At 42.0% G+C, this 63,189-nt stretch overlaps 8 protein-coding genes across 11 annotated transcripts; 7 read left to right on the top strand and 1 right to left on the bottom strand.

The window, feature by feature from the left end:
• Positions 1–5,707: 5,707 nt before the first annotated feature.
• bcl10 (BCL10 immune signaling adaptor) lies at positions 5,708–8,376 on the top strand. The gene is made up of 4 exons (XM_041949046.1): positions 5,708–5,887; positions 6,090–6,188; positions 6,705–6,993; positions 7,087–8,376. The coding sequence occupies exons 2-4, from the start codon at positions 6,138–6,140 to the stop codon at positions 7,494–7,496; spliced, it is 750 nt and encodes a 249-aa protein (XP_041804980.1). The 5' UTR covers positions 5,708–5,887; positions 6,090–6,137; the 3' UTR covers positions 7,497–8,376.
• A 694-nt stretch (positions 8,377–9,070) lies between these two features.
• LOC121614942 (mucolipin-3-like) lies at positions 9,071–13,938 on the top strand. The gene is made up of 13 exons (XM_041949045.1): positions 9,071–9,149; positions 9,776–10,007; positions 10,090–10,257; positions 10,360–10,513; positions 10,784–10,859; positions 10,935–11,031; positions 11,147–11,246; positions 11,389–11,501; positions 12,101–12,250; positions 12,365–12,466; positions 12,561–12,683; positions 12,812–13,018; positions 13,143–13,938. Exons 2-13 carry the CDS (start codon positions 9,780–9,782, stop codon positions 13,281–13,283), a joined length of 1,659 nt encoding a protein of 552 aa, XP_041804979.1. The 5' UTR covers positions 9,071–9,149; positions 9,776–9,779; the 3' UTR covers positions 13,284–13,938.
• Positions 13,939–14,295: 357 nt separating this feature from the next.
• ssx2ipa (synovial sarcoma, X breakpoint 2 interacting protein a) lies at positions 14,296–20,562 on the top strand. 2 transcript variants are annotated; one of them, XM_041949443.1, is made up of 14 exons: positions 14,296–14,394; positions 15,570–15,717; positions 15,935–16,101; positions 16,314–16,523; positions 17,140–17,250; positions 17,351–17,486; positions 17,586–17,661; positions 17,740–17,920; positions 18,290–18,437; positions 18,625–18,761; positions 18,990–19,163; positions 19,273–19,390; positions 19,687–19,840; positions 20,040–20,562. In XM_041949443.1, the coding sequence occupies exons 2-14, from the start codon at positions 15,675–15,677 to the stop codon at positions 20,182–20,184; spliced, it is 1,800 nt and encodes a 599-aa protein (XP_041805377.1). In that variant the 5' UTR covers positions 14,296–14,394; positions 15,570–15,674; the 3' UTR covers positions 20,185–20,562. The 2 variants fall into 2 exon arrangements, with proteins under 2 accessions (XP_041805377.1, XP_041805379.1); XM_041949445.1 differs by lacking the exon at positions 14,296–14,394 and adding an exon at positions 14,411–14,550.
• A 146-nt stretch (positions 20,563–20,708) lies between these two features.
• On the top strand, positions 20,709–22,929 carry LOC121615113 (guanine nucleotide-binding protein G(I)/G(S)/G(O) subunit gamma-5-like). The gene is made up of 3 exons (XM_041949295.1): positions 20,709–20,850; positions 21,650–21,792; positions 22,652–22,929. Exons 1-2 carry the CDS (start codon positions 20,770–20,772, stop codon positions 21,773–21,775), a joined length of 207 nt encoding a protein of 68 aa, XP_041805229.1. The 5' UTR covers positions 20,709–20,769; the 3' UTR covers positions 21,776–21,792; positions 22,652–22,929.
• A 787-nt stretch (positions 22,930–23,716) lies between these two features.
• gpt (glutamic--pyruvic transaminase) lies at positions 23,717–39,250 on the top strand. Of its 3 annotated transcripts, none has more exons than XM_041948654.1 (12): positions 23,717–23,822; positions 27,650–27,836; positions 31,791–31,880; positions 32,079–32,187; positions 32,342–32,475; positions 32,790–33,033; positions 33,668–33,747; positions 33,837–33,973; positions 34,051–34,225; positions 34,824–34,979; positions 36,788–36,900; positions 38,665–39,250. In XM_041948654.1, the coding sequence occupies exons 1-12, from the start codon at positions 23,788–23,790 to the stop codon at positions 38,753–38,755; spliced, it is 1,551 nt and encodes a 516-aa protein (XP_041804588.1). In that variant the 5' UTR covers positions 23,717–23,787; the 3' UTR covers positions 38,756–39,250. The 3 variants fall into 3 exon arrangements, with proteins under 3 accessions (XP_041804588.1, XP_041804589.1, XP_041804587.1); XM_041948655.1 differs by lacking the exon at positions 23,717–23,822 and adding an exon at positions 26,987–27,083; XM_041948653.1 differs by lacking the exon at positions 23,717–23,822 and having other exon boundaries at positions 27,356–27,836.
• On the top strand, positions 23,977–26,094 carry fuz (fuzzy planar cell polarity protein). Its single transcript, XM_041948656.1, has one exon. The coding sequence runs from the start codon at positions 24,179–24,181 to the stop codon at positions 25,475–25,477; it is 1,299 nt and encodes a 432-aa protein (XP_041804590.1). The 5' UTR covers positions 23,977–24,178; the 3' UTR covers positions 25,478–26,094.
• Positions 39,251–53,380: 14,130 nt separating the features above from the next.
• On the top strand, positions 53,381–54,437 carry c1ql3b (complement component 1, q subcomponent-like 3b). Its single transcript, XM_041949579.1, has 2 exons — positions 53,381–54,001; positions 54,258–54,437. Exons 1-2 carry the CDS (start codon positions 53,381–53,383, stop codon positions 54,435–54,437), a joined length of 801 nt encoding a protein of 266 aa, XP_041805513.1.
• Positions 54,438–54,913: 476 nt separating this feature from the next.
• On the bottom strand, positions 54,914–60,709 carry pter (phosphotriesterase related). The gene is made up of 5 exons (XM_041949601.1): positions 60,644–60,709; positions 59,728–60,185; positions 59,080–59,345; positions 56,653–56,793; positions 54,914–56,231 (listed from the first exon to the last, which is right to left on the bottom strand). Exons 2-5 carry the CDS (start codon positions 60,157–60,159, stop codon positions 56,021–56,023), a joined length of 1,050 nt encoding a protein of 349 aa, XP_041805535.1. The 5' UTR covers positions 60,160–60,185; positions 60,644–60,709; the 3' UTR covers positions 54,914–56,020.
• Between the last annotated feature and the right edge of the window lie 2,480 nt (positions 60,710–63,189).

Below are 63,189 nucleotides of genomic sequence, written 5' to 3'. Positions count from 1 at the left end.
ATTGTCTTTATTGTTATAACAGTGTTTTGATGCCACCTTCATGGCCAGTTCTTGCTTAATTTCAATGAAACTTTGCTTTAAATAAAGGGAAAAGAGAGAGAAAAACTACTGGTGAAATGTGGTTATGTAAAAGGCAAAAAAAAAAAAAAAGGCGCATTTATATGTGATACCTGAAACATTTCATCACCAGGCCCCATGCATGTGAGAGCAGCCCCACGAGGGATTCAACATCGGGGCACCACAAGTTCTGACATAAATATTGAGGAAAAGCTACATATTTCTCTGACCAACTGAACTTCTCTCTGGGATGAAGCAGTGTTTAGACTGTTGCACGTTGTCTGTGATCGGCGTTTGTATTTTTTAACCTTTCTCGTGTTAAAAGTCACGGATGAAATTCCCGTCAGTCACCTATAAGGGTGTGGATGGATTAGGAGTTTGTTTGACTTCAATATTTCAAAAAGGAGACGAGAGCCTCCTGGAATGCTTGAACCCTAGGAATCCTTTGTTCGGTCTGAATGAGAGCGTCCAGAATGAGAAACACACGGAAAAAAAAGAAGAAGCAGAAGAAAGAAAGAAGAAAACTTGAGCAATGCCTGAAGCAACATTCCACTCAGGATGAACATTGAAGGTTGCTTTGAAATAGCTGCCAGGATAAAAAGCATCCTCTTCTATCCACATCAAAGAACAATGGAAGTTATCAGGGTAAAAAAAATGCCTTTCCTTTCATTATAACCTGTGAGAACAAGAGGCTGAGCCGGGCAGACTGGCACAGCCTCCTTCTTATCTAACTGAGGTTACAAGGGCCAGTCTGAATGCGTGCCAGCTCTGGCAGATGAAGCGCAAACAATAAGCTCGGTGCATTCGCAGATCCCTGGAAATTGCTGACTGTTGTGGTTTGGAGTGGAAACTTCTCCCTCCAAAGCTGTAATATAAAGAATTTGCAGAACCGTGTTAGGTAAGAGGGACACCGGATATAACAGGCAGCTGGAGAACTTGGAAAAGAGACCAGTCGCATGTTAAACTGACCTTTTGACAATGTTACACCCACCCTGCCCTTTCTGTTCCTGAAACACTCGCGCCCCGTTCCCGCAGAGCAGCATGTGAATGCATCATAACATGCATAAATTGTAATGTTAATGTCAGTATAAAACTTGTTTTCCAGAGAGAATTTTTTTTTTCCCAACCTCTTTCTTAAAGTCAGATTGTCAGTATGTGCCAAACTCAAAAATCTAATATGACATAATAATAATATAAACAATAAATTAAAAGAATAGTTTATCATTTTGGGAAATTTGAATTTTATTGCACTGAACAATGGCTTTTGGCTGATTTGTGGAATGTTTGGTTTTTAGACACTTCCTTATTAGCAAAAGCCAATTTGGATATATCAATATATTTCTTCTATCAGAGCCATCTGAAAAAATCACAGTCACTACACAGATGTCCACATAAATGCTATTTACGTCCAAAATGTCGCAGCAGGAGGCTGCTAGCTTAGCTTAGCATAAAGACTGGAGGCAGGGGGAAACAGCTAGCCAGGCTCTCTTTGGCAGCCTCGCGATCTGGAAAACGTTGAAGAAAATGACACCTGGCTTGGTCACACAAGGCCGAGCGAAGTTCATCCATCCGGTCTCGGTTCTGGATGCTTGGTGGCTGACTGGTGAGATAACCGCTAACATGCTAGCACTTGTCAGTCACAATTGCTCCTGAGCTTCATATTATCTTCTCTGTAGTGGACTGTTTTCTCACCTTTACTCACTCTATTTTCTAAGGACTGCAGGCCTACGTAATTTAATTCTATAAAGAGTGACTGAATGGGATAAAAAGTTCCCCAAGCTAGCAAGCTAGCTAACTGTTAGTTAGCTCAAACACTAACAGAGACGTATTCAAGAGACGTATTTGTATCTGATAACTGTCTGCAAACAATTCCTCTTATTGTGAGCAATTTTCTTCCAACAGAGGAAACTATAAGGGGAAGCTGCCACAACACAGCCTCCATTTACGACTCTCCGGCGCTCTGTTCCCTCAAAGGACCGTGCTGGTCATTGGTGCAAGTGGCGCATGTAAAAGGCCATCAAACTCATGCACATGAATTTTACTCCTGGAGGTGAATCCACTGATCGTGGCTTTGATGCTGGTGTGACCGAAGTCATCGTGCCTGCCTGTTGTTTTGCTTAGACATATGTCGCGTAGCCAAGGCTAAATCCCCGTACAACCACAATACTGTTTTTACATGTCTGCCTATGTAGACGTTAAACAAAAGTACAATCTGGTTAATCAGTGAGATTTAAAGCTATCAGTGGGCTTATTCGTGAACTTTGTACAGAGTCAGGCTACCTGTTTCCACCTGCTTCCAGTCTTTATGCTAAGCTAACTGACTACCTCCTGAGTCAAGCTCCTCCCTAATGCAGAGACATAACAATTGCAAATTTCTCATCTAACTCTTGGAGAGGAAGCAGTTATATAAGCACACTACCCAAAATGTTAGACTATTCCTCTAACGGCATTAAGGATTTAGCATTATAGGAAAACGTCCATATTTGGAGCGTTTTCTTTCATCTTGCTGGCAAGTCATCCACAGCAAGTATAAAGTCGGATTTACTATTCTATAGGAGATGTTATGCAACATGTAATTACCCATCCTGGAGATTATCTTATCAGGGAGACAAAGCTTTGTTACCAGCTTCATTTATATGATACTTGATACTTTGCAACATCCGACTGAAATGAAATCACTTCATGGTTTTAGTTCATTACATGTCCCTACATTCTTGAGGATGACAATCAACTGGGAACGGTGGGTGGGCAGAAAGAGGAAAAAGTCATTTTGTGATACTGTACACTTTAATGCTAACGTGAAAAAAGAGGAAAATAGACAAAATATGGGATTCAAACTGTGTGGTATAAAGACTGGCGACAGGGAATAGAAAGGCAGAATTCCCTCCCCATTGGTACTGAGGAGGTTTTGGGTCTGTGACAAGCTTGTTTTGGCTGCTGTGTGAGAGCAGTTCATGCACTATGAAACAGACGGGAATGTCTGTAAGGGCTGTGCAGACATGATTGCAAATCCAGCTCATTACATCATTTCTATAACGACTTTCCTTTCTTTGTGGCTCATTCACTAGAAGGGCCACTCACGAGTGGCTTCTCTGAATCTCACCCAGCTGATTCGACATTATTTCCAGGCAGCTGCTCTCTGCTGTTGCACATGAATGGTGTGAATCATCCTGAAGCTTTTCCAGAGAAAAGTGGGCAAGTATCGTCAGTTTCTGTGGATGCTTTGTTGCCCCTTTAAGAAGTATTTTTTTCTTGTGTAAAGACGCTGATCCACGTACCGTTTGACCTTTAAGCACCTGACATTTAAAGGCCACCTTTCTGCTGCATCTCTCCTCCAGAAATTGCTGGGATGCAACAGCAGCCACGTTGTTACTGGAGCCTGTATTTCCCCCCGATTTCAAATCATTATCATCACACGCAAAACTTTCAAGTGAGCAACAGAAGGTCGCGGCCTGATTTACAGTTAGCATAGCACACTGCTTGGGGATGGTGTTTTCCAGCTACACAGTACGTATTACATTGCAGGACATGACAAAACAAGCCTGACAACAACCTTCTCAGCGAGCACCCGTCCTCAAACGCTTTGTGGCACATCATGATTAGAGGGAAGAGAAATTCTCGCATGTGTTTAGCCATTTTGCAATTTATTTCATGTTTACTGCAGTGTTATTTTGGTTCCTCTCATGCACTGCAGTTCGCTGTGATGTTGCGAGGACACTTTGTTCTCTACGCTTTGATTCACACCTTCCCTGCTGATCCCCTGTAACAGTAACCACTAATTCTAGAACTGCTTTAGAACTGTAAAACCACATTTGGGCTGATTCAGTGTGACAAGTCACAATGCATTTGAAAGTGTAGTATACTGAATATGAGAGCTGCATAAAAACTGTGTAATGTAGGCGACATTCAAACAGTGATGGAAAGTAACTAAGTACATTGACTCAAGTATAAGCTTGAAGTTCTAGCTACAGTTACTTGAGATTTTACTAACGAAAAAAATAACCATCCTATGAAATATAACTAAACAGAGGAAGACCTCTGTTCAGGCTGAAACTGGGCAGAGCTGCTGTATGATGGGGATTACATGAAGTCACCAAACCGAACACGGTGCCAATAAGAATGATAAAAGTGTAAATTGTCCTGCTTTAACAAGAAGAGTGAGGTAGATGTCAATCAACCACACTCGATACACACCCACACACTCTTGAAAAGAGGTCTAATGAGGCAAAGTGAGTGTGTGGGTGTGCCTGTGTGGAGGACCTTCAGGCCAAAGACGAGTACTGCCACCACTGCATACAAAGTACACTCAGTTGCCAGTTTATAAGGTACACCAGCTAAAAATGAATGCTGTCTACAGCCCTGCAATAAATCCTACCTTCAATAAAAAAAAACAATTAAAATACTGCTCACATGTTAATTCAGCAGTATTATATAATATAATATAATCATTCTGAATTATTACGTGTACTTCTTACTCAGTACATTTTGCTTGTGACACCTCTGTACTACCTCGTAAGGTTCTGAATGCACGGCTTGTAACAGAGTATTTTTACATTTTGGGTTTATTACTAGGATGTGAGTACTTCCTCCATCGCTGCACTCAAGGTGCTTCGTTTAGGTGTTGATTAACCTTCATGGTCATTTTCGAGGTGCTGCTATTAGAGGTTTTCCTAATATTTTGTATCAAAGGTGCATCAAAGCTGATCCCTGTGCTTTGGACAATTTGTATGTAACGATATTTTGTCCAACCGTTGCATATTTTAAATAAGACATCTATCTATCCAGGTGTATATGTTAGTTTTCAAACACATCAACAGCAGTGGAGGAAGTTATTCAAATAAAAGTACCACACTGTAGAAAAAAGGAAGTATTATTAGCAAATTGTGAATAAAGTAACAAATGCAAAGTACTCAATGCAGAAGAATGCCTGTTTTGAGTGTTATACTATTACATACTGTTATCAATGCTCATATACAGTATACTGCATGTGTACGTAGCTACATATAGCCTAATTCTATGTTTGTTTGTTTTTTGCTTTTTTTCTCTGTTTATTTTGTAATCTTGTACACACACACACACATACATATATATAATTTATATATATAATTTATTTGATAACTTTAGTTACTGGATACTTTACAAAGTCAGATTACCAATAAAAACTATAATTAACACATGAATGATGATATATTATTACAGGCTAGTACAGCTTTATAGGCTAGTAAAGTGATGTAAATATTAACGATTCAATCTTTATAATTTAGTAATACATTGTATATATATATATGTATTAATAATAGTACTTTTACTTTTGGTGCTTTCATTATATTTCGATGCAAATTTGTACTTTTTGATTGCAGGAGTAAACTGTGGTCTTACTACTCTTTATTTAGGTAAAACATATGAGTACTTTTTCCACCACTGTTTCTAAGTAAAAACTCCAAAGTGTCTGCAGCTGTCAGAGAAATGTAGTGGAGTAAAAGAATAAAGGAGCATTAAATGGAGATTATACAGGACAGTCAATACAAGCACCTCGAAATTATACTGAAGTGCAGTGCTGGAGTGAATGTGCCGAGTCTCCCCTCTGCTGTATCTAAAAATGCGTGGTTCAGTGTGAGGAGATCCAACAGCGCCACCCAGTGGACGTGGTCACTGTGGCGCTTCACCTGTATCAGAACATGGACTTGCGCTTGACGGCGAGTAACACGGATCAATACGAGGAAAGTTGGACAACCGCAGCCTAGTCTGCTGTTATAAGAGACGTTTTGTGTCAATTGTAGAGTTTTAAACGACATGAATCAGCTCCGAGCGTGAAAGCGACGACTTTGCTGTGAGTACTTTTCTTCTTCTCGTGTCGACGCAAACCTCGACAGAATCAGGAAGTCCGGGGATTTTTCAGACAGAAAAGTTGAATGGACAGCGGCAGCGGCGGCTTTGAACGACAAATAATGACGAGACGCATTTGTTAACGCCTGCGAATAATTTACCGATGTGGTTTGTTTGATTATTTCTGGCTCACCAACTTATCTCAGTCGTTCAGTACCCGGAACACCTGGATTTTCGCTTTGCGGGTGAGAGGGATGGACGTTCCTCATCTCACCGAAGATGAAATGGCAGAGATTAAAAAGGACGTGAGTACGATAATTCAGACGAAAGTCTTGCTTCCAAATCAGCAGCCATTCAGTTAGAGTGGTGTATGTGAAAAATACAGGTAGATTTATTGCTCTGCTGACTTTTTGTGCCTAATTAGGCGTTAAAGGCCTGTTAAAGGAGGAAACTTCCCACCACACCTTGAACGTGCCCACCTCAGCACTCAGTCCCCTGTGGGACTTGGCAGTAAGGCAATGTTGAACTCACAAGCTGGAGAACGTGCACTTCTTTATGTAATTACAGACAGGGTTTGCTCTGTTTGCCTTCTCTAAAGCACTGCCAGAAGCTAAAAGAGGGGTGGACAGCTCTGTGACATGGAGAGCAGAGTCAGCCCAGGGCATGGAAGTGATTTCACACCACCTGTGGTTGAATTTTGTGAATATTATCAACTGCAGCCTTTGGTTCAGAGAAAACCTGCAGATCCTCAGCCTTCCCATCACTCCAGACAGCTCACTTTGTCCTTTTGCCTTCACCACACCTCTGCTGTGGATTTCCAGGTGCTGACCAGACTGCGCCACTACCTCTGCGACAAGATCAGAGCCGAACGCCACCTCGACTACCTGCGCTCTCGCAGGATCCTGACACGGGACGACGCGGAGGAAATCAGCTGCAGGACCACGCAGACCAAGAGGACGGCCATGCTGTTGGACATACTGGCCGAGAACCCGCGGGGCCTGGACGCCTTGACTGACTCCATAAGGGAGATGCGCTCCCAAAACTTCATCATCACCAGAATCACAGATGAGGTGCAAAGGGCCAAAAATGAGAAGATAGAGTCTCTCAGAGGTGAGTAGGCCGAGTCGCTATGAAATCTGCTCATTTCAAATCTGTGTTGGGTGCAACTTTACGCTTTTTCCCTCTCCGTCTGTTACTCCACAGCACAGGCTCCCAGCTCCTCATCTGACAGCAACCTCAGCACTCCGAGCACAACCAGCGACCTCCCCACCATGTTTTCACACAACTCCACGCTGCTCTTCCACCCGGACGGAGAGCGCAGCCCGGCCACCTCAGACGTAGCAGGCTCGCTCAACCTGCCGTCGTTACAGAGAGGAGGAGACTCGCCCTCTGGGGCTGGTGCGAGCATCGGCGTGGCTTCCTCCACGACCTCCTCCAGCCTCCCGAGGCCCGGAGACCCGGGAGCTCCTCCGCTGCCTGACGAGGGGATGGTCGAATCCCCCTCCAACATAGATGCCGAAGCGTCGGGGTGCAGCAGCAGCGGCGGGGACCCAAACTTCCAGCCCCTCCGGTCGCGCTCGCTCACTCCAACGTTTCACAGGAGCATCTTTTAATTTCACATGTCAATGAGACAGTTCTCATGCAGTTAAATGGACAAACCGACAGAATCCTCAACCACTCATCTCATAAAGGGGCACGCTTTCATTGTGTCTCACTCTTTCTGGTGTTGCCTCAGGGGTTATACTACTACTTTACCAATTAGCTTCTTATGTGAGAAAATGAGGGCAGTTTGTGATACTGGGGCTGATCCAAAATCAGGTCAAAATAATACCTTAGTTTTAAGAATATATACATGTTTTTCTATAAAACCCCTGTTTTTCTAAAAGAGGCCACATGTCTCAAATGTTAAATGTTTAAATAGAAGCAGGTGTACAAGAAAGTATGCTCAATATAATAAAGGCAAAATTATGATGTAAATCCAAAACTGTCTGATCAATAAATAAGTAAAGAAGGAGCACTGGATGCGAGCTTTCGGTAATTCATACTTTCCGATATTCCTGCTTCAAACACCTCTTGGGGGTATTGAGGTTTGGTACCCATGTCATGAGCTAAGAAAGTCTGACTCATCCACTCCCACCTACTCTTCTGTTAGCAAAGGTGTGATTCTCTGATAAACTGTGCAGTGTGCAAACACAGCAGCCACAGTTTAGGTGCAATGAGAACGTTTTATACACTGGAATGACTACTTGAGCCTTTGTGTACGTGGGCCTGATCTCATAAGACGCTGCCTTTGACCAGAGTGACGTAGCTCCAAGTGATGACGATTTGTCCCGTGCAGCATTAATTCAACAAGAAGTTGCTTTACATCGTTTTGTCACTACACAAGTCCTGAATCGTAAAGAATATTGTGAAAAAAACTGCTTGTTACTGGTCATGTACAATCACCTGTTCCATACTAAAGGTTTTCTATATGAAGTTGTGTTTTCTTTCTTCATTGGTGACTTTGTGTTTAAAAACAATGTAGTTTATTATAAGACAGTGAGGACATACAGCGACATCAAGAAATCCTATAACCTTTGGCTAATTTGCTTTGTACTAATGCTGTCTGCAAAACAGTATCTGAGACTCCTCCTTTATACAACCGTGTTCACAAAGTGGTAAACCTCGCTCCATCCTCGCTTGTGAGCGACTGAGCCTTTCCAGGATGCTCCTTTCATACCCAATCATGATATTATCACCTGTTACCAATCAACCTGTTTACCTGTGGAATGATCCAAACAGGTGTTTTTGGAGCGTTCCACAACTTTCCCAGTCTGTTGTTGCTCCTGTCCCAACTTGTTTGATACGTATTGCTGCATCAGATTCAGATTAAGCATATTTTTACAAAAATCAGAAGTTGATGAGGTAAAACATTAAATATATTGTCTTTGTGCTGTTTAAAATTGAGTATATGTCAAACAGGATTAGCAAATTATCGCATTCTGTTTTATTTTTGTTTACACAGCGTCCCAGTGTTATTGTAGTCGGGGTTATAATATGAATTCACGCAGTCACAGATTGCAGATGCCTGCAAACAGCATCAGTTTCTGTGCGTGCAAAGATTCTGTTCCTGGAAGCTCTGTTCTTGTTTTGGAAAAACTGGAAAAGCTTAAAATGACGCGGAGGAGTGTCAGTCATTGTGGTGAAGGCTGGTGTGGTGACTGCATCTGCAACAAACAGCAAAGAGTGTTAGACCAGTTGCTCTGTGGCTCGCTGGTGCACAGCAGGTAATTCAGTCATTATTATTATTATTAACTTTATTATTATTATTATTATTATTATTATATATGTTGATTTTAGTTTTTCTGTTGTTGCTTTTACTCTCTTTAATACTAATACATAGATATATTCTAGCCTGGGGTTGTAAAAAAAAGAATATAACTACAATAATATCTATAATATAAGAGCCTTTAACTTCAATTCATTTCTGTTTGCTGTGATTTCTCTGCAAAGATTTTAAATTTAATACTTTATGCTAACTAATTTGGTGAATATGTAGTTGAAGTCCACATTTGCTGTCTGTTATATGCTCGCTGTTGGAGGCAGGTCTGCTACAATAAGCCTTTGATGAGCTAAAAATGGATAAATGATGCTGCAAAACACTTTTTTTTGGTAGTTTTTAGAGCATAAGAGCTGATTTTAGCAAGCACTCCAAACTTACATTTTAGAGAGTGCTGAGAGAGTGACCGCAGTGAGCACATGCAGGATAACCAGTTTGATAAACATCAGAATGACTGGAATGGTTGAACCTTCACCTTCAACGCATTTCCGATGCGTGTTCAAACTTTAACCGTATGAGGAGGAACACAAAACTGTCCTCTGAAAACTAATCGAATACTCTTGTATGACTCAGTATAATGGAGGAGTGTGAGCAGCTGTTGGCTGCGAGGTCAGAGGAGAGGAGGCCCAATGGCCACTGCAGGTGGAGCGCTCACACTCAGAGCCTGGAGCTGAAGGTGGTGGAGGACTTCAGACGGAGGCTCAAGTACTTCTTCATGAACCCCTGTGAGAAATACAGAGCCAGGGGTCGCAAACCATGGAAACTGATGATACAAATATTAAAAATTGCAATCATCACAGTTCAGGTACTTCACAGAATTCTTTGGATGGTATTGGCAAGATGTCCCTTTGTCTCATATATGTTTTGTTTTTGTTGCTTTTTTCCAGTTAGTCTCTTTTGGCCTGAGTAATGAAATGATGGTCACCTTCAAAGACGAAAATCTGATGACATTCAGACATCTGTTCCTAAAAGGATACAAGGATCAACGGCTGGGAAGCTACGCCCTGTACACAAAAGCAGATGTGTATGATCACATCTACTACATTATCAACAGGGTAAGTTTAGATTTAAGATGTCAGCTTACTCTTATATCACAAGGGGGTTGTCATAAGATGTGTTTCACTTTTCTTTCTTTCTTTCTTTTGTGTCTTTCTCAGTACATCGGTCTCCAAAACCTGACAGTAGGTAACCTTGCATACGAGATGGTTGATGGAAAGTACACTCCTCTGTCTGTGTGTCAAGAGTTTTACAGGAACAGCAGCATCGATCCTGGAAATGAGACCTTTGACATTGATCCACATGTTTATAAAGGTAAAATGTTGATTTCAGACGTACTCATGCATAGCTGTGGCTCTTAAGCACAGCTGCGTCGGGTTGCATCCAGATTGTTTGTGCAAAATGTATTTATGGAAGCTGATTCATGGCATGAATGGAAAATAACCATAATGTGGATTTACTTGTGACTGCATGAAAAGAGGAACCTTATACTGCATAGGGTAGGGATGAAAGCTGAATAATTCCTCTGCTGAACAATCCCCTGACTAATCTAATGAGTGTACTGCCTTCATTTCCTCCTCGCAGACTGTGTCTCCATATATCCAGCGCAGTCGTTCAGCAGTTTGCCGACACATGTGAACCTCAGCTTGGATTTCAAAAGGTGACTAAGCTGAAAATACTGGTTTCATGCCAGGCGATAAGAGTGCAGCCTGCTGATGTGTGTTTGTGTGCCCAGGCTGTTATCAGTGAGCATCTACTTTACTCTGAAAACCATCAATCTGCAGACTGTGCGCCACCACGAGCTGCCAGACTGTTATGACTTCCACATAATGGTTGGTGACACCTCCTGAAAAAATGTCACACCCTCCTCTGAGCTGTAACAGACGGAAGGCTCATGAATAATTTGCCTTAAACTCGCAGCCCTCTAATTCTTGTCTTCGCGTACAGATCGTGTTTGACAACCGTGCACACAGTGGGAAGATAAAGGTTGATGTTGAAAATGATGTGAGGATATATGAATGCAGCGACTGGAACGTGGAGGGCAAATGTAAGTTTTACCCCAAACTCAGTTTCATTGCTGTGATCATGATCGAGCCAAGTATGGAAACACACTGGTTGTAGCTTAAAAGGCCAGCAGGGGGCACACTGACACTGACAGCTCACCTGAAATCTGTGGCTCTGCTTTCCAGCTGATAAGAACGATTACCTCCTCTTGTCGTTTGACTCGGTGGTCATCCTCGCCTGCTTCACCTCCCTCATCCTCTGCACGCGATCTGTCATCAATGGCATCCAACTGCAGTTTGTAAGTTCAGAAGAACACACGACTGGATCGCTACCATCACCACTGATGAATGTAGAGGATTGTGTTGCAGTTAAGCCACTGGGTCATTCAAGCAGTAATAAATCAAATTTCATCAGCACATAACACATAATATGCAAGCCAGCATCCGATGCAGGGCTGCAGGTAGAGGACACCGAGGTCCTCTGTGTGTGTGTTTTTTTTTTTGTTTTTTTTTGGGAATTTGGGGTGGATAGATAGATAGATAGATAGATAGATAGATAGATAGATAGATAGATAGATAGATAGATAGCAACAGCAACATTTTTCAGTGTGGAAAAGGGTTTTAAAACAGCAGTCAGATGTTCATGTTCAGACGAAAAAGACTGTAACTGAATAGTGGGGTTTGCTTTGGATGGACTCATAATAACCCTAAAATTATTGACAGCTCAGGGCTGAACTCAGTATTTTATACTGATCAGATGATGTAAGAGTCATAACCTCTTCATCAAGTCATTCAATAAGTGTCATCATATCATGTGGCTTGTGTAGAAATGAGTCCTGGTTTGTCATGTGTTTGTTTAACTGATGCATTTTACGATATCTGAGTGTCTCTCATGCAGGAGTTCAACATATTCTTCCATGCCTACTACAATAAGATTGTGACTTGGTCAGACCGCATGGAGTTTGTGAATGGCTGGTACATCCTCATCATCGTGAGCGACACACTGACCATAGCTGGGTCAGCGCTCAAGATTGGAATACAAACAAAGGTTTGTTTTGCTTTATTGTTGGGCTGAAGGTAAAGGGAAGCCTGGAATCTTTGGAGCAGGATACATGAAAATGAACCTTTAGTTTATCTAATTGTACTTTTGTTCCTCTTGCAGTACCTGACAAACTATGACGTCTGCAGCATCATGCTGGGTACGGCCACAATGCTTGTGTGGGTCGGCGTGATTCGTTACCTTGGTTTCTTCAGGAAGTACAACGTAAGAACTGCCGCGACTCTGCTTTTTGTTCTTCTGCGTAACGCATCAGCCAACGTAGCAAACGCATATCCTGAAAACTTTTATTCCTTTCTAGATATTAATCTTAACCTTAAGGGCTGCATTCCCAAATGTGATCCGGTTCTGCTGCTGCGCGGCCATGATCTACCTGGGGTACTGCTTCTGTGGCTGGATCGTCCTTGGGCCTTACCATGACAAAGTATGAAAATTACAACCATGATCTATTTCAAGTGTCAGCATGGCTAATACATCCCTTAAGCATGGAGGAGCTGTGTTTCTTTAACACTGAAATATTAAAACTTCATTATCAAAACATTTTTTTTCCAGTTCCGAACGCTCGACAAGGTGACAGAGTGCCTCTTCTCGCTCATCAACGGGGACGACATGTACGCCACCTTCCTGAAGATGAGAGACAAGAGCTACATGGTGTGGCTTTTCAGCAGACTTTACCTCTACTCCTTCATCTCCCTCTTCATCTACATGGTGCTCAGCCTCTTCATCGCTCTCATCACTGACACCTACGAGACCATCAAGGTCAGTCTGAGTCACCTGCATTGCACAAGCAGACATATTCTTAGATCTCGCTGTAGATAGACGGTTTTCGGGGTCATTGTTTTTATTTATCCCTGGGCATCCTAATAGAGTGGTTCTTTTCCAGCATCACCAGCAGGACAAGGTGCCAGTGTCCCAGCTTGAGGCCTTCATAGCAGAGTGCAGGGACCAGCCTGAGTCTGGAAGATACCAGACTGATGAAGAGCCAGCTTCCTGCTGCCTTTCTCCATGTTGCTGCTTGGGATGAAGTGAGAAGATGTGGCTTTTTACTGTTGGCAAATGTGGACAGAGTTGGCACATCATGAAACCACAGAGAGTCCTTAGATTATACTGATACATGAGAGAGAATGTTAGAATATCTTTCCACTTAAGCAGAATTTCTTTAACTGTTTTTCTTTACTTGACTTGCTGAACACTTATGATGTACAATGCAAAACCTTCTCCGTTGAAGACTGCTCAGAGGACCAGTTGGTTAAATGGTTATGTAATAGCCTGTATAGTATGAATATGCACCGACAAACCTGTTCATCAAGTTCATCCTTAATCCAGTGATTCATTTAAAAGTGGTAGAGTAAAAAAATTCGCAGAGATTATGTGATGAGGAATTTCCCAAACTCTACTTACGAGCATGTGAGCATACTACTTAATGAAGAACTAAAAAGTGAAAGTAGATTTAAGTATTTTAAAAATGAACTTACACTGAAAGTACTATTCAATAAAATTGCAATTGCTTGCTTTTCATCATCTCTAGAATCTTGCTGTACTGTGCATATTTTCTGTATGTACATATATTGACATATCAGCTATATTGTGTGCTTTTGTACTGCTTCTGTTTATTTTTTTGTACCTCTGGCCAAGTGAATTTTCTTTTTTGCCAATTAAGTTGACTCATTTTGATTATTTTCTATCGTCTTATTGTCTTTATCTTAACATAATTGTTTCACTAACGAAGAGAATAACATGTATGGAGTCTAAGAAGTATATAAAGTATGTGTAGGACATTTATTTTACCTGTAGCCTATGTTGCAAATAGATGTAAACAGGGTATTTATAAAGGAAAGACGATATAGTGAGGAGAGATCTTGCACCTCTGCAGGTGACACTTACCTTTTGCTGCCACAGGGGCACCATTGCAGTGCTTCATGACACCTGACAGCAGTTCTCATTTGCATAATCCCCCGGTGTTCATGTCCAATGAGCGGCTCGAATACTGGTTGCTTAACAACGCTGCCTCCAATAATGATAACGTTTGGCCTGAAGCTAACGGAGGAATAGACTTTAAAAAAAACAAACGATCAGCTGCAGCAGCAGCCTACTTTTCTGTTGGGACATCTCCGCCAGACTGCGTTCAAAAATAGGTGAGATTTTTGCTCGTTTTTGCTTCCGATAAGGTGACGACTGAACCCGGCACGACAGTTGCTGGTGTTTTCGATGAAGGAGCATTTTGTTAATTGTGCAAACATCATCGAACTTGGCATCTGTCGGACTGAGTTGACCCATTTCACGCCGCACCCGTGAGTATGTTTAATGTAGCTGCTGTGCGGGTTAGCAAACAGTGCGAACTAGCGTCACAAACGTAAAGATAGCGATTAATAAATTGCGTGTATGTGAATTCCGACGTACGTTAACTTCTTAGCTAACATCAAATTCATCTTACAAATCCCGAGTGAGAGACTAGGTTACCTATCTGAAGGGTAGTGGACAACTATTTATTGCGAAAGTTGGTCAATTGTTTCACTAAACATAAACCTTAACATTAACATTAAAACACTGCTCGGGAGCAACAACGGTTTAGCAAACTATTAGCTAACGTTAGCTAACCTCGCAGACGTTACCTTGTAACATACGTTACGTCTAGCAAAACTAACAATAACTGTTAATGTATGAATACATCACTAATGTCTTGTAAAGTCGAGGTTAACCCACTAAATTAAGACGAAGCGTACGTGACCTTATCTTAACTTTGTATTAGGTTGTGTGTGTTTTCTGGTTTGTTAGATAAGAACATTGGAGAGACTTTGCTGGGACACTCAGTAACATGACAGACACATCTGTTGACTGGAAGATATGTCCACTCTCAAGTTATTATTGTTGCATTACTGAACATGGCAACGTTTTCCCTTTTGTTCGTTAACATAATGTGCTTAACAGCCCCAGAACACAAGTTGGAACATTTCAGTACATTGTAAACTCGGGGGAGTGGCAGGTGGAGCTATCTGGTTCAGCTTGTTTCACCTGAGCATGATAGGATGTTATTGTCCTGAAGGCACTAAAGTGAAAAAACACACAGGCGCTATCAGATTTAGCCTTTCACTAAAGGGTTTCTGTCATTTTTATATGTACAAATCTTTTGGCTTCAGGGTGAGATCATCTTACTACCCAGTGATTTAGTTGCCAGTGACCAATAGGAGGGCCCTGTTAAAACCCAATCTAACCCCCGCCGCTACACATCGCCCAGTTAATCCTGTGTGGGTGAAGCAGCAGTGCAGATTATCCACTGCTGTTCTGTCTCTCTCTCGATGCTCCATCGCAGGGCTCAGTTCCAGTGGGAGCCTCCGATCCACCGTCTGACTGCTAATCCACCACCCGGGTTGATAACTCATGACCTCTCATCCTCGTGTCCTGATGTGCCGGTGATATGGGAGAGTGGTGGACAACTGTGCCAATAGGAGCATCTACGGGTACATTTCTCTGCTAATGGGGGGTGGATTTTGTCGAATATTTAAGAATAGAAAGGCTCATCAGCTTTGCTTTTTTAGGATCTGCTGGAAGTGACCCATATTTTTGTTCTCATTTTAGAGCAGTGACCTAATTCAAGCCTCTCAGTATGAGAAAGTACAGTAGATGTAATGGACCTGCAATTGCCAAAATTGCTGTCTCTCTTTGCTCTGTTTTTAGGAAACTATGAGATCTCCAGCATATCGCATATGACAATGTCCCCCTCAAGACAGAACAACCTTGTGTCCATGTATTCCTCTCAGCCCCTGTCCAGGAGCTCCTACAATGTGATAAGTGCCTTCTGCACAGATGATAATATTCCTCAGTGCATTTCATACATAAATCAGGTATGGAAATATCCTACTTTAGTTATTGCTTTTATAAAAAATAGACTGCATTAGTCTAGTTGCAGCCTTCACATTAGATGTGATGGTAAATTTGGACAAATGTGCCCCTTGCTAAGTACTCATTATTGCAACATATTATTTGCACTGGACATTTTTAATACCTGTAGAGATCATTCACTACAGGCGTGACATAAGCCTGCATTCTTTCGCAGGAGCTCGCCTCACTGGGACTCTCCTCCACATGTATCGAGGCCAGCTCACCAGGGGGAGCCGGCCTGAACACGGTGCCAGCTCTGAATGCCATGTATGAGCTGCTCCAGATTCACCGACGCAACATGTGCACTTTAGAGGAGCTGGAGCAAGAACAGCTGAAAAAATCCAGCTCCTTGGAACACATGCAGATGAACAATTCCAGACTCAAGGCATGTATGACAGATACTAAGCACCCACAAACTATAATTTTTATTAGTACGGTGCAGTGGTAGATTGATGACCACTAGGGGGCAGAAAAGAAACATGCTATTCTGTATACAGTAAATTTCCTTCCTTCAAAGTTATACAGAAACAAATGAATATAACTTCAGGACTATAGAAACTAAACAAGGACAAACTTTACACAGTATTGTGCTCAGGAGATGCACAACTTTCTGTCATTTTGAATAGCACATGACGGGGATGTTCACTCAGCTGTGGTCTCTGCTTGCTCTTCTAAATACCTCTTTTATCTGAACACTGAACAGTGAAGCAGTCAAGGTTATTTATATCATAATGTTAAGAGAGGTGCAAAGGGAGCTAGTTTACTCTACATTTTCATTCATTTTCATTTTATAAAAAAATGGCAAATCCCTGGCCCACATGTCTGGATATTGTTAGTGTATTTCCAGTCTGTCTTATTAAAGCCTCACATAACACATTCCAAATTTTAGGATGGGATGTTCCTCAGGAATCCACTCTTGTGGCTTTAACCCTGAACTGGTTGCTTGTGCAAAACATTGCCATCTCACTGTGCTCATAAGAGTTGTGTGTATTTCCTTCCAGGATCAATTGGAACTGTCCATAAGGGAGAAATCAGGTCTACATGAGATAGAGAGGCAGCTACATCTCAAAATTAAGACTCTGCAGAGCTGCTTGAAAACAGAAAAGGAGGAGGTATGATTGTGATTGACTTGTGGTTTTGCTTTTACAAAATGTACAAGTATATACAATATGCATGAGCCTGCAAAAGTCATGATTCAGTGGTCCTGGACAGGTTCAGAAGCTCCAAAGTATCATTGCCAGCCGTGCCACTCAGTACAGTCATGATGCCAAGAGAAAAGAGAGAGAAGCTGCAAAGCTCAAGGAGCGCCTCAGCCAACTACTTGTTGACAGAAAAGATAAGAAACTAGGTAAGTATGCTAGCAAACATGTATAAACATAGCTGTATATTCTGGGAATTTCAGAGCAAGATAATAAAATGTTGGCCATCCATTTTTTCCCCCAACTAGCTATTGATGTACTGAATTGCTTGGGACGGTCGGATGGAAGAAGGAGCCACTGGAAGACTGCAAAAGTGACTGCCAGGTATCACCAAAGCCATCTCATCACTTGTTGACCGTATTCGTAGAATGTGCGATCATCAATCAGAATTGCTCTCTGCAGCCACGAGGGTGAGATGTACAAGTCCTTGCTCAGTGACTACGAGGCGAGTCAGAGGTCCTTGATGCTGGAGAATGCCGAGCTTAAGAAAGTCCTGCAGCAGATGAAGAAGGAGATGGTACACATCCTGAGTCCACGCCAGCCCTCCACCAGAGGAGCCTCTGCTGATGACAGTCAGGAGCAGGTATTTGTATACTTTTTTTCTCATGGTACTAAAGAAGAAACTTGAGAAATGTGTTGTTGACTTCAGACCTATGCACCATGCGTTTTGTTGTGCACATGTATTAACATCATATGCCAACAGGAATCTATGTGATTATGTGTTCAGGGCAAAAAAAAAAGCAAATTTAGTGTGTGGATCCTCTTTAAGCTCTGACACCGGACAAATGACTATTGAGTGACATCCAGGATGCTGGTTTTCTGAAGTAGAAGTGACCAACTAAAAGTGTAAATTATTTAATAGATCATTAGATTAAAACTTTACCTGTCAACATGTTGAAAAGAGATGATTCCATGTTGAAGTCACCTGGTTTGTTTCTGCTGTTCTGCTCAGGCTGATTCAGATGGGGAGGAGAAGGCGGGTGAGTCTAACAGGGAAACTCTGGACCAATCCTGTGAACATGCTAGGGAGCAGCTCACCAACAGCATTCGCCAACAGTGGAGGAAACTGAGGAACCACATGGAAAAGTTGGACAGCCAAGGTACATGCAGCACTGTTGCATACCCTAAAATACTGCAAAAAAACCTGAAGTTCTTGTGGTGCTTGTTTTAATATTTTGATCTAGATTTTTTTGTTTTTGACAGAAAAATTTATATTAAAGGTGGATTGGAGTCTTTTTATATGAAGAACATTAAACTTATCACCTGGTGCTGTATTTGTTTGCCAAGCCTCACAAGTGCAGAATCAGCTGGAGTCCAGTAAGGAGGTGATCCCAAGGGAGACACACGAGGATGAGATGGAGCGAATGAGGCGTGAAGTGCAGCAGTGTAAAGAGTTCATTCACGCACAGCAACAGCTCCTCCAGGTCAGTTTCTGCTTGTTTTTCAGAGCTCAGATGGTCAGAAGGTCTGTGCAGGTTAAACATTTGCTTAGTGGAGTTTACTGTTAGTTTACTGATATAAGAGGCTTCTCATTATGAGATGAATGATAAATAGAAATTTGCTTGTCTGTTGTAAAATATTAGATGTCGTAGAAATTCTAAAGAATAATTTAGTCTTAAATGATATGCGTGTGTGTCTGTTCCTCCCTGCAGCAACAACTCAACACATCATTTGATGATGAGACAGCAGCTCTACTAAATGACTGCTACACACTGGAGGAGAAGGAGCGCCTCAAAGAGGAATGGAGGCTCTTTGAGGAACAGAAGAGAAACTTTGAGAGGGAGAGAAAGAACTTCACAGAAGCTGCTATTCGCCTGGGGCGAGAGGTGCTCGAGTCTTCTGATGTAGAACCACATTTTTATTCAAATATGTTGTGAGTGTTGTAATTGCATTGCATTCCTTTGACTGTTTTTTTTTTTTTTGTGTGTTCTACAGAAAAAGGCCTTTCAGGAGGACCGTGCTTCTTGGCTCAAGAATCAGTTTTTGAACATGACTCCCTTCACAGATCGGAGGAGATGTTCCTCGTCTGATGGTCAGAGTGCCTTATCAATCAGTAAGTCTGTGTAATTAAAAAACAATAATAACAATTTTGATGGCTAAAGGCTACTTATCATTAGGGCAGAAATGATTACAACATAATATGGAGAATCTAACTTGAGCAGTGGAGTATGGTACAATCAGTATGTTTTGGGTGTGACTAACATTGAACTTTAAGAGAAAATATGCATTTAATGAACTGCAGATGAATAAGGACCACTCTACAAGCTCAACAACACAGAATGAGAGAACTGTGGTTTTCTTCTAGTGCTGCATGTAAGCTGACTTTTTTTAATATCCCCTGCATCTCAGGAAGTGAGCCAGAGATGAGGATATCTTCCACAAATGCTCAGCTGGCCAAATCCTCAACCTACGCTACGTTCTCCACTCCTAAACCTACACAAAGTACTAAGGTGCCATCCACGACCGAACTTTACCGGACACTCCGCCTCATACCAGACAGCAGGTATTATTCAGTCACTTAAGTACTTCCGTCTGTTATTAGTGAAAGACTTGTCATGCTGGGGTTTAATGTGTGCAACATTATTTTACTGGAAATGATTCAAGCCAGTGGAGGATATGAAATTTAAAACCTTCACAGTACCACAGATGTACTGCATGTTTGTTGTAGTGTTGATGTTTTGTGTTTTTTTTTTTTTTTTCAGTTCCTCCAGACATTCAAATCGAGGATGCTGGCAAGAGTCTGGCACCACTGAAGATGGAGATCCAAGATTCAAGTCAAAAAACAGGCTTCGATGTGGAGACTTGAGTATCTTCTCTTTGGGTGAAGATGAGAACAGCCTCACTTGAAAAACTCCCAGTGCCTTTTCTTTGTGTAGGATTTCGCAGTGGATTTCAGCAACACGTTGTTTTGGACATGCACAGATCACTCACCAAAGCTGATCGGACAAGAAGCACTTTAATGATTCTGCCATTGTTCATTTCTTTTCTTTACGAACAAATCAACACTGACAAATCAGATTTTAAGATATATTCAAAGAAGGCTATGTATCAAGTAGTGATCTGATCATATTGGCACTTGAATGTTTTTGTTTTTTGTTTTTTTTTCCATTGTGGAAAATATATTGAATGCGTAAATTTTAGTTCAGACTTTTCAATGTTTACATATTATAGATGCATAATTTTAATGGAAGCACATATTGACATTGGACTGATAATCTGCTCTGCTGCTGCAACAGCATAATAAAGATATTTTTAATTTAAAAGGTTTTATTCTGTCCAATTTGGCGCCCACTAGTGTGTTTAAATAAGAACTGCAGCCACAAATGTGAACAACCGGAATCCGGATGTCATCATCTTTGCTTTTGTCTCAGCATCCAGCCCCGGATCCCACCCACAGCTCGGCTTTTATTTGTCACAAAAAACACATCGAGAATGTCGGGTTCCTCTAATCTTGTAGCCATGAAAAAAGTCGTACAGCAGCTCCGTTTCGAGGCGAGCATAAACAGAGTGAAGGTAATTGTGTCTTCAATTGTTTTTCCGACAAACAAGTGCGGGTAAAGCTCAACCGTTACCCCGATCGGCTAGCGACGCTAGCTGTTGCTAGAGGCTAGCAGCGTTAGTTAGCCGCTAGTCAACAGGCATAGCAGGGCGTTGTTTGAACCGAAGGGGAAGTATTTAATACGACTAAAACGCGGTTGAGATCAATCTGTCAACATCTGACAAAGATGTGATAATGTCGAGATCTTTAGTTAGCAGTAGCAAGCAGTTATCTGCTAAGTGAAGATTGCCAGACTCGAGTTATGACCGTATGTAAAAGTAAAAGTGTGCCTAAAAGACGTCAAATGCATTATGTTAGCAATACAGATAATGCATTTATTGCAACATCTTTGTAAAATAAACGTATTAATAAAACTAACAAGACAACTCTAAGAACTTGTAGACGGACTCGGTAAAATTAATCGAGTAACAAAATTTAAACTAATGATGCAGGTAATAAGTCATGTGAGTGTATTCAAGACCTTGAATTGAATAACAGAGACTCACAAGCAACAGATTATATGAAGATTAGTCTAAATTGAAGCAGCAGAGGCCAATCAAAAAAAAAAAAAATTGCATAATGCACTTCAGTGCTGTCTTTCTTGATCAGGGTTGTTTTTTTCGAACTGTGTAAAATTACCTGAGGGGCCACAGGAGATATTATACAACTGCTTTTCCTGGCTGAGGACTGTGTCAGATTGGTGGCGTTCCTCTTTAACCTGTCTAAAATGACCCAACACCATGGATTACATTTGAGTTCCTCTTTTGTCGCCAGGTCTCCCAGGCTGCGGCGGACCTTCAACAGTTTTGCATGCAGAATGCCTTGCAGGATCCTCTGCTCACCGGCGTGTCCTCCAGCACCAACCCCTTCAGGCCACAGAAAGTCTGCTCTTTCTTGTGAAACCACTGTATTCATTGGTCAGTCCGCCAACCTGTTGACACGTTCAGGCACACATAAATGCTGTACATGCGATGCAAGCGACTGGTGTATTTCTGAAAAGCTTTCTGCAATGGCCTGAAAAGTAGCTGAAGTACTGGTTAGAATTTTCAGTGAAATTAAACTCATTCAATTCATTGAAAGCGTTTTGCTTTGAAAGGAGTTCATTAAATGTTGATGGATTCCTCCACAATAAATCAGCGACTGCGGTCGGTCAAGTTTTCGACGTGGGGGAAAAACATTTAAAACATACACAGAAACCTCTCATACCTCACCATCATAATTTGCTATCTATTGGTATGCTCAGTATATTACAAACTAATGCTTTTTCCTAAAATTGGTGTAACACACTCTTCTCCATCTATAAATGACTTGCTATATTTTGCCAACGATGTGAAATATTGTTATTCCCTAAGAATATGATTCGGTAGTTCTTCGTAATGTTGCAGTTACTTAAATATGAAGCTGTAGAATGCAGGTTACAGGATAATGCCACAAACTAGGCTGCCATTGATGGATTAAAAGGATTAATTGAATTTGTCTGTAATGGTTGACTTTAAAATATAGGTGTTTTTTTTTTCACATTTCCCAAATTTTAATATTTGCTCCTTTATTATACTGTTAGAAAATCACAGTGCATCTTTATTTGTACATATGTGGTTGAATTATAAAAATTGAAATCTACACCCATGAACAATTGTTTACCCACTTTATCCTAGAGAAATTTGAAACCTATAAAACCCCTTCACAAAAACAATCCCACATCAGTTCATTCAAATCAAATTCTCAGCCTAATTTAGTTTCTCTTTGTGTATCTGGTTGTATTTTCTTGTTCTGCAGGCCTTCATTTTGATGCTACAGGGAAAAGTTGACCTCAACACTGCTCCTCATGCCAAGCCATTATACTGCCACGGGATCTCTTGAGTGTAGAACACATTGGAATCATGTCAGGAAGATGACCATCTATTTTCAGCCACAGTAGAAGAAAGGAGACAGGTTTATTTTTCATGGCACAGTATGATTTTCGAGTAAATTATTGTGCCTTTTCTATTGTTCTATTTTAGTCATCACTGTTCTGGAGTTTTTTGTATTTAATGAATAAAAAACATTCTTTACTACTCTGATGTTTTATTGATTGGGATTTTCTTTGTTTTTTTGCAACTCTGCAACAGCATTGCATGACAGACGTAACTGCTTGTGACAGCAGTGAAAACCAGATGACAGAGTGTAGTCAGTAATGTATTCAAGAGAGAAAAAGAAGCAGCCGATGCTTAGATCACGAAATAGAAGAAATGCAACATAGTCAGATTTCTTCTAAGTTAAATATTATGATGCAAAACCAATATGAGATTTAAAAGAGAAAAATATACGTTACAAAACGATACAAACAAAGGACTGTAAAGGTGGTAATCAACTAAACCTGTTACGAAAACCAAAGTGAAATCAGATTTACTGCGTATACTCTGTTTATTCGTATGATTGTTTATTTTTTCAGCCATAATTATTTAATATTAAACACGTGGAGCTCCATCGAGAATAAGGAAGCATAAGAAGGAAAATCTTACGCAGAGAACCTAAAAGTGTCGAGTAAATACACAGTACTTGATTACTTTGCACCGTTAATCGTGATTTAAAAAATGCCTATTAATTTATCTATCAATTACAGATTTTATTTGTATAATGATGCATGTTTAGTAGTCATACAACAATAATCAATCAATGAGAAAATACTAGTGATCGTAATGAGAAAATACTCGCAGCGCCACTCGCACGTCAGTCCGTGACCATCCGAAAGCTACTCGTTCAGCTCTCGCGAGAAGTGAAGTCAGCGTCCAAATGAACAACGCTTCTATGAACTCAAGGGACTGAACCCAGGTCAGTCTTGTCGTCCCGCTCCTGCAGCGGTTATAACAGACCTCGTAAATCACAACTGCCGCTCGACCAGCCGAATGAAATCGCACTCGGCAGTTTGAAGAATGAATCATGGGACAGCGTTGCTGTGGAAACGACGGTAACTGCTTTCGTTAACCTAGCATGTTAAGTACAGCTAGCTAACAGAAGCGCGTGGATATGTGCGAAGTCCAGCTGTAATAGATATATTTTCTGCATGAAATCTTTTGACTTTGTCGTTTTTTGTACAGCCATCAACAGGTAAATGATAAATATTTACGAACGTGATGCTAATGGCTCACTGTCACTGATGTAACGTTAACTTAACGCGAGAACCAGTTATCACTGTTAGCTGGCTAGACTCATCATACAGTCAGTACAATGAAGACCGCTAGTTGACTGGCTCATTAATCTGCTGCATCTGAAAAACGAGTCTGTTGACTGGGTACAAGAGTGGACTGCAGCTGTCTTAACCTCATGATGATGCTCCAGGATGGGTCAACACAGCTCCTCTGCCTCACAGCCAGCAGTGGGGTTCCTCTTTTCACAAGAGGGGCCTCCAAACAGCTGCCCTTCTCTGTCATCGGCTCCCTGAATGGCGTCCACATGTTCGGTGATGGTCAGGGAGTAGCGTTGACCTGCTGTGAGACTGAAGGAGGGGGTAAGGTTGTGTGGAGAGTTTTCCACGACAGTGTGATGCTCATCGCTGTGACTGGAGGTGGACAAGCTGGTGCAGGCAGCAGCAAAGAAGTGGAGGTCCGTTTACAACGCCTCCTGGAGAATGTGTGGAACTGCATGGTGCTGGTGTTGGGGCAAGATGAGCTGGCCAACGTCAGGAATGTGGAGAGGCTGAAGAGGGACTTGCGGTCCTGCTTCAGCCTCATCGATCAGCTGTTGGAGGAGAGGCAAGAGGGCATCCTGGGTAACCTGACACACTGCGCTGATTCATTGCTGCCCCCTAACCCCACTCTTTTTCAAGAGGCCGTGGATGGCTTTGCTCAGGCTGCAGACAGTGAATTTGGCTGCCTCATCGTTCATGGGCGGATAGCTGCTGCAACTGAGAAGTGGTGGCGCTTAGCACCACAGGAAGTTGTGCTGCTCTCTGCTTTGGTGCGGTCCCTCTCGGCTTCTGGATCAGCCTCTTGTGATTACCCAGTTTTCCTTCCCCAGGGCAGCCCCACCGTGGCTCACCGTCTGCTCCGCTTCCAGCTGCTCCCCGGGGCAGATGTGTGCGTGCTGTGCGGCCCAACCCCTTCCCTGCACAAAGCCGAGAGTGGGCTGGTGGTTCGTTTCTGGACACCTCTGGTGGAGACCCTGAGGGACTGCCTGGCCGTTGGAGAGCGCTGCTTACCAGGCTCTGTGTCCCTGCGGCCTGATGTACTGGCACTTCTTCTCATCAACCGTGAAACACGTCGCTCAGTCTCCTGTGTGCGGACTTCCACTAATCATCACCCTCCATTACCCTCCAAGGCCCGCTGTTGGGAGCTACTGAAGCTCTTCTACATCTTCAGCACAACTCGCTACTTCAGCCAGGAGGAGACTTTGTGTGTCTCCCCAGAGGAGAGGGCTCAGAGAGGCAACACTGAGGACTTTGTCCATGGTTTCTCCCACCAGCCACTACACTGCTATCTAGTTACAGAGGAGTGCAAAAGCTATGGACTTCAGACACCACAGCACCAGCTCTTCCTACTTATACCTCTGTCAGTGCCCACCTTTGCACTGCGTACGGTGGCCACACAGACACTCTCTGATATAGTTACAGCCACTGGATTTTAACTGAACAATTTGCCCTGTTACAACATCGTAATTTTTATGAACCCTCCATCTTTGACCTAATTATGTATTAATTTACAGGTGAGTAGCTGCAATATGAATTAGCTGCTGATATTGTGATTTCTCTTTCACACATACATAAAATTACATGTTCACAGACCTTCAGGCATAAAGAAAAGCTTCCATCTGTTGTAAAGACAATGATTAAGAGACCACTGCTAAGAGATGTGCAGTAGAAAAGGGTATCACAGTTAACGGACAAAGAATTTGATACTAATGAAAACATGAGAACACTTGAAAATGTCAAAGTGAACTGCTTTGAGCTTTGTTTTGCATTCAAGAGATAAATACCGTTGCAGAATTGTGTCTAACTTCACTGGCTTCACGGCAGTCCACGTCACGGTCATGAAAGCTGGTCAGACCGCATACTAACGTTATCACTCAGATTGCACTGTCATTTCAAATTTTATTGGAGAATCATGTGAAAATGTAACACTGGGATAAAGACATGCCTGCTGTTTGTTGTTTTGACATGTTGAATAATTTCACTTCAAAACTGATGAAATTATTGACTTGTAGGTGCTAGTTTTAATGCTGAATACAGTAGGTTACTTTCTGTGGTTGTTTGGATTACTGAGTGTTTTCTTCACACTTTTCCTTCTGCTAATGTGGTAATGGTAATGTTTGTGCGCTATTGGTTGAATATTTAATTGCAAAACTGTGCAACTTCAGATGCGACAACTATAAACCACTTGCCAAAAAAGAAGCCAGTAGTAGTATATATAGTACTAGTAGTAGTATTTTAATTTAAACTGCCTGTCAGTTTATACCTCAGACACTTTGTTGACAGCTATGAGGCACAGAGAGTGGACGCTGTGGAGTATATAAGTGTGTTAATCTTTAAGAAGAACTAACTTAGCATCTGGCAGGAATTATGTAACTCTTAGTTGCACATTAAAAAAAACAACCTAAACTGGCTGTATTCCTCACCACATAATGCTATAATGATAGTGGCAGTGACTTGATTGACAAAACACCCACGCCATTATTGAATTATACTCTGTGGAACGATAAATACAGTGTTTTTTGTTGTTTATAGCTGCATCGATGACTGTCACAGAAACTGGACATTTGCTGCATTTCCACACCATCCCAGTTTAACCTGGGAAATGTGAAATTTGAACCAGTGTAATTTTGGCCTGACCTTGTTTTTTCTGTCTGACCCCACCATCAAGGGACTATGAACACGGCTGAGCAACACAAAACCACTATGTGTAGATGTTTAATGTAATTATTGCACAAGTTAATGCAAATGTTCTCGAATGAATTAGCATTACACCCCCCCCCCCCCCCCCCAGCTACCAGAGGAAACTTTACTGGGCTCCAGTCAGCATAGGAGGAGCATTCCGAAGTATTTTGTTCACGAAGTACAATTCGGAGTCTCCTCCCAAACCGCATGGAGCCCTCAGAACAAAAGAGGGACGCGTTAAGCTGAGGCCAAGACTGGAAGCAGCACCCGGTTTGCTGCTTTACATCCATCTGAGCCACGTCGGTCCTAAGTTGTCTCTGCGCAGAAACCGGATAACCGAACCTGGCGGGCAGCCTCACGGTGCGTAGGATAACGGGGCAGAGGGGGTGGGATAACGGCTGACATGAAGCCACACAAAGGGGAGGGATAGCTGCAGTGTTGGCATGTTTGCAGGGACAAACCCCAAAATTTCACTGAGGAGTTTGGTTAGTGTGGATGCAGCCAGGCCCTAAAGGAACATCTCCTTTTTTTGTTTGTTTTTTTTCCTGTTATCTCAATTTTGTCGAAGCCCCGTTAGCATTTCCAGCTCTGAGCGGTTCAAAGGTCTGAGCGCTTACTCAGTGTTTTTTAGGAGCGTGGTGCCTCCACTTGCACAACCTCAATTTTCACCCCTCCCGGGTGAGGCAACCGGTGTGGTGCTGGTCGCTGTGCACCGCAGACGCTCTCAAAGTTACCCAACTCGCTGAGAGGAGGCAGTCTGACATGTCAGCCACACGGATGCAGCTGCTGTCAGCCAGAAGCGTCCGGCTTTTAAGCCGCGGGCGAAGCGAGCTGTTCGCCGGCGGCAGCGGAGCGCAGCCGGCCGGCGGTGGTCCCGGGGTCCGCTCACTGACCTCTCCCCCTCTCTCCTCCTCCTCTCCCGGCAGAGCTCTATCGAGTCTGAGTGCGACGCGGCGCGGGCTCCCCAAGGAGAAAATGACCGAGAACGGAGTGACGTCCCGGGCCAAGGTGTTGACCATCGACACTATGAACCCCACGGTGAAGAAGGTGGAGTACGCGGTGCGGGGGCCCATCGTGCAGCGGGCCGTGGAGCTGGAGAGGGAGCTGTCTGAGGTTCGTACAATAGGCCTTCTGGTCTCAGTGTTCACACCACCTGTTGACTCCATGGACCATCACTCATCTGTGCATGAGAAATTAGTTTTGTGTTTGTGTTTGGTTTCATCTGCCTCTTATAGGCTGGTTTTGTTGGTCAGACTGGGGCAAAATGCTGTGTGGAGTTTATGGAGCAAGATAAAAACAGTCTTCCCAGCATTTATTTTATCAGATAAAATGTAGCAGGCCTACCACACCTACAGGTTGAAAGCAAACTCATTTTACTGTTAGTGCATTTGAAGCAGAGGACTGGAAAGTTGTTGCTGCTCTTTTTTTCTTTTCTTTTTTTTTTCTTTTCTTTTCTTTTTTTTTTGCCGAGTGTGAATCAGTGTCTTTCAAGCCACAGCTGCAGATCAGCAGGTTTCCATTCCTGGTTATGTTCTTACTATGCTCATCTAAACATTATCCTAAACCAACACTATGTTATCACTGTCTGTGCTGCTTACACACCCTCTTTATCAAAGTCCACCAGTCAGTCAGTAATTCCAGACTTTTATTGTGTCAGAAACTGGACTGGTGTGATCTAGATATTTCTTTTTGCAGCTAGATGTTAATTTCTAATCAGCCATGCTATGACCCCCCCTTTCTAAACCACAGTTGCTAATGGAAACATCCTCAATGAGAGGTGAAAGTCCATAGTCTAAACCAGTGTTTTTCTGTCCTCTTAATACCTGTGGCTTCCTGTCTGACCTGCTCGTGACGCACATATCTGTTGCCTCACTTCATCTCCTGAAGTCCCCAATGTCCAACCCGTCTCATCTGTCCACTATACTACTGCTTTAACAGCCGTGCATATAAGACCGTTACCTAAGTAGTAAATGATCTTCTCAAACGTCTAGAAATCAGTAGGAGCATCTATATTAGGCTCTCAGCTCTTGTGTCCAGCATTTTAATTCTTAGTATAAACTGATTATGGTTTTTGTTCAAGATGTTTTTGGTCCTTTCCTTAAATGCACACAATCTGAGCGTCTCTCTGTTATTAAGGGCTCTGTCTGCTCCGTTCCTCTTGCACCGTTTATGGTGATGTGGCAACCAGCTGTTAGTGTACCGAGCGCAGTCTGGTGTGAAAAGACTCCTCTCTTGAGTGCTTTGCTCAGGAAGTGATGAGTTTGCGAACAGGTTCTTGCACAGGTGAAAGGCACAGCGACATGGGCCTGCAGGGACTGTGTATTGACAGTGGTGACCTTTTTAACCAGATGGCTCACCGGCACCATAGATTTTACGTTCTGTTTGCTTTGCCCAGTGCTTCTCTGCGGATGAACCCCACTCTTTATAGGATATTTAGTTTCTTCTTGACCGGACACAAGTTTGATCAGGCGTTGTCTTGATATTCAGATGTTCAAAAGGCAGAAGAAATTGCAGTTGGATTCAGCTGGTGAAACCCACTTTCAGGGGACAAATAAGACAATAACCACACCTCTTGCAACTGCATCACATTTCCATCCAGGAGAGCACGTCTTTGTTCACTGACTGCAGGCTGTACCGCTGCCAGGCTTTTCAATTGTACAGCACCCAGCCTGCAGTCAAAAATGCCACCCAAGTAATCATCTCCATCCCTCCCATCTTACTCCACAAACTGCACTTTTAATGGTTGCTCTTTCGTCAAAACACATTCCACTTCATTTTTGCAAACGCCTCCCTTTCGGGCTGCGGTTTAGATGGCGTTGGATTACTTTGGGAAACAGGTCACAGTGGTATTCTCACTTTTTGTCCGTGAATTAAACACACATTGTGAGCACACGCTGGGGGGGGGGGGGGGGGGGGGGGGGGGGGGGACTGAGGTCTTTGCTCTTCGTCCTTTTTATTTTCCGTCATGCTAAAGCTGCGTTGGTCATTGTTCACAGCTTTACCAAACGGAGAAAAAGAAACAAGACAGACTTTGAGCCAAATTACTGTGAAGCAGTTAACAAGTGCACAGATAAAGGCTCTGCGTGCAGTTCTGACATTGAGGTCTTTGTTTGTATTAATCAGCAGCTAACTGTAGTGAAAGGGGACCTTTTGGGAAAGTTGCTATGGGGACAGACCATAGACACACAGGGCTAGTTTTTTTTTTATCACATTCATTCCACTTAATCCACAATGAGTCTGCAGTACAAATGCACTGATCTGATATTGACTGTTTTGTCTTACCTTTCTTAATTATCTGAACTTTGTGGTATGATTAATTCACAGTGGCATTTAGAAGTGCTTTCACTGTGTTACGGTGAAACGTTTCCTTTGTAAAGAGGTAAAAATAAATCCTCTGTAAGCTTCATGTGAAGGGTACAGTTTCACCTCCTGTCTGACATTGTTTGCTGGGCTGTTTTATCAGCAGTCAACGACAGAAAGCACGGGCCCGTTCTCAGGAGCAGAGGTCAGTGTGTTTCTAAAAGAGCCTCATCCTGAATGGGAGGTGCTTTTGACCTAGGGGGTGTTCACCCGGCATAATGTTATTGGTCCAGACCGAGAGACGCCTCTAATATGTGACCAATGAGAGAGCCAGAGAGAGCGTCTTAAAATCTGGACTGTATTGGACAAATGAAACAAACAGAGTGTTTTGATTTCTGCAGGGTGTCAGTTTGTGGTTGTACTTGTGGTCTCTTTGCACCGTCACGCTGCTCCTCACATCTGCTCTCAACATGTCTGCCCGCATTGCTGTTTGTGCTCTGTCAGTGGCCTCAGCAGCTCAGGGGATTATCTTTCAGGAACATTATATCATTGGCTGGACACAGTAAATTAACACTTATGTTTTGGTAATGTAGTCTGCTAACTATTTGTGACATTGAGTTTCTTGCTGCTTTGCTGTCTGTGTGTTTATGTGTCAGGAGGTTAATAGTATCAGTACGATAAGGTAGTTTGCACAGGTTTGTTCCAGCGTTGACACTTATTATCTGCATCAAGGCTGCTGAAAATACAGTCTGCAATACAACAGTTTATGGTTTCCTTCTATTCTACAGAGCTGCAGTGTAACCTCACTTATTAAGCAAGGTCTCCATGTAGAATAGGTGTAGTTTAGCATAAAATGTGTATCCTTGAGGCCTGTTTAATGCATTTCCTTCCTCATAAAACATCGGAAGAGCCTATTCGGAAGAATTTGAACTCGACTTTGTTTACATCCATGTTTGTAGCGAGCAGTCTTTTTGTGCCTTGCCTTTGTTGGTGCATTGCTGCAAACATGTGCTTGTGTGCAAACAAGGACTCACTCTTAAAAACATTGCTCCGTAGTGCTGTTAGTGGTCAAAAACTCTGCAGGGTCCATTTAAATGGTGCTCTCCTCTACAGCAGACAGTTATTATTACAGACTAACTAAATCAAAAAAGAATTAAGCCAAAACTAAAAACGATTCAATTAAAAATGTGCTATAACATGTAGTTCTAAAGCTTGTATCCTCGCCAGCAAGGATAGGAGATAAACCTGCCTGTTTGGAGGCACTTAACTTTAGGCCTGCATGTAGTCCTGGAGGAGCACAGATCCTGTTGTGCCAACATTTAGTCCAGAAGGGCCAACATTTGTGACAGGCAAGCAGCATGATACAGAAGGGACGGTACAGCTAATTGCCAATTTGAGCTTGGTCTTTTAACGTCTGCTATTTCTTTATAGACTCCAGTGCAGGAAAGCCAGTGGTTCATAAAAACCCATCCTTGGAAGTGGTTTTGAGTGAAGCACAAGCTCGTGCGCTCAGCAGCTGCTGGTCTCTCAGCCTGCTGTGGACAGTTATGTATGTGTTAAAGCCTGCTTGCAGGCGCAGTGTCAAGGGTGTTCTCAAGCAGCCCTATTCCCTCTGACAGTTCGAGTCAGCTTTGTTCATGACAAATGGCAAATATGATAAATAGCAGAAAAGAAAATGCCACTATTGTATTTGTTGTTCACATGGTGAACAAATTCTCTAATTATTTGCTCATAATTATTTCTGTATTTTGTGTTTATGCTCTGCAGGGAATGAAGAAGCCTTTCGCTGAGGTCATTAAGGCCAACATTGGTGATGCGCACGCTATGGGCCAGCAGCCAATCACTTTCTTCCGACAGGTCTGCTCCTAAGCCCTTCCCCCAACCTCTCGTCTAAATATAGCACTTCCCCTCAGACTCCTCAGTTTCTGTGCAAGTGATTTCTTCCTCCTTAACTAAGTTGGTGTCAGTCATTTTTTTTTTCCTGTCTTGCGCCGTAACCCTGTGCAGGATTTTGTCCCTTCCACCCTTTATACTCACACCTCTCTTTGTTTCAAGGTCTTGGCGCTCTGCTCCTACCCTGAACTGCTGAATGACAGCACATTCCCAGAGGATGCTAAAAGTAGAGCACGCCGCATTCTGCAGTCCTGTGGAGGGAACAGTATGGGTGTGTATAAGTGTGTGTGCCCTCTGAGCAAGCACAATACGCTCTTTATAACCCCTGTTGCTAATTATTACCTTTAGTCTCTGTGTTCCCACCTTGTTTTAAGTCAGTAAACTTGTCACACAACTTATATTGTCTCCATATGAATCCCCCTCAGGCTCCTACAGTGCCAGTCAGGGCATAGAGTCTGTGCGTCACGACGTCGCCCGCTACATTGAGCGAAGGGATGGCGGCATGCCCTGCGACCCAGACAACATTTACCTCACCACAGGGGCCAGCGACGGCATTGTGGTACAAATCGCCTCATCTGTTAAACTGACTTTGGCCCTGACGTGCTTTTAAAACATGCATGTTTGTTTTCCCAGAAAAGACAGAAGGAATAAAATGCCTCACTCAAGTGGTAACGAGTTAAATTCTGTAATTTCTGTGCATTCTGTATGTGTTCTGTAGAAAGAGGACTCGCTGTATGTTGTTGTGACAGCTATGACAGCTCTTTCACTCCATTAAGTCCTGCTGCTACTGTGTATATGCATATTCTAGCATGTCAGTCCTTGTATGGAGATAAAACTGTTGAGCTGACGTATCGTTCTCAACCTCCCTGTCAGACCATGCTGAAGCTGTTGGTGTGTGGCGAGGATGCGACCCGCACCGGCGTCATGATCTCCATACCTCAGTATCCCCTGTACTCAGCCGCGCTGGCCGAACTGGGCGCCGTGCAAATCAGCTATTACCTTAACGAGGAAAAGTGCTGGAGTCTGGACATCAGCGAGCTGCAGCGTGCTGTGGATGAGGCGCGGCGTCACTGCAACCCGCGAGCCCTGTGCATCATCAACCCTGGAAACCCCACTGGTAAACGTTTTGTCAAATTTCTTTTTGTTTGTCAGTATTTTCTCACATTAAATCATCTCATTCACAATCAAAGATTAATTAAGTTGTGTCAGGTTTAGGGGACAGAATATAAAAGGTGGGAAAAAAACATAAAAAGGACTTTTAATGTGTCAAAGGTCTATATCAGGTCTATTTGCAGTATTTTAATGTATGTGCTCTTCATTTTTCTGCTGGATATTTTAAGCTGTTTTTATCAGTTGTAATTATGTATTATGGCAGATGTTGATATTAACATTGTTCCCTGGATGTCTTAAATAATTTAGCAGTTTAGTGTGAAAGGTCCATTTACAGCTTTATATTGCAGCTTTAAGTTTACAGGGATAGAGACAGGAAACATGGAGGAAAAGGGTATTAAAAACTACAACAAAACTGAAAAAATTCTAAACCACCAGGTCCACCAGGATACCCAGGAGTTAGGCGACTTAAAATAAAATCCTGTATGCATGAGGTGTACTCATCATTTTGTCTGCTCCTAAATTAGTACTTCAGCCATACAGTTCATGCAACACTCAAAAAGAGCCACTAGATGGCAGCAAATGGACATAACTGCCTGCCAAATCGCCGTTTGAAAGCCTTCCCTCGCTCTCGTTTACAGGTCAGGTTCAGAGCAGACAGTGCATCGAGGATGTAATCCGATTTGCGGCAAAGGAACGTCTCTTCCTCATGGCTGATGAGGTACCGTCTCTGCCTCTCTTTTAACCTCCACCTGCTTTCTTGTTTTCTGCTCACACGTGACCGTCTGTCATTCTGCCTTCATCCCCCAGGTGTACCAGGATAATGTGTATGCCGATGGCTGTCAGTTCCACTCCTTTAAGAAGGTCCTGTTTGAGATGGGGCCGGAGTACTCAAATGCGGTGGAGCTGGTATCTTTCCACTCTACCTCCAAGTGTTACATGGGAGAGTAAGTAATTTTACCGCCATGCTGGATGTTTTCTGTGCCGCCACAAGAACACATCCTTAAGTTTTCTGTCCTCTTAGGTGTGGCTTCCGAGGAGGTTACATGGAGATCATCAACATGGACAGTGAGGTGAAGGCTCAGCTGACCAAGCTGGTGTCTGTCCGTCTGTGTCCTCCTGTTCCTGGACAGGCTCTAATGGACCTGGTGGTCAACCCTCCGCAGCCTGGGGAACCCTCATATGACAACTTTATGAAGGTGCACAGTCGACATCCCACAACCCTCGTTTATTTGCAGTAGGGACAAAAGAATCAATACACCAATATTCAACACAATCTTCTTGTTGTATATTATCAATTCGCTGACACCAGTATCATTATACATTCTCTTTGCAATATCCTATCAGTACACTGATACTGATTTTGGATTTTACCAACTAATTGATTTTTTGTTGCTTTATTTGTCTTTAATGAGTTTTCTCTTAACACACTCAAAAGAATTGAAATAAGTGTCTTCTTCCTTTTAAAATGGCCTCAAGTATACACGCATTGTTTCATTAAGACAGTGAACAAGCATTTTATCCAATTATATGCCATAATACTCATATTTTAGGAAAAATAAGTCATTTCTGGGCTGTTTTTTACACTGACTTGTTTGCATGTGTCACAACGGTGTTGCATCATGAGTTACACCATGTACGAAGCTGCTTTGGAACATTTTCTTTCAGTAGCATGAGTTACTAATGAGGCCCTGAAAGGCCATGACCTCATGAAGGTGTGAAATGATCTTGTGTGTAGAAAGATTGTAGTAACAGCTCCCTTTGGTTTACATTATTTTCTCTCTCCCTCCCATCCAGGAGCGCACAGCCACCTTAAGTGCCTTAGCAGAGAAGGCCAGGCTTACGGAGCAGGTTCTCAATACTGTGCAAGGCATCAGCTGCAATCCTGTGCAGGGTGCCATGTACTCCTTCCCTTGCATAACCATCCCTGAAAAGGCCGTCAAAGAGGCCACGGTCAGTCCTTCACCTACTCTTTTAAATGTTTCAGTCATTCAAGTCTGACCATATTGTTACCTCAAGGAAATTACATTGATTAGGAGCAGCAAAAAGAGAGGAATATAATAAACGATACAGTCACAAAAGAATTTCTCATTAATATTCAGCTTATTATTGGGCCACTTCTCCCTCCACCCACTCATGCTCCACTAACAGGCATTAACACCCGCTCCACTGAAAGTTTTTACTCTTGTTGATATATTGTCAACTGTGTTCTTTATGTGCTGCAAGACACATCAGGAGTGAAATAAGCAGTCAGCACCGTGGCTGAGCATTTCAGCTTCAGAACTGCAGCGGAACGCTGACAGAAACATCGATTCAGACATTCAGGGTTTCATATGTCTGTAGCATGTATGCCTGAATTACTCCTACACAACCACCTGCCCTTGTGTAGCATACTGCAGCTAGCACAACAGAAAAACCAGCAGAGGTTTGTGTGTTTGGTGAGCAGAGTCGAAGGTGAGCAGGGGCACTCAAGATGCAGGTGAATGGGTGGAGATAGAGGCTGGAATTATTTCCATTTCATAGGTGTGTGCATTCTAAATGAATGCAAAGGTGTAGTTACATCTAAGCCATCTTAAGGCATGAAGGGATCTTTTTCATTGAAAAAACATCTAAATATGTAATTTTGATTCATTTTGATGAACAGAGGTGAGTCAATTCAGTGCCAGGAGAGGAACTTTACATACACATTTCATGCTCTATACAATATGCTGCATTAAATAACTGTTTAACAAGGTTCAGTACACTGTGCCTCCACCTCCCTGTTTGCTAAAGAGAACAAATGATTTCCAATAGCTTGTGGTTTCAATTCTGTCGCGAGGTTGACTGCTCACCAGGAATTTCAGGGAGGGCGGAAGAGCTGAGCTGAGAATCTGATTAGCCTTGCAGAGGATAAGGTCAGAGTAAAGCTGACCTACTGACACCTCATCAATCCCAGTGACTCTGCCCAACATCTTGATCACACCGTCGCAGAGCAGCTTTGTTTTTGTGCTGTTCTTTCTCCCAGAAACCCCACGAAGACAGAGCTTCTTTAGCAGCGCTCCCGCCAACATCGCCATTGGCAGTTTAAATGGAGCTGCTGTGCGGCCCATTGAGCTCTTTCTTGATCTCAATACTCGGCCAGTTCTACGGCCAAGTCACTTTAAAAAAGGTTTTAGAAATGCTTTTGATCCAGAGGAAATGAGATATACTTGAGATTAATTTGACCTTAAATCACTACTCATCTCTTTTTATTTTAATTGCATCAACTTTCAGTTATCTTTATACTAAAACCATTGGCGTGAAATTATAGAACACAGTCATTGCAGAGTTTTTGAGTAGTTTCTTTCTGAAATATAGCACAATGTCATATGATTACCCACTTTTATGTTCGACGTGTAGGAATGGACCGTTGCTTACAAAGAGATGCTCAATTGAGCCGTTCCTGCTTTCATTTTGTCCAATTCTGCTTTAAATTGATTTGATTTTCTATAAATTGAAAATCCTTATGTCCTAAATCAAAAACACAACGTCGTGGAAGAAAAATGACAAAGAAAGCAGCTCTGTGGGAATGCGGCAAAAAAGTACACACAGTACAAAGGGTGTGCTGTGAGTCACAGTGTTTTGTTATAGATATATCCAATTGCAGCTACACTGCACTTATCAAAGAAAAAGTAGCTGTTCAAATACTTCTTTTTCTTCTACCACTTGAAACCACCAGACAATATTCCACCAGAATATTAAGCCTCAGATGGCGCCGTAATGTTGCTTTTCCCCTCTGCTAGGACAACGGTCAGCAGCCAGATATGTTTTACTGCATGAAGATGCTGGAGGAGACGGGGATCTGCCTCGTACCTGGGAGCGGCTTTGGCCAGAGGGATGGAACCTACCATTTCAGGTACAGGATGCTTGTAAACATATCGCCATCCTAGCGCTGCAACTAACAGTTTGTTACTGATGAATCTGCAGATCATTATTTTGTTTAATCAAACAATTCATTGTCAGAAAATAGTCAAAAATGCTCCAAATGCTGCTCGTGCACAAGCTGGGGTCTTCAAATTGCTTTATTTGTCCAACGGTCCAAAACCAATTCAGTTAATTAATAGAATTTTTGGCGTTTTTGCTTAAAAATTATTTACACTTAATTATCAAAATCGTTGCTAATTAATTTTCTCAGGATTGATTTTTTTTTATCCAGCCCTTGGCCTTGGCCAAAGTGTCTGTGCTCCTCTGTTGTAATAGTATTTCAGACATCCATCCTCTTATGGTAAGCTGATGATGATTTTCATATGTTGGTCTGATGTCTGATTGAGCATCCGAGTGAATTTTTAAGCAAAAGTCGCGACAGCAGTGTTGCAGAGTCAGACCTGGTAAAATTTTGTTATCTCGTTAAACAGCAAGCCTGAACTGAATGATTAACAGCTGCAAGGTTAAACATGCAGAGAGAGCGATGGATGTCCTGTCGCACTACCACCTCATGAGATCGCTTCAGTAAATGTATTAACTCAATTTGCTGTATGTATCATGAACAAAGGAAACACATCAGTTTAATTAATTAAAAGTGCAAGGGACTCTGTGCAAAACGTGGATAAAAAAAGAGAGCAGTCATTTGCAAACAAACTCTGTTTACTGACAACAGTTTTACAAAGTCCATGTAGTAACATCCTTCATACTAGACCTGTTTATAAATGAGCCTGTTTACCTGTGGAATGTTCCAAACAGGTGTTTTTGCGTTTCACAGTCTTTTGTTGCTCCTGTCCCAACTTCTTTGAAACGTGTTGCTGCATCAAATTAAGAATAAGCAAATATTTACAAAAATCAATTAAGCTGATGAGGAAGAACATTAAATATATTGTCTTTGTACTGTTTTCTGGAGGTTATCCCATTCTGTTTTATTTATGTTTTACACAGCGTCCAACTTTCTTGGAATTGGGGTTGTATGAAACACTATGAAAGACCGGTTTTAAGTAGCTGAGGAGATTCTTCACATATCAGATCTGCCTATAGAAAATATTGCAGCAAAAGCCTTTTACAATAATAATCTAACCAACAGTCTTTGTCTCTATTTTTGAGTTTCATTCATGCAAACAGCACGGATGAATAATGACGCCAGCAAAACATTTTACACACATCATGTGAGCCAATAGGAATCAAACAAGAGTCCCAACTTCACGTCCTGTCACTCGCTGCTTGTGCGCTTTCGGATATTATAAAAAGGGGCAGCAGCGTTCCATTAAAAGATGAAACTGATGCAGAAATAAATCAGTGGCTTCATTGTGAAATATTGCACGAGCGTTGTGGCTCTTTCCATAAATGTCCTGTCATGATGAATGAAGCATTGACGTAAAAGTCACATGTCTGAATGTCAAAAAGGCGTCACTTTGACAGATAGATGAAGCCAGAAATGTTCCATATTCCATGTCTGAAAGAGCTTTAATGTAAGTGTTTTGTAAGTTACTTCCCAACTTTAAGGAAAAACGTGTCTTTCTTAATGCACCTTTTGCACTCTCTTTATTTATAAATGACTTTTTAAAACAATTTTTTTATGATATGATGATATGAGTCCATACTCACCTTTAACTCTTCACCAAGACACCTGCTGTTACATCGCTGAGCTCACGGTTCATTTCCGCCTTCCTTTCCCGTCCCCTCTCCCTCCCAGGATGACCATCTTGCCGCCGACAGACAAGCTGAAGATCCTGCTGAACAAAGTCAAGGAGTTCCACCAGAAGTTCACTCAGCAGTATTCTTAAGTTCCCACGTCTGTCCCTCCATTCTCAAAGGGAGGAGCTCACCAGCCACAACAAAAAAAGAACTTAGCCAATCAGAATCGATCTGTCAATAATAAGTGCCTTTTCTACGGCGGCTCTAGTGGTCTCTGTGATGACGCACTTCAGCCTTTACTGCTATCGGATGTGGACATTTGCAAGGCTGTTTTGTGTTAGAAAACAAAACCGGAGATGACAAAATGAATTCAAAGAAAACTATGGTTTCACCTTGTGTGTGTGTGTGTGTGTGTGTGTGTGTGTGTGTGTGTGTGTGTGTGTGTGTGTGTGTGTGTGTGTGTGTGTGTGTGTGTGTGTGTGTGTGTGTGTGTGCATGCATGTGTGAGTGTGCGGTTTCAGCTTTGAAGGATGTACAGTGTGTACTGCAGGTATGTGTGTTTGTGAATACGAGAGATAGATTGTCTGTGTGAATACCAAGCTTAAAAAAAAAAAAGGGTTCGACCGAAGGAAAAAGAGATGTTGCTTAAAACCTTGAGTACGTGTAGAACTGGTTAAAATATTCCATTCCTGCAGGTGGTACGTGACAGGGAGAATATGCAGAAAAGTCCCATTTGCATGATGATTCAGAGATGATTTTGTAGAATCAAAATAAATGTTCAAGTCCGTGTTTTGTCTTTTGATTTTGGAAAGAGCTGTCGGACGTTTTTAGTTTATATTAAAACAAACTGTTCATTTTCCTTCGACCGTGAACATTTATGCAAAACTGTTCTGCACTGTGGCACTTGATGCCACATGCTTCCACTGAGGGTGTCACAAAGTAGCACAAATGCATCACTTAACATTATTTGAGTCCTCATACTTTAATGAAGGCAACAGCAGCTTATCTAAAACTCTTTTATATAGATAGCTTGTGTCTTTTTAAACTTCTGTTTTCATATTACAGTGCAACATAAAAGTACAGCAGTTTCACATTTTCCATCACTTTATTCATCACACTGTCGAAGGCCAAAGGAATATTTCACTCACAAAATGTTACTCATCTTAGAGAACAGGAGGGTTAACTATTTAAAGTGAGACTTTGCCATGTTTGACAGAAACAAATACATTTTTCCTCTTATAAATGAAAAGTTTAATTCATAAGCAATCAAAGAAACCATTGTTACATTCAGGGATTTTGCTGCTATATGACTGATATTACTGACTTTATAACTATTTTGTCATACAGTCTACTTGTGCTGCTACATTTTAGCATGCCTCATGAAAACAAAATACAAGTTTTAGTGGTTTTATTACAACAGTAAGCCAAAGCTGCACCCATTCCCCTTTTTTATTTTTTATTTTGGCCACTTGGGGGCAGCTAAGCTAAGCATGACATATCATCACCTTCTACTGTGCAGTTGAGGTGATCACATTTAGCAAAGTGTATTCACACATCAAGTACATGCAGAACATTGCCATTAATTATGAGTAATGTTTTAGACACCAGATGAATGTAAGTCGGCCATTCGCTCTTCTTTTACCTCTGTTTTGGTCTCCACCAGCTCCTGAGGGAAATGTCTGCCTCTTTAGCGAAAAAGGCTCCTGCAGGAACTCGAAACAAAACATTAAACGTGCAGTGAGCAGTTCTGGGGAGATAATTGATTGCTCCATCTCATTTGACCGGAGCCGCCAAACTAAAGCGTCCGTATTTGACGACCTGGGAATCAGACTATCAACTATCTTCCTCCAGAATCACTCACTGCACATTTAAAGCTGCAAGCTGTCAAACCAAAACAAGTTCTGCCTTAAAGCTCCGTCGAGCTAAAACAAACTGCAGTTTAGTGAAAATTCTCTGTGGGTTTGTCACTGAAAGCAACAGCTTTCACAGCACACGTGTATATCTGATCTATTGTTCATATAAAAATATTGATTAGTGCAGCTTTAAAGCAACTGATTGAAAAAATAAGTAATGGAAATTGAACGCACTATTATCCTGTAATGCCACTTATGATCTCAGTGACTGCTGCTGAGTAAATTTAAACACTGGTCGTCAATGGTAATTAAACCAGCTTACAGATAACAATAGATAGATATTAAACAAGCCTGCATGATTAGCTAAGTGATGCAGATCATTTCCACCTCTGCATTAAAGAGTGAGGTTGCTCCTTGGACATCTAGCTCACACACACACACACACACATCTGTGAGATGGCCAGCTGTCTGCACGCTGCTGAAACTGTCACCTCTAATAATGACGTTGTTCAGCTTGATTTCAGGATATTAAAAAAGGCTGTACGTGTAGGTACCACAACTGCCTTTAATCTGTCATCTGGTTTATTGCCTCGTATGCAGCTTCCGAGCAAACTGGGATGATGGATGGCACTGCAGATTATGTGTGTGTGTGTGTGTGTGAGAGAGAGAGAGGTACAGAGATTGAAAGACTATGTATAAAGTGTGTTAAAGGGAAGCATGTAGTTTGAAGGTGTTTTCCGCTCTCTTCCTCTCTACTCCACAGTGGCTGTCAGCTTTAATTATCTTTGACAATGAGTCTCCTGAATCCTAATTATCCTGAGCCTTGTCTTTCCTGGAGCTCCTCACCATTCACTCCAGCAGCATGACGCACTCACACGTTCCAGTCCTCTTCACCCTAAATTAATTGGGTTTTTTCCTTCATCCCCTGACATCTTTTGGGAATCAAAGGTCGTCATTAGTTCGGGTGAGGATGTAGGGCGACAGAGAGACAGTCATGCATCAGACAGCAGGGCTGTCATGTGGCTTTCCTGTCCTGACCGGTCTATATTCACAGTGTGCACTCTTATACGAGGAGAATCATATGACTGACATGAACAGCTTATTGAGACTCCATAGCATTTGTGAATTGACAATTATATTGTGTTCATTATTCTGTATTCGCGGACAGTGATGAGCATGAGAGTCTTTTAGTTGGTCCAAGTTTTAAATTTGGCTGGCATTTAGCTTGGAAATGAAAGGTGATTCCACAGAAAATGTCACAAGACTCACACCAAAGGTATTCAATATCTGAGCTCTTAATTAATGCTTTACGCTTAAACTGTTCTACTAGAATTTATGATTTAAATGGATAACTACAACCGATTTAACACAGAATCTGTCAACACATTTTCCCCTGATATACCTTTCATGCAGTAATACTAAAAAACACAGAGAGCAGTAATTGTGTGGAGCGGTTCCTTTACAGGAACACTGAAATCATCAGTCCAGCTTCCCCAAATGCACCTCAGACATTTTCCTTTTGGCCATTTGGGAGCAGCGCAACCAGATAGCAGTAACAAGCACAGTCTTGACATATCATTATCATATAAAACTGCTACACTGCAACATTTATATATTACTAAATTACTTTCATAGTTACGTCATGGTGAGAACGTCATCACTGCCTGAATTATGCTCAGAGACATTTCTTTGAGTGAGTGAAACACTGCAGGACTCTGACGCCAGGATTCTGGGTTTTCTGTATAAAAACAGACCATGAGCTTTCCCTAAAATTAGCAAGTGCTGTCAGTGACAAAAGATAATCATAAAAAAGCTGAATAAAGGTGTAGTCACCACAAGGAGATTGCATTGCACGATTGCCTATCTTGGTAGAAATATGTTAGTTAGCACACATTCAACATCAACATTTTGCGACTCGCCTGTACATTAATGACCAACCTTTCCTCGTTAGGTTAAAACAAAACATAAATCTGTTGTCATTATTGTTTATGTCTCAAAACATATTTGCTGTTGTTTATTAGTTGTATAATTATTATTTCTAGGACAAAGCTGCATTGGGATCTTATAAATGAAAGTCCAATGTTCTCTTTCCTTTCAACTCTGTTTTGGTCTCCCCCATCTCCTGAGGGGAATATTGGTCTGTTTAGCAGCTTGAGGCTTGTTTTCTGTTTGATGCTTTTTTTAAATTCCTCAAGGCTGATTGTTCTGTGAGGCCAACCTGACCGATGTAGCAACAAGGAAGCCTTCAAAAATGCAGAAGTACTAAATTATCCAGGTCTGTTTCTGTCTTTGTCCTGCATGCTATCATTACGCTGCAACTGAAATGTGATGAAGATGGAACTGATGCATTGTGGGAAGCGTCAGAGGAAGCATCAGCATCCAATCAGCAGCTGCATTGTTTTCCCGAAGGTGACATATGGTTACTACTTGAGACTGAGCTATACTCTGGTGTGGCAATCATTATGTTGAGCACAATAATTTGCTTTTAGCTGTTGTGTAATTGCTGATCTGAGGAAAGAAAGAGATCCTGGCTTCCTCCCTCATGTGATTGGTTGTTTCTGAATGCAATCCCGATTTGTGTCCATGTAAGATTTACTTTTTGTAAATCATTTTGTCACATAATTTTTGTCTCTCTTTTCTGTTTGAATCGCTTACACAAACTCAAAAACAACCACTTTAGGTTCAGAGGAAGTGGAAACACCCACCTGCAGAATATTAAAGTGTGTGTGTGCAGTGTGCAGTGTGTGTGCTGGACTGTTTCAGGCAACCACAGTGTCTCCAGGAAATAGTCCCTGTCCCACAAACACACTGGCACATAACCTCCCCTGCAACATGTTTTTTTTTATATAATTTAGACAAACAAGATCAAGCATGCTAATTAGTGAGCTTCAGAGCTGCTTGCATGCAGATTTGTTAGATTTTTGACTGAGCCAGACTGGCTGTTTCCCCTTGTATCAAGTGTTTATGCTAAGCTAAATACCTTAGCTCTACAGGTAGACTTAGTAGTCTTGAATATACATGAGAGTGCATAAAAATTGATGTATTTTGGACTGTGAAGGCTGTACATTCCGTATGAAAGTACTCTTGACCTTGAAAACAGTAATTTCACCAAAACAAACAAATCAACTCTTTTATTGGACGAGAAGATTAAATGTCCTCGTCCGATTTTTGCAGATTTTTTTCTTTTTTTCAAATCTGAAATTCATTTTATGGAACTTATTTAATTTTTCCCTTATTCATAGAGTTTAAGAGGCACATTTTCAAGGAAATCTCAAAACTGACAAAATAAATCAGTTCAATATTATGATAGGACCTCATCATTTGTTTTAAGTATTCAATGGTAACTTTACTGTCTGGTGCTTTCTTGAACTCTATGATCGTTATAGCGTATACTAGTTAATAATGGGGTTAAATTAGTGGGGTTTTTATTTGATATTTGCAGCCTTTGTCCTTCTAGGTTCGTCCATTTTTTTAACCTCCACAACATGCTAAAAGGTCAGTCACATGACACACACAAGTCCGCAAATGCAGAAGGGCAGAGAAAAGAGAAAACAGCGAGAGGGAGGGAGTGATGATACAGAGATTGGGTGATAAATCTTGTTCTGATCAGGTTTCTCTGGTGCCCTCACACCTCAGTCTCTTTCTTGAGGTAATTAATCAATCCCAGACTGGAGGCATTGATCGGCCTCTTGCGGCCCTCGGTATGTTTACACTCCTCGATTGTATTTGCCACTAAGCCTCTCGCTGCCGCTCAATCTCATCGGCAGAAAATGTGACACTCCACCCTCTGATGCCATCAGCGAAACGGTGCATCGATTGACATCTCCATGAAAATCAATCTACTTATTCTTTTTTTGTTGCACGGGGGATTTGGTTTTGTTATAATCCTCTGTTGTAATCCTGTATTCCAGGTTGCAATACATAAAGTTTTATTGGGAGCAATCAAAACTCTCCTGGAATACAGGGACGAGCATTTCCTCAAAGACAGTTACACAAACTGCCAAACATCTTTCATTTATGTGTTTCTCACAAACACAAGCCATAAAAGACCATTTTAAGTATTCTTGTAATCTGCAATATAACCAGTGACACTAATAGGTCATGAATATGTACATTATGGTTTGTCAGCCTGTCCTCAGATTGATCCTCAAGAAGTGCAACCCTGTTTCCACAAAGGTTGGGACACTGTGTAACACTTAAATAGAAACAGAATGTGATGAATGTAGAAACTGAGAAATTTCATTGTTTTAATTATGTCCTCAATTAGAAATTGATGCCAGCAACATGTTTCAAAAAGCTGACATTGGCAACACAAGACTGGAAAAGTTGTGTAGAAAACAGCTGGTGGAGCATCTCACAGTTAATTAGGTTAACTGGCAACAGGTGACCAACATGATTGGGTATAAAAAGAGCCTCCCAGAGAGGCTGAGTGTTTCTGAAGTGAAGATGGGAAGGGGTTCACCGCTCTGTCACAGTCAGCCAAATATTGCAATAATTTAAGAATAGTGTTTCTCAATGCAAAACTGCAAAGAATTTGGGGATTTCACTGTCTTTAGAACGTACACAAGAGACAAGGCCGAATACCAAGCCAAGAAGACGACGTCTTTTTGAGGGAAGGCCTCGCTTATTTCAGCAACAGTCCCTTCAGAGTCCGGCTGCTTTTAACTGGCCTGCCTGAGTCCCGACTTGTCACCCATTGAAAATGTTTGGTGCTGGGTAATTGATCCTTGTAAACCATATCTTCAAACCATGGACTTTTTGAACATGCTGACATATTTTTCTACCTAAGGTAATGTAAGAATTAGTTTTGATGCACTGTAAGACTGATATGAAAACAAAATAAAAAGAAGTTCAAAAAAAAAAGAAAATGTTTGGCGCATTATGAAACGCGAAATGCGACAAAGGAGACCCCGAACTGTTGAGCAGCTGAAATCATCCATCAAGCGCGAAAGGGAAACATTCCACTTTAAAAATTTTCAGAATTACACCAGTTGGTCTCCTCAGTTCCTAAACGGTTACACAGTGATGTTAAAAGAAGAGGTGATGAACATGACCCTGTCCCAACTATTTGAAATGTGTTGCTGCAATCAAATTCTAAATGAAAATATGATTTTCAGAAACTGACATTTCTCAGTTTCTACATTTGATTTGCTGTCTTTGTGCTATTTGCAGTCAATTTGGGGTTATAAAATGTATTTTATAAGTCATATAATTGTATAGAAAATCTTAAGCTGCGAAGTAACAAAGTATACATCAAATCTTTTAATAAAGTGTCTAATTTTCAGGGTTACATGTGTTCCAGTTTCCTGTATTATTTAGTTGTTGCTGTGGAGACTTTGAGTGTGACATGATGCTCTAGCATGTTGCGGAGGATTTTTAAACATGTTTTCAATTTCAGCACGCGTTCATCACTGATTGAAGTCACTGGTTTATTAAGCCATGCAAACATTCCTCCGTCCACCCTCTGATCTTCCTTTTGCCATTTCTCATATTTCTTCTATGACTTTCTATACTGTTACTGAACCTCTCACAGGATGCAACCCATGATTCAACATCTTATTCACAGTCTGCATGTGAGCGATGACGTGTTTGGCTCTGAGCTCCTGCTGGAGGACGAGAGGACGCCGCAGAGAGGAAAACATGATATTTTAATTGAATTAGTAACACGAAATAGTGCTGTGGTTATACATGCTGATATGTAAACTCTGGCAATCAGCAGTGTTGTTCCACCCAGTGAGCCTGTACAAATTAAAAGAGAGCGAATAGAAATTAGAGAGATTTGATAATTATTATTATTATATTTTTTTTCCTGTAGTGTTGGACAAGTGCATCGCATCTCTTGATGAAGCAGAATAGTTTCTGCGTGAGGTCACACATTAAAGCTGTGCACAATAGCCTAATTAATAACAATGTGACTCGTTTTACCTGTATTTTAACATGGTTTAAGCAACATGGAAAAACTTTATTACAGGAAAACCAACAATATAGCTGGTGTCTGAGATGGATTTGATCTACTCCGTTCTCTATATAATTGAAGCCCTAAAAACCTTTTTTTTTTTTTTTTTTTGTCTTTGCAGTGGGATTATTATTCTAGTTCAAACACAAATCACCTTGTGGCAATAATTTCCCAAAAATGAGTGTGAAACCTCTTGACACATGAAAGAAATAAGCAAGCTGCTTTGCTCAATTTGAAAAAAAAAGGAAACGTGATTCTGCAAAATACCTGAAACACGGTGAATAGTATTAAATTGTTACTGTATCACCAATTTTTCACTTGTTTTAAGAGAATTAGAGCTTGGTGTCTCAATAGAAGGACATTTTTTTAAGGAGCACACCTGTTAATGCATCTTAACTATATACTCTATGCACTCTTTCCTAGTGTGAGGCAGTTTTCTTAACCTGTTCATGTTTGTATTTATTTTGCAGTTTTTTCTTGAAAAACGTGACTTTTACTGGACAGATGAGATGAATACAGGAGTAGATTGCACTAGTTTTGATGAAGTTCTTAAACTTCCCTGTAGGAGGCGCTAGAATATCCACAGCCAAAAGCATTTCCCCTCTGCATGCCTGTATCACAGTCAGAAACGCTCAAGTGTAATCTGTGAATTCTCATCCAGGAGCTCTCTGGTTTCTTTTCTGTACAAAGCTGTGGATAATCTCTGGGTTGCATCAGAACCTTAACTCCTTCACACTTTAGATTTAGATGAACAGTCCACACAAGACCAGAGTACAGTGAGAACGCTCCCTCCCACACTGTCAAAGAATGAAAAGAACAGCGGCACCTGACACGAGGACACGCACACCAATCAAAATAAAGGCAAGCAGTTTTAGGTAACTGCTCGCCTGTCAGCTGGAAACAAATAATGAAATCAAAAACAATCAACAATCACATCTTGATTTTCACTTGAATGAAAAGCCCTGTTCTCCAGTACGAAACCGAAGTCCCACCCTGGATGATTGTGATTGCTTCTCCATCTTAAATACAGTACAGGACCAGCTTTGAGTGGGTGGTGTGGTAACGCATTCTGCTATCCCCCTCCTCCCCCCCGCTGAGCTGAACCGTTGAGCCCAGCCTTTTCTGCCGAAAAGAAAAATAAACACTTGATTTCTTGAAAAAGCCAGAAGGTGTGAAAAGCGCTGAGGGACGTGCATCTTATCGCTGCCTGGCACACATGGTGTTTTATCAGTTGGTAAACACTTGGGGGTCAACAGTCACATAATATTTCTGTTTATATTCCTGGCTGGTAATGAGAGGTCCATTCAGTTTCCTTCCCATTCACCACGTAGATCCTTTGACGAACCCGTCTCAGCTTTGATTGTCATAACCGCAATTGAACCCTGCTTAGCCACCCCGGTCAGGCTACATAAACGGCATACATATTTCATGCAGCATCACAGTTATCTGACAAAGGGATTTTTTTCCTTTTCTTTGCGAATTGAAATCACGCCTCATATTTCATTAGACACTCGGAAAGCCTCCGGTCTGTGGTCAGATGGGCCGTATGTTTTATTCATGTCCTCTGAACATCTGCTTGTCCGGATGTCAAAAATCATCAGGCTCCCACAGGACTCCTGCCCGACTGGTTGTAAATGAACTCCAGAGTCGAGGCTCAAAACAACCTGTCAGGGCTCTCCGGCGCCAGAGGAACCCTTCAATACATCAGCGGAGGTGAGCTGAGTAACGAAGGTCTTGTGCTGGAAATAAGTGATGAGCGTCAACTTTGGGCACACGTGAGGTTTTTCAAAGCAGAAATAAATACATGGGCGCTCTGATTCAGTTGGTCGGCGATGCTGTGAGATGCTTTCTAATACGAGTTGCGTCTTCTTCTCACAGCTTTCAGTGGATTTTTGACACTGCTGTTCGCTCTGGCTCCCGGTCGACAAGTCTCCCTGAGTCACCGGAGGCTCGTGCCAACTGGAGGGAAAGAGCCTGACCACTAACAAGCGCTCACTGACTCATGGCCGCCACAGTATGTCCCACTGTGTTCCTGTGTGTGAGCGGGAGTGTGCATGTGTGCCTTTATATACTACTCTATTATATACTATTCTATTTCTCACTTTGCACCCATCCCACAGAAAATGTGTGGTCTTTTAAAGATGATTATGTATTTTAGCTCACATGCGGTACCCTCCAAAACTCAGCTGTAACGAGAATAAAATAAAACAAAATCAACCCCTGAACACTTTCTTTAGGGGAAAGAGGATGAGGATTTTTACTTAAGAGAGCGTGGTGTCATCAACAGCAACTCGGCCATTTTTGGAGGTAACAGCCGTCACCTGTACACCACCACCACTCAATCTGCTCAACTGGGTGGAACTGTGTAAAACCTGAGTTTCTGCAAACACTGTTGTACTGTGCGCTGGAACAGCTAATTGCACGACCAACAAACAAACAAACTAACAAACACAAATTAGCTCGTGCTGAGGCCCTTCGCCATCTTGGCACGGGTGGAGCTGAGGTAGTCGAATGAAGCTTGGTGGCTGAAAGCTAGCGGCTAGCTGTCACTCAAAGCAGCCGTAATTATGCATAACTTTAAGCCTTGATGTGATTTAAAGAGGTGAGGTCTAAATAAATTAACGTCCCGTACAGTTGTCTGGTTAATTATGCATGATTAGCTGATATTCTGTTAGTGTTACGTTAGCATATTAGCCAGCCCTAACCCTGCCTCTGTTGAGAGCTTCTCTTTATATTGGCATTTTTCTTTTGTGCTTACTTTTCACATTTGTAACGATGAACGACTGACAAATGACAAATGACTGGTGACAGTGACAGTGAATGACTGCTAGTCCGCTAACCTCCAAAAATGCTCCACGATTCCTGCTCCCTATGTTTTGCATCCATTGTTGCAGTCACAGTCTTTTGTAATGTCCATTAATATCCCTATTTTTGTGCTTGTTGACACACTTTAAATCTGCTCTGTGCTCTGAACAACTCCTCATTTTATGTTAATTGGGTTTATTATCATCCATGATGCTAACATGCTCACAATGGTGATGCTAACATCCTGATGTGTAGCAGGTTTACCATGTTCATCTCAGTTTAGCATGTTAGCATCTTAACATTTTGCTAATTAGCAGTAAACACAAAGTACAGCTGAGGCTGATGTGGATGCCATTAGTGTCGCAGGCAGCGTTGGAAGTCAGTAAGAGAGTATTGTAAGAGAGCTCGGTGAACATGTACATGCAGAGTGATGTGGGTCCTCTTCTACCAAATCCTGCTGTCTAAACAAGACAATACAAAATAGTTTACAGGCAGGAAAACTAGTCATTGCTGCCATCCTGTTTGGGAGTATTAGTAAGAGTACAATGTTGCACAGAGTGGGACAACCCAGCAACACTAAAATAATGTAGCTATGTCATAAGAGAAATGAAGCGGGCATACTTTACGTTGCTTTTCAGAGAAACTAATTATTTTTGTATGCGGTAATTGGTAAAATAATTCAATGAGTTTTGAGTGGAGTAACTTGTAATTGTGGCTATTTACAAATTTCCAGTAACTTGCACTGCTCTGGTCACAGGTTATTCATTGTGAACTTAAGTATTGGACAAATGATAAATTTGACCTGATGATGGAGCTAGATAAAAAGTTATTACAGTTCATCCTGAGGGGGGCAAGAATGTGTGAACTAATCCCATGTTGATCCATCGAGCAGTTGATTTTGTTTGAAACCACAATCCTCATGGTAAAAGTCAGTGGATCACCACAGACAGGAGGATACCATTTCATACAATTCACTTCTGCTCTAAGGGGCTTTACTGGCATGGGAAACAGATGTTAACACTATCAAAGCAAGCGGGGAAAAAGGACCGTCTGAGGGCCATGTATGTCTGTACGAAATTTCATGGCAATTCATCCAGTAGTTGTTGAGACACTGAAATTTTAACTTCAAAGTTTTTGGCTGTTTGTGGGCTGTAAAAAAAGCTGACAAAATCGACATATTATCACCAGATTGGCTGAATGTAGTGCACATGTTGTGTTTGCATTTCATCCAGAAGACACAGAAAAACACCCGCATTCATTTGGAGTCCTGTTTCTGTCCACCTGCTGAATTGAAGTCTTATTTCAGCTCAGCTTCAGTTTCCAGCGACTCCTGAGGGAAATACCTAACTCTAAAGTGACCAGCAAGGTCACTAACTTTGTCTGCTGCTAACTGAGGTGGTGGGCAGGTAGCATTCAGTGGCTTTTTAAAGCATTCCCACTGAAAACAGCTGCCTGTCTGGAAACAGCACTAATGAGAGTGGTAAGGTTGAGCCAATACAGTAAAAAGTTGTGGTCCATGAAGCGAGAACTGTGCGCTGAAAGATGCTAAAACGCTTCACAGAGCTCAGGGAACTGAAGAGCTGGTGATCATACCTTCCTGGGTTCATTACAAACAACTTTCACATGACATTGTTAATATAAAATTATTGATTGAAGCAGTTTTAATGGTCATATCTCAAGGTTATATGATATTATTCAACCCATCTCTTCTCCAACAAAGACAAATACAAACATTGGATGGGAACAAGGCCTCGACTTGACTCTCCGACACCAGTTGGGGTCGTTGGGGTATTTATTGCATTCACTCCTTATCTATCCATCTCTATGATTGCGAAAAATGGACCGACATGTATCCCAGTTCTGATGTGAGCAGTCACAACCAGCAATGTGCCACATGTTCTGGTCGCGTGTCTCTTCAAATAACTTCTGGACCTCATTACTGAAAATGTTCTCATGTCCAAAAAAACAGATAAATAAATGAACCCCATCCAGAGCCATTTATGGTAATATTTGGTGCACCTCCAACAGAACATGGTGCTACTGAGTTGATGAGTTGAATTTGATGACATTTCCATCATTGTTAGCTCAGAAGGCTGCTTGTCCTTCATCTTTTATACGATGCATCGAGGAGGCTGTGATGCGTCCTTGTGTCCTCAGACCGATGTAATTTACGTCAAATGTATCACTTGAAATGAGTTTCTCTTCATCGACGATGTGGAGAAGCTCTTCTAACCAGCACTTTGAATGCAAATGTTCTTCTTCAGCAGATATCTTCACCTCTTTCTATCATACCAATGTGTTTTTTGCTTTCTTTTTTGTTCGTGCATTGGTTCTCTTAAACTCTTTTGCAGCCTACACATCCTACATCTGTCCATTCTATAATAATAATAATAATAATAACAATAATAATAATAACAAAACTCAAATATGTGAGAAGCCAGAGATGTAAGAGGCAGTTTGTGGCTCTAAATAAAACCATTGATTTGAGTGTGTGACTAAAAAAAAATACATTTACATATTGAACTTACACATCTGATCATTGTTTGCTCATTTTTGCAGCCTTTTAACTACACCAGAGTGCCAATGGTTCTTTATGGCACACACACTCACTCGAGTTTGTGAAACCCAAACTCTTCAATTTAGAAATAAAGTAAAAAGTTTTACTGACCTATAATCTTTTGTTGAGATAAATGACTTTTCTTCCTCACAAAAACTTGAATCTGAGTTTTAGAATCAAAAATTCTGAATTTCAAAAATTGTTCACAACTATCCCTTTTTTTTAAAGATTTTGTTGTTTCTAAAAGTCAAAGATTCAAGATTTTGTGAGGAAGTAAATAATCTCAGTGAAAGATTACAGGCAGGGGAAACTTTTTTTAAAGTTTATAGTGGAGACAGTTGCCTGGAAATTAGGAGTTTTCTCAATTTTACAGTGCAGCTGCTGCATTTGTGGCTTCCATCGAATCTCATTGGGGCTGCAATCACAGCCTCCCACCACCCAAACAAACAAAAAGGCTATCCATGTTTTTCCTTCCTGTTGATCTATCTCTCCGCCCGGCAGTGAGGTGCAGGAGTGACAGCCTCTGCATTCAGGAGCATATCATCATCCTGCCCTCCTCACCAAGAATTAGCCCTTCATCACTCAAACCTCACAAAAGTTTCATCCAGACAGGACATTTTCTTTTAAATCTTGGAAATCAATATTAAATCTTCAGTTATAAGTTTTAGACTCTTTTATTATTTATTTAGGCAGATACCACCATTTCTTTAATTTAGAGCTACTATTGGTAAATGTAATCTGTAATTAATTAAGTGATCTCATCCTATTTTCCTTCAAAATGTTTCAGCATTTAGTCATTTTATCAGAATATTTGTTTGAAGTCATCCTTCACTGCCAGCTCCTATGACTCCCTCCTTCCTTTATTTCAGTGGCTCTATGGATTTTCTCCAAATGATAAATTGGACACGGGGAGCCACTGAGGTGTGACCAGGCGCCAAAGGAGTATAGCTTTTTGTTTTTAATGGGCCTAATTATGCTTCAGACCTTTAGAGCTGTTTGGATAAGTTGAGATAACGCGTTGTGGGGTGTAACGTCACAGCCACCAAAACAAAAGGCAATGCGTCCTCTATTAAAACGGAACGGAATGGTACAAACAAACGCATAGAATAAAACAGTCACGTTTCAGAGCTCCAAAGTTGCATCAGTGTTTGTATGTTTTTCACTTTCTCTCTTTTGATTGAAGAAATGCATGAATTCCATCCCATCCATCACCTCCACCCCTCCCCTCACTCTCCAAACACAGAATCGGATAACGGCTCATTTCGAGCCCATTCTCTCCTGTGGCACCGTGGTGGGAAGAAACTTGTGCTGCTGACTTTGTGCTGCACAATGCAAATTGCCTAGTTTTTGCTCCCCTGAAAGTATTTTGCTGTTGTTTTTCTTGCAGTGAGAAGGTGGAGATGAATCAGTTGAACGGATACTACAGCGCGTAAAAGTTGTGGATGGTTACTTTTGCGCATGAACATTTAAGGGACTATTTTATCCCTCAAAGTTGCAGCTTAATACAAGAGCGGGTGAAATTCTTCCCTCGGCAAAAATATCGCCAACAAGCAGGCTGGAAGACCATCCGCTCCGGAGAACACAGCGAATCCGCAGAGCGCAGATGATCGCAACTGGTGTTTGTGGCGTCGCGCTGGTGCTGGTGCTGGTGGTGCTGATCCCGGTCATGGTGAATACCGCCGGGACTCCCGCCCGCTATGAGATGCTCGGGTCCTGTCAAATGGTATGCGACTCCCACGGGACGGCGGCCACGGCCACAGCGAAGGCGACCAGCCCGATCAAAGACAACCGCCTGGTTCAGTCGCTTCCGACGTTCATCCAAGGTCCTCAAGGAGAGCCGGGGCGCGTCGGGAGGATGGGTCCGAGGGGTCCAGGTGGCGAGCCCGGGCCACCTGGACCTGCAGGTCCGCCCGGCGAGAGAGGGGCGCCGGGCCCTCCTGGTCCGCCGGGAGCACCCGGAGCAAACGGGCCCAACGGTGCAATCAGCGCTGCCACTTACAACACAGTCCCAAAGATTGCGTTTTATGCAGGACTGAAGAAGCAGCATGAGGGATATGAAGTGCTGAAATTCGACGACGTAGTCACAAATCTTGGCAACCACTATGACCCCTCTACAGGGAAATTCACCTGCTCAATACCGGGGATTTACTTCTTTGTTTATCATGTGCTGATGCGAGGCGGAGACGGAACCAGCATGTGGGCTGATCTCTGCAAAAACAATCAGGTAGGACGCTTCATGACATAACTAAGTAACAATATTTTCATTTGTTTTAGCTTTCCTTTGTCATTGTTTACAGTACACCGTGAAAAAACGCCATTTGATGCACACATTTTTACTTTTTGCATTTTTACGCACAAGTTTTACGCACAGTTGCACCTCGAAAAGACACTCCAAAGATGCATTTCCTGGAGCTGTCCGTGGTTCTGATTTCAAAATAAAGACACGTTTCATCAGCACAAATGTCAAATTTGCCTTCCAGGTGAGAGCCAGTGCCATCGCCCAAGACGCAGACCAGAACTACGACTACGCCAGCAACAGCGTTGTCCTACACTTGGAGCCCGGGGACGAGATTTACATCAAACTGGACGGCGGAAAGGCGCACGGGGGCAACAACAACAAGTACAGCACCTTCTCCGGCTTCATGTTGTACGCTGATTGAAACACGGAAACAATCTGCTGCGGGGGTGGGGTGGGGGGGTCTGCTCTGCATATAGCTTGCTTCACTGCTCATGCTCAACTGAAAGTCACTTGGATTATTAGAGACAGAGCTCACCATTTTCCATCTTGCAAAAGAGTCCAGAAAGGTGTGGAGGATGTCATGATCATCAAAACAGAACTGCACTTTGCATTGAAGAGCTTACAGTGTAATTACAGAATAATATTAATAATGAATTTTAAAGTGTACAGCACTGAATTGTACCCTTGTCAGATTGATTAGTGTCGCTATTGCACCCTGAATGAACTTTTGAGCTTGACAAATTAAGTTTGCTCATATGTCAAACATACTGTATCTGCTGTGGTTAACACATACTGAGTGAGTGTAGACTGAAAAGTTGAATGTGCTGACCTTTAGCACTCAATTATAGATGCTAAAATTATACCCACATAATCACCACTCTGTTCACGGTGTTGTTAGTCCATGTGTGTGCTTTATTTTTCAAAATGACAGTTGTTGCATTTTTGAGTGAAAATGTAAAAGCCGTACTGATGCATGATTATAAAAAAAAGTGACATTTCAACACTTTAAAGAGAAGCTAAATGTGTAATGTTCATATTGCAGCACCGTCACCGAAATGAAATGTAACTCATTTTTCTTGTCTCAATGTGACAGCTGGTTGGGGCAACAGGGTGGTCTGGTGGTTAGTCACCATCACAAAACTGGACAGTCGCATTGACACAAATGTTGGACGGCGACGCACAGCGATCTGCCGGCTGACTGTTAAGCCCCTCCAGATATGACTGTCAGCCAATGTGCAAAATACAATGTACACATTAAATCCTCTGGCTCACTTTCTGATCCTCTCAGAAGATGAATCAAAGTTATATAGCTGTTCACGCTGCACAGTCAGCTGTGGCGATCATGCCATTGATCATGTGGTGAAGTCACCCTGTGAGGCCACCTGTTCCCAGATGAGAGGAGAGCGTGTCCTTCATCGGGGCCTGCCAGCCAGTCAGCCTCCCATAGACACCCAGACACCCACTGAGGGGCAACAGGACAACTCATCTAACACAGCCGCATTGTGTCGAGAGCAGAGCAGCATACTGATTACTAACGCGCTCGTTATTCTCATCCCATGTTTGCAGAAATGTCACTTAGAAATACAAAAGAAAAAAAATTAGCACCATATTCGTGAGCACCGCTGTAGATCTGGAGACGAAGGAACACACTCCTCTTAGATTCGCATTTCTGCAGACAGGAAAAAGCTATTTTGTGACCAAAACATGGCTGCTTATGAGAGGCACTGTGATCTCCTTCACATAATTTGCATACAAAGTGAATAATCACAAATACAACATCAAGTTTCAATTAATAAGGGCCTCTAAAAATAACTCTTTCAGCTGGATGAAAAAACATCCTATAATTATTCTACAGTCATTTCTCAATTCTGAAAATATGATTCATTGGTTTGAGGGTCCACAAGGACATTTCTAAATGAGTTTGTGTTATTGCAAAAGATCTTTAAAGTATTCATTGTACATGTTCACTCGTCATCTGAAGGTAAAATAATCGCTGCGTCAGCTTTATTTGAAGGTGAGCCAGCGTTTGGGGTTGTCGATGAGGATCTTGTCCACCTGGTGCTGCGAGATGCCCCTCCTCAGCATCTTCGGCACAATGTTCTTCAGGATGTGCGAGTAGCCGTGGCCGCCGTACTTGGTGAGACGGTTCTTGGTGTGGATGTCGTGCGCGATCACTATCTTGTCCTCGTAGCCCTCCTTCACGAGGAACGCCAAGCTGAACACGAACAGAGAAACGGGAAAAACTTAATACAAGTGTGATTTTTTTGTTTATGAATATACTGTAATTCCCAGCCTGCTCTCGGTGTTGTTGTCTTTTGTATGTGGCCTGATTGGTAATGTTGCGAGCAGCATCACTCATTCATCACTCCTCCTGCTGACACTCACTCCTCCCTCCGCTGTGGATGGAGATCAGTGTCTCACAGTCTCTCAGAAAAAAACTGGAGGACATGCTCTTCTCTCCACAGGGAGTAAAAACACAAAAGCAGCACTTTGCTCTAAGTGACATACCCCTGATACATGAATGTGGACGGATACATTCAGGGATTCTCTTAAGAAAATGCAAAGATGACTCTGATCTCACATTTGAACACTGAGGCCATAATAAAAAAATGCAGGACCTGACCAGCTGTACTCACGCCTTGACTCTCTGGCTGTCGCTGGGCATGTCCACCTGCAGGTCATACGGGTAGTTCAGCATCTCTGTTCCAAACAGGTCGTACTCCAGGTAACTCCCCAGTTTGGCAAACTCAAGCAGTTGACCGTCATCAAATATAGTCCTGCAGGAAGAGAACACAAAGTTACCGAAATGAGGGTGAGACGTGCTGCGTTTTAAAAGAGAATCTTCCAGCTTGTTTATTAAAAAGTTCAATCAAAGTTTTATATGGGAGTAAAATCTGATGAAACGTCTGGAGCTCCCCTCAGAGCGGAGAATAATAACAGTGACTAACAGAGGTCAACTGATACGATACACATTATTAGTAACGAAGGGGAGCGAAAACCGATATTTGGAGCAGAAAATGTTAGCATCACAGTTTAGAAGAATACAAACTCCAACATAAAACAAATGCCTTCACGCACATCAATCAAATGATGCAAAAGAGAACTTTTCAACATTATCTTATATTATCCGAGCAGCATTTCTGATAAAATGAACTGAGCTCCCCAAAGTTCTATGAAGTAAAAGTAAAAATAAAGTAGAACTAAATAAAACTGATGAAATTTAGAGTGTGAGTCCCTTTCTCTAAGTGTCCTCAATCAGTAGTCCCAGTTCAGCAGCAGCAGACTGTGGTGCAGAAAGCAGAGTAGCTTCCTCTTCTCATAAAACCCTCTGGGCTGTGACTTTGGACACTTTCACTGGCAAGCTGGACATTGTTTCATCACAGAAATAGATCATAAGACTGTGATGTTTATTGCAACTTCAGCAGTATCTGCTGCCTTACGGCAGGCTCAGACGGGAGGCAGCTCTGCCCGCTTCCTCTCAGCGACCATGTTAACCAGTTGGGCTGCTCAGACAGGACGGCTCGCGATCTGAGCGATACTTGGGGCATCTGGTCTATTTTCTCACCGCGCTGAAGCAAATCTGACGTACTGCTAATCTTTTGATAAATGATGAAATATGCTTCTAATGCTGGCCAACCTTGTCCTGCCCCTCTCCCTGCTTACCTCCTAGAGTTTCAACACTCCTGATGTCTGCCCATCAACTGTATTTATTAGAAATACTTTAACTGATGCTTGTGATTGTGTTTTTAAATTACTTATTCGACATATTTGTCAGCTGTGTCTTAACAGACCAACGCAGTGAAATGCGTTTCTGGTGTGAGCAGCCAGGCTACTGCTGACATACCGCAGCGCTTTTGCCTCCTATCTGACCCAACATTTGTTCCAAGTGGCCACTTGCGGTATTGCAATGAAAAATCTCCTGCAGCCCAAAGAGCATTTTACCAGTAGACCACTGATAATTTAAAAAATGCAGAATATGAACAGGTAATCAGTCGACACCTAGTGACTAAACTAAGTTGTTGTGAAGAGCAGATCTGAGATAATTTGGGTTCAACTGTGGAATGATATAAGTTATCTTATATAAGACGGCCTTTTTTTTTCGTTCTTCTTAGGTTAACATTTTGAATACAGACGCTAAAAGCAGTAACCGCATGTGAAACGTCATTACAAATCAAAATGTTTGTCAAGATCTGGTTTTCATTCACAAACTGAACGTATATCATAAACCTTTACACTGGTAATCATGCTTAAACATCTGACTCATATAACTGCCCTACAAATTAGGAGAACATTTTTAGTTTTCGCTTAATCTCCCAGATTTCAGCTCTGATCAGTTCAAACCGATTTCCACACATGTCCATTGACAGTATATTTCTTGCCGGAAACAGTCACTGCCTTCAACAAGCCCAGCTCAAAATGTTTCCAGTCATGAAAGGTAAAGAAACAAATGAGGAGATATTGCAAATTAGCTGATAATGCACCAGATTTCCCTTAAAAACCAACAAAAAGTCGAAGAATGTGTTGCACTTTAAAAGCCTTAATCTTTAAATTAGATTTTCACGCCTGTTATTCTGACATTCTCTGAATACATACTGATAAATTTCCAGATTATTTTAACTCCACGTCTCAGAAATTTGGTTTGATATGATCCATGATGGGCTGTGTTGTGGTTGGGAGTGAATGGTGTCCATCTACAATGCAGGAAACAGCCACCTCATTTTTGCTATTGCTATAATGAGAACACTTTACCATTAACACATTTTAATATAATAACTGTGAAACATTACTAAATACTTATACAACAATGTAATGATCTCTGAGGATAATCTGCCTCTACGCTGCATTTCACACTGTGATCCATCCAAGGAAATCTGCTGGCTTGTCTTGTGATGCCAAACAGGGAGAAGAGTGTTGTTCTTGCAGTTCATTCTTGCAGCATAGGGGGTGAAATGAATGAATAATGGGACAGGATGTAGTGAGGTTTAAAGGAAAGGTCGGCCTGATTTTGATTCTAATAAAAAGCTAATAAAAACATTTCCTGAAAGCCCTCAGAGACTTCTCACCTGTCCAGGTGTGACATGACAGTTTTGCTGATGTCACCGCCGGCCTCCTGAAGAATGCGGACGACTTCGGTCGGAGCAGCGGGGTTCCTCCCAGGATGGATGATGACGGGGCAGCCGAGCTGGGCCTGAGCGTGAGCCGTGGCCCTCAGCACCTTCGTCTCGCTCTCCGTGATGGGCCAGCCGGTGCCGATCTCCCCGATGACGCCGCAGCGGATGTCTGTGCCGTCGGCGCCGTGAAGCACCTCGCTGACGATGATGTCCGTGAGCTGACGGGCAGGAAATGAGTTACTGACATATTAAAATGCTTCTTTTCTGCTTTCTTAGTTCAGTCCCTTTAAAGTACATGTTAAGTTTGAGTGATATTTTCTAAACCTCCATGAAGATGACGTGCACGTTCTCTGTGCGTCACAGCGAAAGGACTGCACAGAGCAGCCAGAAACCCGTTCAAATCAATCAAAAGACACAGAAGAAATACTTGTATGTAAACGCAGAGCGTGCTGAGAGAATGGGACATGTGACAAAAATGTCAGCAAAACCAATTGATGCTCAGCGTCCTTCCTGTCTTATGACCTGGTCACAAAGCACCAGAGGCAGATTCTGATTCACACAACTTGGTTTAAAATACATTAAACCATCTGATTTTCTGACCTTCTCCACGCTCATTCTCTTGGTGGCCTCAGTGTGGGTGCAGTCCACATAGTACCCTGCTCCCGCGACAATGTGGACCCCGGTGTCCTTGGCCAGCTGCCTGAGGGTGGGCAGGTCCCGCTCGATGCCCGTGGTGGTGTTCTCCACGATGGTGCCCCCTCCGGCCTTCCTGTAGGCCAGCAGCTCGTCCCGCACTGCGGTGGTCTCCTGCAGCAGCAGCAGGTTCTCATGGCAGCTGTAGGGGTTCTGTCTCAGCCAGTGCATGTGGTGCATATGGAACGGGTTCTCCGCCACTGCCTCCTCACCTGGAGGGGGAGGGAAGTAGCAGCACTCAAAGCTCATGGTCAGGTGCTCGTGGGTCATGGTGCGGCCCAGCTGGTCCGGATCCACCAGACCCAGGACGGTCTGGACCTTCCCACTCAGCTTAGACATGATTGGTGTTCAGGGTTTCCAACGACCTGAAAGGACACGTGTTATTAATTTATTTTTAAATGACACAAATACCAGATCTGGTTAAGTTTTGGCAGGTCTGTGCAACAGATGTTACAGATCAGGCAGCAGGGTGTGTTTGCTCCAAGAGGCTCGATAACATATTGACCAGTTTGACTTCACAGTTAAAAAGGAGAGCGACCTTTGGACTGCATAGACCTGATCCACATTAAAACTATTCGGCTCTGTCTCGGAGTTGAGCTTATTTCCTCTCTTGTTTTCACTTGCTCGGTTTGAAAAGCAGTCCCGCAACATGACAGTCGTGAACTTACGGACAGCAACGTTTTGTGCTGCAGCAACTCGTTAAAATGAAGCTAAAGGAAGGTGCAGACTGACAACAGAGCTACAGCAGAGGTGGGCGGAAACTTTAACTTGATCGACTTCAGTCCTGTGATGTGTCTAAACGGCTGAAAGACACTTTGCTGACCTTGTTTGTGTTTATCGGGCTCCACTTCGACCACCATGCGAGCCGAGCTCCACTGGCTGCACAGACAAGTCAGCTTTTAGCAGCGGGATGTGTGAACTGTCGCGAGAGATCACGAGACTACCGTTACGCTGACAGGAAGACGATTAATAAATACGATAAAAAATATAAACAGTATCACTTTGTAAAAAGTCACCCATTATGACGACTATTGAAGTTTTAACTCAGGACTTTATTAGTTATTAGTATATCATTTACTATAGTATATGCAGTATACTATACTATACTATATATAGTATAGTTAGTTTTAAGACATTAATGAAAAGATATGCTTGGTTACAAGGTTGTGAAAAATCTCTCCCTTAATTATCACTGATATACTGCGATATCACAATTATCGCAGTATTTTCATAAGCCAACAGTAAAAGTTAGTAAGTTATCTCAACTATAAACATTAGCAAGTCATTAATAAAGGGTTGTTATAATTCAATTCAAGATTCATTATTGTCATTGAGCATGGCATGTCAATGAAATTTGCATTGCAACCCCCATGTTAGAAACAAGATAATAAGATAGATAAGAAAGATTAGAAAGAATAAAATTAAGATAACTACAATAAAATAAACCAACATGCTATAAAAATAAATAAAAATATAACAGAATAAAAATATACTAAGGCAATAAAAATATACTAAACAATAAAATATACCAGTGAATAATCCATCAAGTCTGCATTTATTAACTAAATGTTGATAAGCTATTAATTAATGCATTTTGGTCTCATGTGCTCTGTGGCAGTTTTTAGAGGGTGAAAAGTCAAAAGCTCTGTGTCAGGCCGGGATAGAATGAGGACTCAGGTGCAGAGTTAAACAGTAACAGACTTTATTTCACATAATAAACCAATGAACTCTTCGGCAAGTGTGAAAGCAATGGCTATGGAATTATTCTTGATCAATACTTTCTGGACCAGACTGCGGTCAAAACACAAAGGGAACATAAAACTTAGAATAACACAAGACGCTCTGAGAAGAGGAATGGAGGCTATAAAACTTAGATAGCAGAAATCGCTCCAGAAGGAGGAAATATAACAAAGCTATCAAAATTAATGATACCAAAAAAAAAAAGAAAAATAATTTAATAACAAAAAACTCTCACAAGGAGGACTATGAAATATCTAGAAAGAAAACAAAGACTACTAAATGTGAACAACAAAAACACTCTTAAAGAGGACTATGGTTCTACAATGAAATAACAAAGGAACACAAAAACCCAGAACTAGACTATAAAATTTTAACAAACAGAAAACGCTCACAAAGAGGATCAAAGGCTTACTAGGAGACTTGAGTTGTGGCTGTGGATCTATGGTGGGCACAGGTGACACGACCTTCGGACAAAAGACACACTGGCACGAGACAAGGGAGACGCAGACTATTTAAACACATGGAGGGTAATAGGCAACAGGTGGAGACAATAGGTAATCAGGCTGAGGCACCGGTGACACATGAGGGAGGGCAAGTGCTCTGAAATGACAGGAGAGTTAGGTTTACAAAATAAAACAGGAAATGACAAGACAAAAACCCAAGACGAGCGAAACCTCACACTCTGATGCTGGAGATGGATGAACATCAGCAGCACCCTGGTAACCCCATAACTGTTATTGTCAATAACTTATAATCTAGGCTATAAAACATCAGTAAATTATTTTACAACTATTTATAAAGCAGTTAGTTACAATTAACAAACCCCTTATAAAGGGTGAATTAGTAGAAACCAAATTTCAGGCCTTTACGCACAAATCAAGTCTCACTACACAAATTCTCTTAGAAAAAGGGAGATAGAAAATAGCTGTAATCGATTAGAATCACATGGGATTATGTCAGAGCTTTGGAGAACTTGTGAACATGATGAGTTTGAGAGACAGACTGTGACTCTCTCCGTCTCTGTGCTCCTCGCTCAGCAGATGGTCTCCACAGCAGCATTTGTCACAGTCACCGTCGTGCTGACCACCGCCACAAATGGCCAAGAAAATGACCGTCCACATACTGCGGAGCCTATGCCATCTATCTGTGGATCAGACCAGCAGCCGTCATTTTTTTACGTTCGAGGCAGGATAAATCTTCTTTGTCTTTATCGACAGAGAAGTGGAAGATGAGGCCGGGGTCTCGTGCAGTGACAGTTTTAATTTGTGTCTTGTGTCAAAATGCAACTCCAGGCTTAAGACTGAAGCAGACTAGTCTTTTGAAGTTGTGTCTCCTAAACTGTGACGACTGTGGGCACGGTCAGTAAGAACCATCAATTTAGACTTGTTTTTGGTTGGTTTTATTTCCTTTTACAAGTCTCGATTTAATTTCTTGTTTTTGTCCTTTCTTCTAAAGCAATTTGTGATGTTTTATGTTTGGTTTTTTTTGATGATTTAGAATAAACTTTCTTACTTACTTACCCTCAACGTTTATTGTGCTTTATTTCACTTATAGTTTGAAGAAGTACACAAAAGAGTTCAGGAATATGTACAATATGTAAACTAAATAAAAAGGGCCCCTCCACATAAG

This window comes from Chelmon rostratus, chromosome 12, assembly GCF_017976325.1.
Source record: "Chelmon rostratus isolate fCheRos1 chromosome 12, fCheRos1.pri, whole genome shotgun sequence".
Lineage (NCBI taxonomy): Eukaryota > Metazoa > Chordata > Actinopteri > Chaetodontiformes > Chaetodontidae > Chelmon > Chelmon rostratus.
The sequence above is the reverse complement of the archived record's forward strand: the minus strand, read 5'-3'. Positions and strand labels throughout refer to the sequence as shown.

Bases quoted from the DNA above. Each gene is read 5' to 3' on its own strand.
- LOC121615113 (XM_041949295.1), top strand. From the start codon at position 20,770: ATGTCGGGTTCCTCTAATCTTGTAGCCATGAAAAAAGTCGTACAGCAG. The intron at 20,851-21,649 runs GTAATTGTGTCT...TTTTGTCGCCAG, and splicing joins CGAGCATAAACAGAGTGAAG to GTCTCCCAGGCTGCGGCGGA.
- c1ql3b (XM_041949579.1), top strand. From the start codon at position 53,381: ATGATCGCAACTGGTGTTTGTGGCGTCGCGCTGGTGCTGGTGCTGGTG. The intron at 54,002-54,257 runs GTAGGACGCTTC...TTTGCCTTCCAG, and splicing joins ATCTCTGCAAAAACAATCAG to GTGAGAGCCAGTGCCATCGC.
- ssx2ipa (XM_041949443.1), top strand. From the start codon at position 15,675: ATGGGAGAGTGGTGGACAACTGTGCCAATAGGAGCATCTACGG. The intron at 17,251-17,350 runs GTATGATTGTGA...GGTCCTGGACAG, and splicing joins TGAAAACAGAAAAGGAGGAG to GTTCAGAAGCTCCAAAGTAT. The intron at 17,921-18,289 runs GTATTTGTATAC...TGTTCTGCTCAG, and splicing joins CTGATGACAGTCAGGAGCAG to GCTGATTCAGATGGGGAGGA.
- pter (XM_041949601.1), bottom strand. From the start codon at position 60,159: ATGTCTAAGCTGAGTGGGAAGGTCCAGACCGTCCTGGGTCTGGTGGAT. The intron at 56,794-59,079 runs GTGAGAAGTCTC...CTCTTCCTGCAG, and splicing joins GTCATGTCACACCTGGACAG to GACTATATTTGATGACGGTC. The intron at 56,232-56,652 runs GTGAGTACAGCT...GTTCGTGTTCAG, and splicing joins GACAGCCAGAGAGTCAAGGC to CTTGGCGTTCCTCGTGAAGG.
- gpt (XM_041948653.1), top strand. From the start codon at position 27,486: ATGTCAGCCACACGGATGCAGCTGCTGTCAGCCAGAAGCGTCCGGCTT. The intron at 27,837-31,790 runs GTTCGTACAATA...TATGCTCTGCAG, and splicing joins TGGAGAGGGAGCTGTCTGAG to GGAATGAAGAAGCCTTTCGC. The intron at 36,901-38,664 runs GTACAGGATGCT...TCTCCCTCCCAG, and splicing joins GATGGAACCTACCATTTCAG to GATGACCATCTTGCCGCCGA.
- bcl10 (XM_041949046.1), top strand. From the start codon at position 6,138: ATGGACGTTCCTCATCTCACCGAAGATGAAATGGCAGAGATTAAAAAG. The intron at 6,189-6,704 runs GTGAGTACGATA...GTGGATTTCCAG, and splicing joins TGGCAGAGATTAAAAAGGAC to GTGCTGACCAGACTGCGCCA. The intron at 6,994-7,086 runs GTGAGTAGGCCG...GTTACTCCACAG, and splicing joins GAAGATAGAGTCTCTCAGAG to CACAGGCTCCCAGCTCCTCA.
- fuz (XM_041948656.1), top strand. From the start codon at position 24,179: ATGATGATGCTCCAGGATGGGTCAACACAGCTCCTCTGCCTCACAGCC.
- LOC121614942 (XM_041949045.1), top strand. From the start codon at position 9,780: ATGGAGGAGTGTGAGCAGCTGTTGGCTGCGAGGTCAGAGGAGAGGAGG. The intron at 12,251-12,364 runs GTTTGTTTTGCT...TTCCTCTTGCAG, and splicing joins AGATTGGAATACAAACAAAG to TACCTGACAAACTATGACGT. The intron at 12,467-12,560 runs GTAAGAACTGCC...ATTCCTTTCTAG, and splicing joins GTTTCTTCAGGAAGTACAAC to ATATTAATCTTAACCTTAAG.